Source organism: Diadema antillarum, unplaced genomic scaffold (genome assembly GCF_040938485.1).
Source record: "Diadema antillarum isolate AM-2024a unplaced genomic scaffold, OU_Dant_1.0 seq00001584_RagTag, whole genome shotgun sequence".
In the NCBI taxonomy this organism is placed as follows: Eukaryota; Metazoa; Echinodermata; class Echinoidea; order Diadematoida; family Diadematidae; genus Diadema; species Diadema antillarum.
This window is the reverse complement of record NW_027272302.1, coordinates 392,933-465,021: the sequence shown is the minus strand read 5'-3', so window position 1 is coordinate 465,021 and position 72,089 is coordinate 392,933. Positions and strand designations below refer to the sequence as shown.

Here is a 72,089-nt window from a genome sequence, read left to right as displayed (position 1 = left end):
GTACCGTTGTAAATATCAACGTAGATGTTAACTTATATTGGACATGTTGATTCTACATCCATTCTTTCTCTGTAGGGTCAAAGAATATTGCTAAATCGTGTACTGACCTTAGGATGGTAGAAATCGAGGAAAGTTGATCTCTAAATAGCCAAATATTTGCCAAGAAATCGCAATAGATAGTCTCTCTGTACGCTCAAGAGCATAGAGTGGTCGCAAACAAAAGCAACCCGTCGGTTTGTTTACATTCTAGCCTAGGTGTTGACAAGGGGACACTATGGAAACCAGAACGCGCAATCGATACGCGCAGGTGGAACGCCTCTAATGCGCAAATTCATTAGCGCGCAACCTTCTTCGTAGGTGCTGGAACAGCCGCTTTCTTCTAAAAGTTTTCCTTAATATGTGCTTCGAACAAAAGAATTTGGTGCTAAAATATTGAAACGGAGGAAAATAAGACTATGAAAATGAGGTCGCCTTGCTTCCACCTGCGCGTTGACCTGAATACTGCGCGTAACCAATTGTTAACTCATACGTACGCATAGCGATGACGACACAATAAGGTTATATAACCGGGGGGCCAAAAGCTAAAAACAGAGGTCGAGTTGCACTCTCTCTACAAACTAAGTAGACCATGCTTATTTTCAAGTTTTTATTGTAACAAACAACATTCCACTGGTCTACCTCAAAAAATTTGTTGCGAAAGCCTCCAAATCCAAGATGGCGTCCAAGATGGCCGCCATATTTACTGAATTTGTTATTTGAAAGATAGAATTTGATTGAAAGATCAGATTTCAACAAATGTGATGTCATATGAAAGAGAATAAAATTTTCTACAAGTTGATACCATATTTGTGGGTTATTATGATAAGTGGATTGAGATTTTAAGGAAAAAACACTCATTTTTGATATTTTTCTGAAAAAAGGAAAATCATGAAAATGCTTGATTCAGCATAAATCAGAGAAAGACGGAAGGATTATCTTGAAACGTTTCAAGAATTTTTTTTGACACATAATTAATATTTGGAGAAAATTAGGGGTCAGTAGCCCTACCGTTTTTGGTTCAGGAGTTATAATGTCTCAAACTTGAAAACTCACTATGTAAAAATGGCCACTTTAGTTGTGACAATACCTTGTTGGTCGTAAAAAGAGCCTGCGCGCGCCAAGACTACTACACGCACCACTGACACTGGCGCTTCTAGCAGAGCCAGTGGTGCGTGTAGTAGTCTTGGCAAACGCAGACTTTTTTTGACAAACAAGGGTTTGTGCCTGCAAACTAACTTTTCATACCAAGTGGTAGCTCAGGTGACGCTGATTGCTATTATTCCAAAGTAGATTGTTCTGAAGCAGATGAAATGAAGCAAAAATATCTTTCAAATAGAGGTAGAAGCTTGAAACAACCTTGCTATAGAAAGTTTAAAACAAAATCTGGATCAATCACTCAAAAAATTCAAGATTGCAGGCCATCAAAGCTGACATAGTGTATTGCGCCAAAGTAAATGTATCATTTCGATTTTGATACAATTTTGTCTGTTTTGCTGTCTATTTATATGGTTTTTATATATTCGGAACATTTTAATGCTATTTCAAACCATCTTAGGTTTTTACGGAGACATTTTCTTTCAGAATGCACCATGAATATTTCTCTAAAAAGTTAAAAAAAAATTAAATTAAAAATGTTTATGAAAACCATGCAGAAATTAACATCTTTCCCATATAATCAATATTTGGAGAAAATTAGAGGTCAGTATTGTATTTGGTTCAGGAGTTATAATGTCTCAAACTTGAAATCCCATTTTACATAATATGCATTTACACGCATCTGTTCCCAAAGACGTCACAGAGGGTCAAATCCAAGATCGTGCTTACTTTTCGAGTTCCACTCTCTCTATAAACAAGACCATACATAATATTAAGCATACTAAGCAATGTTCCGTAAGTACACCTCAATAGATTTGTTGCAAAAACCTCCAAAGTACAGATGCGGTCCAATAGGGCCGCCATTTTTATTGAAGTTAACATTTCAAACATAAAATTTGATAGAGACATTGGATTGCAACACATTTGATGTCATATGAAGTAGAGTAAAACTTCCTAAAAGTTTATACCACTTTAGCTGTGTATTGTGATAAATTGGGGGGGGGGGGAATCCATATTTTTATATTGTTTTGAAAAAAGGAAGAAATGTGAAAATGCATGATTTAGTATTTATCAAAGAAGAACTGAAGAATTATTTTGAAACCTGCGATTGAGATTGAGATTTACTGAGATTGAGACATAATTCATATTTCTGGAATTACAGGCAATATCATACACTATTGACAAGTTAACGTCTAAAACTTGAAAAAATTACATTTATGCATTATAAATTTTGCATACAATGTGTTTACATGGTCACATGTAATACTGTAACGGTCTAACGACTTGCAAGAACCTGCAAACTAACTTTTCATGCCAAGTGGTAGGTGACGCTGATCGCTATTACTGTAGCATTTCATCATAGTAGATTGTTCTGAGGCAGATAAGATTGAACAGAAAGTATTTTCCAAAAAGAGATAGGAGCTTGGAATTTGGCACAAATTTTGCCAATGTGTAATATTTAGCGATAAAAATAGTATCCACACAAAATTCAAGATGGCGGTAATTAATCGAGGTTGTCGTTCAAGGCATTTTTTACCATTAGTGCACGTAAAGCAAAAACCCAGCTTTACTTAATTCCTCAAACTAGTTCTAAACTGTGTGTCAGGAACAACTAATGTACAAACTGAAATCAGTATAATTAATGCTAAATATTGTTAGATATACTAAATAGATCTGATAAGAATGTTTTTTTTATATACTAAATTGTCAACAGTTATGGCTATGGTTTCTTGAAAAGCAATGGTGATATCTCCGTATGTTTTAGGCTTTATTATAATTTTTTTATATGGTAATGTTCTGTAATACAACTAACCTGCACATATAAATCGAATGTGATATCTCTCCCAATGGTAGAATACCTTTAGTGAGTTGCGTCAAAGTTAAATCTCAACTTATAACTTATAATTTGATATATTTTTTTTAATCTTCTTATATTGCTGTCTATTACATGTTCCTATACATCCGAACGATATTGTGCTAGTGTAAACCATATTGAGGGTCTTTTTTTTGGGGGGGGGGGGGTGGAGCTCATTCCAGTGTTAGGGTAAGGCCCAATCTTTGATAAAAAAGAAATGCTTCTGTATCAAAGATATGCCTTTTTACTTGTATGTTACTCTGCTGTTGTAGAAACGCCTGAATGATGATGGTATATGTGTAATAATGTCTGATCCGTAGATGCCCTTGAAAGCCCTTCTGATCCGAACCCCCCCCCCCCAAAAAAAAAAAAAAAAAAAAATCCGACATGGCGGCAATTTCTCAACTTTGTTGTGCGAAATGTGTTGTGCGAAATTACTTTTCAGTATATTGTTCGAATAAAATTGTCCAAATTGATTATTCGTGCTGTATACTTCAGTATTCACACTTACAAATAAGCATAGTGAAATTGTATTTTCTGTTACCAGATTTTTCTTACATTGTTTTTAGGCTGATTTCATGTGGGTTATAGTGTCACAATTGATCTGAGCTTATGCCATTGGTAGATGCTTTCCCATATTAGATATCAGGATCACTCGAGAGTGAAAATGTTCATTTTCATTCATTTTAGAGTGACCTCGGGGATCACTCGAAGAGTGACAAGTGATCCCTAAGGCAGGGCTCAACACTAACGGTGGTCCGGTGGCCCGGGGCCACCAAAAACGCACGTCGGGCCACCAAAATGTCAGAAATGAAGAACATAGGTGGCCTGATCGGGCCATCAAAAAAGATCGGATATTTGCCTTTGGGCCACCAAAAATAAAAGTTAGTGTGGAGCCCTGCCTATTAAGGTCACTCTAAAATGAGTGAAAATGAACATTTTCACTCAAAAGTCACTCCAATTTCACTCCAAATTCACCGTTTTCTTGTTATTCACTCCTCACATCAAAAGCAAAAACTTCCACTCGATTTGGTTTTTTTTTTCTTTTTCGGAGAGTAGAATATCACTGGTTCTAAAAATGTGTCCATAAAAACCTAAGACGGTTTAAGATAGCACAACAGACAAAATTGTATCAAAAACGAAATAATACATTTACTTTGGCGCAATTTTATACACTATGTCAGCTTTGATGGCCTGCAATCTTGAATTTTTTGAGTGATTGATCCAGATTTTGTTTTAAACTTTCTATAGCAAGGTTGTTTCAAGCTTCTACCTCTATTTGAAAGATATTTTTGCTTCATTTCATCTGCTTCAAAACAATCTACTTTGAAATAATAGCAATCAGCGTCACCTGAGCTACCACTTGGTATGAAAAGTTAGTTTGCAGGCACAAACCCTTGTTTGTCAAAGAAAATGTCTGCGTTTGCCAAGACTACTACACGCACCACTGGCACTGCTAGAAGCGCCAGTGGTAGTGGTGCGTGTAGTAGTCTTGGCGCGCGCAGGCTCTTTTTACGACCAACAAGGTATTGTCACAACTAAAGTGGCCATTTTTACATAGTGAGTTTTCAAGTTTGAGACATTATAACTCCTGAACCAAAAACGGTACTGACCCCTAATTTTCTCCAAATATTAATTATATGTAAAAAAAAATTCTTGAAACGTTTCAAGATAATCCTTCCGTCTTTCTCTGATTTATGCTGAATCAAGCATTTTCATGATTTTCCTTATTTCAGAAAAATATCAAAAAATGAGTGTTTTTTCCTTAAAATCTCAATCCACTTATCACAATAACCCACAAAAATGGTATCAACTTGTAGAAAATTTTATTCTCTTTCATATGACATCACATTTGTTGAAATCTGATCTTTCAATCAAATTCTATCTTTCAAATAACAAATTCAGTAAATATGGCGGCCATCTTGGACGCCATCTTGGATTTGGAGGCTTTCGCAACAAATTTTTTGAGGTAGACCAGTGGAATGTTGTTTGTTACAATAAAAACTTGAAAATAAGCATGGTCTACTTAGTTTGTAGAGAGAGTGCAACTCACTCGTTAAGTAAGCGACTTTTTGGGGTTTGGCCCTCCGGTTAATAGCGCAATCAGATGTGATGAAATAATAGGTTGTGTTGCTACTATCAAAAATAAAAAGCAACAACAACAACCAAACACCAAACACCAAAGCACAGTGTAATAGTATTTAGATACAGTTTGTGTTTCATTGTTTGTGCATATTACCATTTGTCCTTTTTACGAATATGTGTCAATAGGTTTGCCTTTTTTTTTTCTATAGTGATGGGACAACATCAAGGTACCATATTCATGTCACTTTTTTATAAGGATGTATTGCTGATAAGGTTCGGATCACTCCCTGGATTTTTGATTCCCCCCCTCTTCTTTTTTTTTTTTTACCTTTTTTTTGAGGGGGGGGGGAGGTGGTTAATTAATTTGTGCACTTTTTGAAGGGGTATATTCATCTGTGAGTTGCCGATGTTCGCATTTTCTTCCTGGGTGGGTATCTCATGGGTTTGGAAACTAGGACTTGTGGCGACCTGGTAGCGACTCGAGTCTCTCTGGTAGTGGAGTGAGATGGATTGATAATAGGCCTAAGCCCCTGCCAGCTTTTCACCGTGATGAAATTTCTTCATTTACCATCAAGACGTCATGACTTATTAAAACACCATTTTTGTAGGCACGGTTCACCTCTGTTTTTTTATAATGCCATAGATTTATTTCTCTTTCAGCGCAGTGAACAGTAATCCATACATCAAGCTTTGGTACTACGACTACAACATACGTACAAGCATTACTCAATTTTATCCCTGTGTTATTAATCTGAATGTTATTTTCCTGTTAAAGGGCCAGCATAAAAATAACCCAGTGAAAAAAAAGAAGTAAGAAAAATGAGAAATATTACACAACAATATACTGCATGTCCGATATTCCTTCCCTTTATTCGACAAATTCTCTGACAAACTGATAGGATATGATGTAAGGCATCTGTCGTTTGAATTTGCGCGTTTCCTCTTTATTTCGTAGTCGACTTGGAACTATACTTCAATCAACGTAAAGATGCTTCATGTTTGTACATGATTACACTTTATCCTGCGTTATGCCATTCCTTTACAAACGAAAAAGAACAAAGGGATGTACACTATCTTCAACAAAGGGTCGATGTACGGCATATCTTAAAGTTGTGTATTTATCATGATAATCACACCTTTGTCCGCTGCCGACACCCATACACCGACGTGTCGTACGAGGTGGAAATTCCAAATTATTTATGTTCTCTCATGACGTCTGACGACGAAAAGAATACACTATTTAGTACAGAACTAATCGAGGTATACTCGGGTAATGAGCCTAAGAACACAAGCTTCTTTACCGAAAATTTGATATTTAAATTTCTAGCTTACATACATCTTGCAATATAAACTTGCCCTGTTTTTCTCCACTGGGATTGTTTCTCGCAAAGTAAATGGTGGCGTCGATGTAAAGGAGACTCGACATAATAAGAGGAACTATAATGAGATGCTGCAATATCAAGCGTCTTTTTTGTATATTGAAGAGAAATTGAGAGGAACGATGGAAAACAGCTCTTCCTTCACTCAGGGAGGTGGGCCACCTCCCTGCTTCACTCGACTCGAGAATGCATGGGAAGTGAGATCACTATGATTCACTTAATTGATACTCTTTAACCAAGATTAAGCTCTGTAAGTGAGTTCGGGGTATTAAGGGAAGAATAGATTCTAAACCTGCTGAGTCGAATTTTCTCAGCTACTGAACGGATATGATAAGTTTGTGTATCAAGAACTTCGGAGCATCTCCCAGTAGCACACCATGATAAATTAATGCACTGTACATCTTATTCGGACAAGAGGAGCGACCTCACTCGATGATGGTGGGAAGAGAGGGTGGTTGACGAGATACGTGGTCCTCTAGAACGGCTCGTGGAACGGATAGAAGCGGTGCCCTCCGTCCCGAGGCACGACTAGGCCCGAGGCGTCCACTACTGGCCGGCCGTTTTTGTCCTATATACGATGGGGAACAATCACACAAAATTGGTCGATAGTTTCGGCATACAAGTGAGATTCTTACGTCTCATTGGTGACGGTGATGATGACAAAAACGAAAATGATGATGATGATGACGATGATGATAATAATAATAATAATAATAATAATAACAGCAAAAGTGATGGCATTGTATTGTAATGGTGATAACGGTTGCATTAGCTGTAGAGTATAGCCTGTACAGAGTAAGCATCCGCACTCCTTAGCTAAGCATTGCCATGCATTCATTATTACACTTGAGTCAAAATGGACATTGTGAGGAAAAACAACGAATATGATAATCTCCAATGATGTGCACATCACAGGGTGCGAACAAGAATAGAACTCTTGACCCCCTGTGTGGCTTCTGTGCCTTATTCACTATACGTATATAGCACAACAGTATTGTACCGACCCAATCGTGAGACCAAGAGTGGCAAAACATGGTAACACTGCTCTCATCACCTTCCGTGGAGGAACCAAGATGCGGCGTTTCGGCAGGCTCGACAACACGGCCATATCGTCTTCGGAGAGATCAAAGTCGAACACGGCAATGTTCTCCTGGATTCGAGACGGGGTGGCACTCTTCGGAATTACCGGTGCTCCTCTCTGCACTTGAAACCTGAATTTATATTAAAGGGAACATCATAGAGATATCTCTACTGGGCCCTGTTGCATAAAAAGATGTAATCAAACAGAAGTCAGGTATCACCCAATCAGAATTGAGTATTATGTTTTATTTTCTGACTTATGTTTGATCTCAACTTTTTTGCAACAGGACTCCCGGAACATTGATAGATTAATTAAACATTAATAAAGATACGAGGAATGAGGAGAAAATAATTATTGTTGTTGTTGTGTTTTTTAACAGCCTCGACATGTCTAAAGATTAAGTAGAGTTTTACCGAGTCAAAATTTGGCGTGTTGGAATTTTTCGATACTTTTAACTAGGCTTATAACGTGTAAAGCAGCTCCCCATTGTGGCTACCAAGATATACTATACTTCTTATCTGCTGGAGCGGTTTATCTTCTCAATACCAACACTGCTTCAAGCAATGACAAAGTATTCATCAGACATAACATGTCAGGTAACATAATGTACTGGACTCGTAAGAGATTTCTGCTTGACTAATATCGAGCTGATTATCGAGATGTCTCGAGAATTTGAGAAGATTAACAAAATACGGGATTCAATTCAATTCAATTCAATTCAAATTTATTTCATTTTTCAACAAAACATATATGTTACACTTCTTTTATAACAGAGAATAAGGTAAACAGAACATTATGCAATGAAAAGACTGTACAATAATTGAGGACCTTTTAGTAATTATACAATGTACATTATAGAAAAAAAAGAAACAGAAGTGGTCGAAATTAAGTGCATGTAAACCTTGCTTAAAGTGCGAAAAATGGAGAGACCCACTAAAAAGACACAGCTTGTAGAATGTGGGCCCCTCTGGAAAAACAAAAAACAAAACATCAATGGGAAGATTAATTGGAGCATCATAAATACAAAAGGAAAGAAGGAAGAAGAGGAAGAAATCTAGAAGCCCACTGATAATTAGGTTCACAGATAAATACACTTACTTTCATAGACGCGAACAAACATGAAACAAGACTAGACAACAAAGTAGATGCTGAAGGAAAGGCTGTACGGGACAAAACGGAATGGACAAGACTAACAAACGCCAACAAGCACGAAACAGGTCTGGACAACAAAACAACAAAACAACAAAATACCGGATGGCAACTTGAGCGACAGTCTTTCCATGCTTCTGGGCGATCTTCTGGATTTTTGGATCGTCGAAGATGTCCGGTTCGCCATCCAGTCTCCAGGCCCTGTCCCCGCATCCAAGCGGGCTGTATGCTGAAAACACCACACCCCTCTCGCGGCAGAAATTTAGCAGCTCAGTCTGCGGGAAGTAAGGGTGGCTCTCCACCTGAAAATGTGTGACGAAAAAAAAGATCATCATCATCATTATCATCATCATCTTCATCATTATCATCATCATTATCATCATCATCATCATTATCAACATCAGTTTTCATCATAATTTTATCACTACCATGTTTCGCATTTTCATCTTTCTTATAAATGCCATTATTATCACTTTTGTTGTTGTTGTTGTTGCTACTCATACTTTATGCAGGCCTTCCTACTATCAGGATTATAATGATTATCATGAGTGCGATGCTGAACATAGATCGACTACATCACAGCATTTACAAAGTAAAAGATACAGTATAAACGGTTTATAAGCATTACGTGATTATGGATATGACGAACTCGAATTATAGCCTTGCTAACAAGCATGATATGCAGTAGAAAAGATGGAAAATGAAGAGCAGAAGAGTTAGTTTGCTGGCCCAGCTAATTGTCTCGAGATTTTATAATTGATTTAGACTTCGTGTCGATATCTATGGCAATACATCAATCAGAGCAATTGATTGATAAACATCTGTTTCAGAAAGGTCAACACCCAACTTGTTTGTCATTACCATTTTTTTTTTGGTTCTACTTACATTATGTACATAATCGTATTATATGATATACCTGTAAAATTATGTTTTGTGCATATAGAACCAGAAGTTTATCAGTACGTGTAATAGGATATTTTTCCTTCGTACAATATGTACATAATTAATATACCTGTATGTTTTGTGCAATGAACCAGAAGTTTAGCTGTACATGTAATGGGATAATATTCTTCCTTCGTACAACATGTACATAATGATATATGTTTTGTGCATTGAACCAGAAGTTTAGCAGTACGTGTGTATAATAGGATAATATTTTTCCTTCGTACAATATGTACACATAATACCTGAATATATATTTTGTGCATTGAACCAGAGGTTTAGCAGTACATGTAATAGGATAATATTTAGGATAGTATTTCCAACAACATGAACAAGCTCTATCGGTCAGTGGTCATGTCTTTCTCACCTGCAGTACGGCTGGGGGAATGGCGGACTTCTGAATGACCTCGTCGATCTGTTTGCTGTTGAAGTTGGAGATGCCGATTGCGCGGCACTTTCCCGCCTTTACCAGCTCCTGCATGGCCGCCCAGGTATCGACGAAGTGAACGCTGCTGTATTCGACGTCTCCACTCTCGGTGAAAGGGAATTTGATTGATGGATCTCGGTTCCTGAAACAGGAATGACATCGAAATTATGATATGAAGATTTTCCGCACTAACGAGTGGAGCAAATATCGCTTTGTTAGTCTACAAAGAATTCTTTGGTCGAGTTGTTTTTATTGCAACTGATTGACAAATTGCCCTACGCCATCGACGTAAATTAGACGCCTGTCCGGAGATCAGGAGGTCATGTACGTGTTCGAATCCTGCTTGAGTACGTATGGCCGTGATTTCTTTTGTCATGGTTATTAGTAAAACACTGATCAACGTCGATGTAGGGCAATATTTGACAATCAGTTGCAATATTCACAATATAGACATATGACTTTTTTCTCTCTATCTACATATAATAAGAAGAAAAAGACGAGTTTCTCTTTCTTATAGTAAAAATTAGCGAGCAGGAAGTGTCAGTTATTCTAAATTAATAGAGCTTCTCATAAACGAAATGAAATGAAATGAAATGAAATTATACTTAAAGAAAAATGAAAATGTACTCAGTCTGAGGGCAATTGAAAATTTAGCCTTGAAACACGTGCGTTATTATTTCTGTAAAACTTGAAACCCGTTTATGTTGCTCCATACTTACGCGAAACCGAGTGGCCAGTGCATGAGGTACAAGTCGAGGTAGTCTAGCTGGAGATCGGTGAGAGACTGCTGAAAGGTCGGAAGGACGTCCTCCTTGGCGTGAAAGGTATTCCAGAGTTTACTGGTGACGAAGACGTCCTCCCTTTTCAGACCCTGAGACAAGGAGTTACATGGGAGCAGCAAAATAGACACTTTGGAAGAGGAACCTCGTCCAAAAATAGTGGCGACACAAATGAATAAAGATGAATATACATAGTTGAATATTCCTGTTGCATTTCCATACTTTACATAGAGATCAACAGCGAAAATGCACTACAACATTAATTTGGGTATTAATCAACTTGAAGAATTGCCAATATTTGAATCTGTGTCATGGATAGACTGGTGAGAGGCTGTACTACACTGCGTACTACATTATGGTCTTAGCATCTGAAATGAATCTCATATCACATGAGGAGATGATTGATGGCTATTACCTTCGCAGCTAACCTTCCATTGTTTGTTTGTTTTTTTAATCCGGGCATTTAGTGCCTTGGGCAGGCGGTCGAAGGACTCACCAATCTCTGCATCGCATTCTTCAGGGCCACGCCCACCTCCTTCTCATTGCCGTACACGTGGGCGCAGTCGATGTGTCTGTAGCCGGCGTCCAGTGCCGCCCCGATTGCCCTCTCAATTTCGTCGGCTTTCAGCTTCCACGTACCCAGCCCGACCAGGGGCATCGAGACCCCACTGGCGATGGTTACACTAGCATCCATTGTACTGGGGGGGGGGGGGGGGGGGGGGACGAGTTGGATAATCATGATTGTATCGTGAGAATAAAATGACAACAAACAACCAATGAACAAACATAACTATGGGCCTACATCATTATTACTGCATGCTTCCCGGAAAGAATTGCTTGGAAAACTTTGGGATTTTTCTTTGTGTGTGTGTGTGTGTGTGTGTGTGTGTGCGTGTGTGTGAGTCGTCTTGTCTGATTTTGATGCCTTCTTACCCGCCAATCAATGTTGTGACATTGTCTTTGAATAAAACTTTGAAATTCATAAATATTGCTGTAAGGCATTTTGTGCGCTCACTGGATTCACACTATTAAGGAAAATTCCCTTTTGATAAAGAAAGAAACAAATACATACAAAATTGGATCTCAACAAAGTCCGCATTCATGGAGACTATCATACATGACGAAATGTATAGCCTTTTGGGGCAAAAGTATTTTGCATACTAAATCAAACCTGTTGAATCAGCTTGTTGAATCAGCTCTTCCCCCTTCCCTTTCTCTCTCTCTTTACCAAACATACATAATGCACCTGGCGTTGTATGCTCAATGCAATCACGGACGGGCAAACCCTGGGCAATCGATATAATCACATAATTCTATACCATCGTACCAACTAATGCAAAAAAAAAAATGTGAATACTGCATGTTGCATGTAAGTGAACAGTGCACATTCAGCCTTCTGTGTGAACACGTATATTCAGTACCGTTGTGTATGTATTTGATTGAAGTTATCATGCTTGTTGCATTAAGGGGCTATTATAACAGCACATTCATACCCGTGTAAATAAACACACAAAATACAATATTACTGTCAATTCAAATAATCACAATAAAAATGAGGGGCAGTATACACTATAAATGAAAAAAGCCGTAAATCACTATTGCAAATAGCAAGTATAAACAGGGCAGAAGGGTTTATAATATTTTTAGATTTATTATGCATTAGTATAGAGAAATATATGTAGCAGTATAAGGAGAATGATAATACAATAACGATAATGATAAAGATACTACAATAAATCATCCATGCATTTCTTCATGTACTATCAACTGTCTTCTTACCCCCTCTACTTCTCAATTTTCAGAGCTGTAAAAGCGCATGAATATACAAAAAAACCAAACCGTTAACCGAAATCATCATTGTCGTCAGGACTAACATTAACGAAAAATATTCTTCGTTTGGTAAGACTTTTCGCTCAGAGAGACAGTATAACACTAGAGTGACAAGTGATAAACCCATGAGAAGAGGATTACACAGTACCATTCTCTGACTAAGTATACACCTTTATACCTTTAGCACTCGTCGGCGAGTTAAAAGTGGGACAGGGTGTTATACGTAGTAATTTTATGGGTAATGGTGAACAGGATAATAATAATATGACTGCAGTAAAAAATACCCCTATATACACAAACACAACCACTAGGCTGACTCCTGACATTAGCTACTGAGTACTTATTAAAAGAAAAAAAAATAACGGATATTCCATTGTTCACTTACCATCAAGATCTAAATACCGAAATGTCAGGAGAACAAGCTTTCTCCGCTACAGCACGAACCGATTTTTCTTCAGGCAATGCCCCGCCCCCTCCACGCACATGAACACAGAAGGGCCTACAGAATGATGTACAACTCAAGCTCATCAGGAACGCGGGAATAATGAAGACAGAACAAAAACACAGTGCAGCAAAATGGCTGACAGTTTGGTGCCCTCTTCTGCTCGTCTAGCCAAGTTCTGCTGGAATTGTGGATCTAATTCTGTCGATATGAACTTTGGAATTATACACAAGAGAGCTGAGAGAGGATTTCAAATGATAAAAAAAACCCACACACAAACAAACATGATTATGATCAACGTTTTATCATTTAACGATTACATCCTACCAAGGATAGAATAGAGACTTAAATCAACAAATGGAACAATAATAATGATGGGGATCAATAGACATTTTGATTTCAGGTCTAAGTACGCAATATTAATTACAGTAAAATGATAATGGGTCTCGACCATGCATAGCTTCGTCATTATGTGCGAAGGGGAAGGGGGCAGTGAACGTAGCTAGGTTTCAAGGCCGGTTTATCCAGGGAGGTGGAACTTCCACCTCCCTGGTTTATCTAACCGTGGAGCTGCAGCTCCATGATTTAAAGGCATTTTTTTTCGCTATTTGCAGGTGAAACAAAAACCCAGCTTTCGAGCTTCAAAATAATTCTAAAAATGCCAGTTAGGGAAGAAAGAACCAATGTAAAAAATATTAATCAGTATAATCAATGTTAAGTACTGTTAAAGGGGGTGGCTAGTAACTGATCAGTGGGAATCAGTGGGAATGCTGGGGGATGATTGTTCCAGTTCTTTTGGGATTCATTTAAGAGTACATTGTATATCTATTCTTGTGTGAAAATTACTTTGCTTCAGAACGTTGTGTGAAAATCATTTGCTTCAGAACGGTCTGATATTCAAGTAATGTGCAGTTTAATGCCCCGTCACTGTACAGGCATGCTAGCCTGGAACCATTAAACTGCACATTACTTGAATATGGGACCATTCTGAAGCAAATAATTTTCACACAGCAATAGATATATAATGTACTCTTAAATGAATCCCACAAGAATTGGAACAATCATCCCCCAGCATTGCCACTGATTCCCACTGATCAGTTACTAGCCATCCCCTTTAAATGTACAAATTAATGTCAACAATAGCTATACCCTATGATAACATTGTAAACCGTCAACAGTTATGGGTCATTGAGAAAAAAAAAAGTGATGTCTCCTTATGTTTTAGGCTTTATTGCGAAATTTTTATAATAAATGGTAGATGTTTTGTGATACAGCTGATGCAGTTATATGAATCAATATGTGATAACTCGAACATTTTTTTAAACACTGGTCTCAAATGGTAAACAGTACCTTTAAATAAGCTTTCGGTCTGTTCTATACAGACCTTCATTAGGGTTGGTTGGTGGAGGTGTACTGGAGTTGGCTGAGGTACAAATTTTGGGTGGGGTGCGTGTCTCTCCTATGCACAGGGCCTATATATTTATAAGTGTATCTTTTATGCACACTTTTCAAACTCATACCCCCTGCTTCTTAACGTCCTTTAAAGGCAGGTGTGATGGTCACTGTATAGGCAGATTCTTACACTAATTCTTTGCGGGGATTCCCATGTGGTCGTAATGGGCAGTTGACCGTTATAAACAGGTGGTCGCGAGAGCTATATCTATAACTACATCTATATCTATATATATATCTATATCTATATCTATATCTATATATCTATATCTATATCTATATCTATATCTATATCTATATCTATATCTATATCTATATCTATAACTATATCTATCTATCTAAATTTATTTAGTTATCTTATTTGGCCGAATGGCCGGGGCCACCAGGAATAGAAGTCAGGTCGCCATTACTTCAGAAATTGAATGTTTTGGTGTTCCAATAGCGCCACCAAAATTTTGTGAGTGTGTATATTGTTTTATTATGCTTTCTTCCAATAAGTAATTAAGAGAATAACTCGCTGCTCAGTAAGTGCATGCATTTCAAGTTAAAATGCACTCCGACAAGGGTTAACAAATCCCCGCTAGTTTTCACTGACAAACTCAGTCTATACGTCCAAATTCGGCCAAACTATTTTTATTTTCACGGTCAAATTAAACGGCCAAATTTTATATAAAAATATCTAAGAACAAAAGTAATAAGCTAGTGTATACACCCCTTATATCATAAATATCGTTGTTGGCTTCAGCTCGTGTCTGAGCATTGGCGTCGTCAGCTTGTAATTTGTATACTGTCTCCCCGGTTGATGTTTAGGTCATAATCAATGTGACTTTGGAGTCCAAGCCGATGTTGAAGGAGACGTGTGCAGGATTAGCACGAGATGGTCGGTGCTGATCGAGGGTGATGGAGATGATCCTGTCTTCTGCGCTTTATCTCCTCGTTCTGTTGTCTGTTCCTTTCGAAGGAGTTGGTTCCAGTACGGATGGCAGTTCTCCACGCTGTCCTGTCCATGGCAGTCTTTCTAATGATGATAGCTGGATGTTAGTTTGTTCCAGGGTTCGTTTGAGCTGATCTTAATTTCGGCCCTCCTCCGGGTCTTGTTCAAGTTGCAAGTTCTCCGTATGCGTTTGGGAGACGGGAGGCTCCATACACTGAACGTACATGAACAACCAGCCCAGTGGAGACGATGGCGAAGAATAGTGGCTTCCATGCGCTCAAATGCCCTGTTGAATTCTCGGGCGTGGGTGGCAGGGACATCCAGTGGCGGCCCCTGGGATGCTGTGGGGTGTTACGGAGGAGTGGGCGAGAGGTCGTTAAGCAGGCTCTCGAAGTGGAATTTCCAGAGATCAAGGATTCCCTGACTGTCAGTTATTGTAGAGCCAGTTCCGTTCTTCAGGTCGCCCACTGACGACCTTGTGGGGCCGAAGAGCTCCTTGGATGCTGCATGTAAGCGGCGCAGGTCTCGTTGATCGGTATAGTTTTGCATCTCCCCTGCTTGTCTTTGTCACCAGATGTTCTGAGCTTCTCGGATTCCTCGCTGACATTATTCTGATGCTTGTTGGTGTTTCCGCAGTGGCGTGGTTCGTTCTCGAAGGCGAGGGCGCGTCCGGAGTTTGGTTTCGATGAGACTGGAGATAGTGACGTCATTCTCGGTGAATCAGTCTTGGTTCCTTTTCCGGGGCAAAGTCGGTCGTCTCCTCAGCAGCAGCAGTCATGGCGTCACGAAGGCTGGTCCAGTGATGCTCCAGCACCCTAATGGAGATTGGCTCTGGGAGGGTCAACAGGTGTCTTTCGATAGATGCCTTCAGTGGGCAGTGGGTGATAGCGGAACGATAATAATGACTTTAATGAAATGAATACTTTCGCAAAATGTAAATGTAAAACGCATTTCCGCCACCCCCCCCCCCCCCATGTTCATGTGATGTTTGCACCTTCACTACCCTCTAACATTGCGCTCTTGCCCATGAATTTAACGCATTGCCAATGTGCCCGTTTTCCATGTCCCTTTTAATGCCAAATGAAATACCCATACAATATAGATAAACGTTTATTCACCCTCTTCGTGATCAACTCTCATAAGGTCTCAACATATGGCATGTCCCTAAATCAAACAAATAACCACATTATATAATAAAGGTTGTGTGGCGAGATAGTGATCAAACTATATAGGCCTATATCAAATATCCCACGAGGACAGCTCTGAGAAAAAATATCAGATCCTGCAATGCGATCCGTCCAGTGTGTACAAATCTTATCTCGTCTTAGTCAAATAGTATTATGACTCAAGGGCAAAGTACACATACGTTGCCATCATATCCTGCAGACGCTGTCCCCACACATTATATTAACAGACTTTGTCAACACTCACGACGTTCATCTTCACTTTATTACCTGGATTATGTTTGTGCATAAAGTTTTTTTTTTAATCGTTTTTGTTTTTTTGAATGCGTCTCATTCAAGTTGGTGTTCGAAGTACTTCCGTCTTTCATCTACTATCTGCGATGAAACCACGTTTTATGTTCTGGGAGCACACAATGAAAAGGAACAATTCAATAAGTGCGATGAAATCTGACGCGGAGTGAACAGAAGGATAGATTTTGTAGGATTCCATCGAGAATGGGTCGCCTGTCGCTCTTTTGGGTGATTGGAATATCATGGGCACTTCTCGGGTTTGCTGCAGACCAGCCATCCGGTGAGCATGGTGAGTTCAGCTTTTATTATGATATTGCATCAGTGAATAGGAATTCATTCCCTTCCCCCGGCCCCCAGAAAAAACAACAACAACATTGCAATAACAAACTAACAATCTAAACTATTGGCAATACAATAAAGAGAAAAATATAGTGGGAAAACATAAGAAACGTGGCCCGACAGGAACCATGAAGACTCCTGTCAATGTTGAGTTGTAGCTTGCACGCTGAATCTGAGCGGAGTGTGCCTTATATGGGCAATACCATGCTAATTACATGCATTGTTTCTGTGCATTTTATAGATAGCCGTTTGTCGGACAAGTCGGAAAGTCTGTAGGGCCCTATGCATAAAATAGAATGTTGATACAAAGAAAAAGCTTCATGACAGGAAGAAAAAGAGACTAAAAATGAAGAAAAACATATATGTTTGACTTATCCATATATGATAGCAATGTTAATAACCATGAAAATAGTAATAACAACCATAAACATAAACACAATAATGATAATAATAATAATAATAATGATAATAATAATAATAATAATAAATATCATTTATAAAGCGCTTATTACAATGTTTCTTAGCGCTGAAGAAAAATTAGGAAAGAAAAATTCAGTTATGGAAGATATACAAATTGAGATACGATGAAACACAATACAAAATACATAGAATAAACATTATAGTACGAACTTAACATAACAGACTGTATATAATAAATCAATACAAATTACATGACATGAGAGAAAAGATGAGTCTTCAGTGATGATTTGAAGGAATCTACTGTTGGAGCTTCACGGACGTGGATGGGCAAGTTGTTCCATAGTGTAGATGCAATAACACTGAAGGCACGGTTGCCATAACGGTACGGGTGCGCGGTGCCGATGTGAGTTGAAGGTGTGCAGTGGAGTGAGAACGAAGGCGTCTGGTTGTTGAGGAAGAAGACGTAGTCCGGAGGGAAACCAGATGATGAAGATAGAATGGTGCTAAATTGTGGACAATCTTGTAGGTGAGGAGTAGAACTTTGAAGATAATGCGGTCATGAATAATGATAATAATAATAATAATAATAATAATAATAATAATAATAATAATAATAATGATAATAATAATAATAATAATAATAATGATAATCACCATAATTATCAGAATCATACTAATCTTTTCTTTTATTCACGCATGAATTTTGATTATAACCTCAATGAAACACCATATATGTCAAATAGGGACCTTGTTCCTTGATTATGATCACAAACTAAAATCATACTAAAGACATTACAGGCACTGCAATTCCAAAAGGTCTCATGTCTAGAAAAGACGGCTGGAATGCATGATCATATACAAAATACACCCCCCCCCCCCCCCCCCCCAAAAAAAAAAAAAAAAAAAGAGAGAGAAGAAAACAAATGAAAGATTTAAGAAATTAAACCTAATGATCTCCACTAGTGATACGAGAAAAGGTGTGAAATTATTTGCATGGCGTGCACTTGTTACTAATAACTTGCTGATTTGAACGGGAAGTTTACCGATGCATATCTGGAAATTTCAGACACACACACACGCAAATCCTAACTTTTCTTTTCCAGAACATCGAAAAAGCACTCGACTTAGCTCCTCCAGAATGCACGGAGAATGACAGTTACCTGTAAAACAACTCAGTTACGTGGCAGGTTAAGGAAATGACTTGAGCACCTTTTTGATTAGAATATACATTTAGATATTTGAAATGCCCTTTTTTTCTGTATATGGGTGAGAATTTTGAACGATGTACAATTGCCAATTTTCGTACCTTATGACATTCTTTCCCTTAGAACACGCCAGGATGATCTAAGAAACCAGATTTTTTCATGTCATCTCAAAAATTGGTATATTTCAGGAAATATATGGTTTGGTTGACTTTTGCCTGATATTTTTCATTTGACATGGACTTAAAGCGTAAAAATACGCTAAAAACGCTATTTTGACAATAATTTTTGTTTTTCAAACTAATGATGTGCATTTTTAATGGTACGTGGCATCTAATATCTGACCATGTTCTGGATCTGACATATCATGGGTATGTACCACAAAATTATAAGAACTTTATGAGCACGTATAAAATCACAGAGAACAATTGAAATATCAAAGTCCTAAACAGACGAACGTCCGTGATTCTTTTATTTCTATCGCTGCTGCAAATTCTACTTTGTTGTCCCAACTGTAACGTAAACGAAAATTTGGTGTTCCACCTAATGAACATATCCTGCAAAAATTGTACGTCTGCTGGCTGTACATGGGACGTAATATTCTTTTATGCAAAATTATACTCAGTTTTCGTCACGGACGTGCCTCCGCTATTTTCTAATAAAGATCGTAGCCCATGAAACGTTATTGGCGATATTGTTCTGGGTCGTAATCAACTAAGATCTAGCAACACGATAATATGTTTGTTTTGAGTTTCTGTCCATCCTTTGTCAAATAGGAACCGAAATTATAATTTTAGACGAACCTCCAAGAAAAAAAGAACGTCCGTGATGATTAAAACGTTTTCGAGTGGGACACCATCTTGCTTTGATGGCGAAGGTGCATTTTACCTTTGGCTCTCTAGCCGAGGAGCTGCATGCCATTTTTGGAGCGGACTGAGGTTCGTCCGCAGTTTTTGGACCATGCAATTCACCAAAAACCAAGCAAATAATTAATATTTTCTCTGAAAATTCACCTCCTGATCCCCCTTTGAGCAATACATATGTTGTAAGGATGTCAAATTTCTTATAATTTGCATTGACAATACATTTTCAATTTTTTGAAAGAGTTAGGAAGGCTTGGTAATCTCTGCCGATTAGTTATCCGTCCTGGAACATGACCCTAGTAGTAGAACGAACGTCCGTGATTATTCCAGCGAACGTCCGTGACGTATGCAATCCCTCCGATAGGGATAACTTGTCCCGAAAGTGTCCTGTATTCTTTAAAACTTTTGGCTCGAATAGCGACAAATAAAGTTTTACAAAGTAGGAAATGAGTTTAGATCAGTAGTTTCAGAATTTTTAAGGCGTTATGTGATCATGATGAACAAGCAACTGAAAATTTACTCACAATTTTACGCTTGTTTTCTCTCTAATTATACAAAAAACAGCTAAACACTTAAAACAAAGTTATAGCAAAATGGAATTTTGCGTAATCTTTAATTTCTGTGCGTTTAAATTTCTTTCTAATGAGGTTCTGGAGACAATTTGTACTGTTACAGGTTCTGAAAGTTTCGCTCACGGACGTTCTGTCCGAGAAAGGAAATTTCTGACAATTACAAATATATCACTGCACATAAGATTAATGTTAGTTGAAAATATTACCAAATCACCGAGCCGCTCATACCCGAAAGTGAATAGCGTTCAGCACTCGATTTACCTGTAATAACAAACGGAAAACGTTTTTTTCACGGATGTTCGTTGGTTGAATAAGTCAGTGGATTACATAGTAGGAGAAAGAGGATCAGTGCCATTTTTTAGTGACAGGTGCTCTAAGTGTTTATCTTTTGAGTATGGTAGCTGCCGTCTCAAACAGAACACATCCAGTTTGGGTCTCCATAACGGACGTTCGCTGTAATTGTCATGATATTAAATGCCTTAATTCATTCTTATTTTTCTCTTCATGACGATTTTTATCTCATTCCCTCAATAGCCTGAACATGCTGCGACCAAATAGAAAACAAAAACACAACAAAACAAAACAAAACAAATCCGAAAAGTGCTACGCAATCACATTCAGGATAATGACGGAAGAAGTCTGTAATGAGCATGTGTTGAATAAGAAACGGAAAAGTTTCAAAAGGACGTGGAAGCAGTTGAATGAAAATGACTGAGAAACAGAGAAGGGAACGAGCTCCAACACACAGAGAAAAGAATTGCCAGTGCACTCCCGTTATACCAAATTCCTCTGGAGAAGTTTTTGTTTGTTTGTTTATGTTTTTTATTCATCGAAATGCCGTCACAAGCGAACAAAAATCATGCAGTATAGAATTATTGTCTGATGAAAACACACAAATCCTCCGCTTATCATCACATGGTGTTGTTTTATACTCATCAATGAAAAGCAATATTCATTTGTAATTTTTTCCAAGATTTTTATTTTCATTTTACATTTAAGAGACAGAGAGATCGTCAATTTGTTTGTGCTTTTGTGCTTACTTTGAAAACACATGTTAAACAAAGTAATGATTAAGAATAAGTTTAAGGTTGCACTTTGATACGTTCGCTCTTCCTAAGATTCGTTCCTCCGATGTCCAAAGGTTTGTTATTCCGAAAATGAAAAAAAAAGTTTTTAGTTAATTAAGGAGGTTTGTTATTAAAAATTGTCTTATTCCGATAGTTTGTTAGTCCGAAAAATAAATATCAAGAATCATTATTTTTAGGTCCGTTCTTGTAAAAGTGGAGAGGGCCTGATATTCGTTTAGGTGAAAACGGTTATTATGAGGTTTTGAAATTTGGAGGATTTTAGTTGTTAATTTGTTTCTCCACATTTGGATAAGCGAACACGATTTTTCATGTTCCAATTAATAAACCTTTCGATTAACCTTCGGAGATTCCTATCATTTACCGAATAAAAAAGCTTCATAATTATACGAACTCTATCAAGTTTCGTATTGACAAACTGTATGAATAACGAGCCTTCGAAATGACGCGCTACAAAATGTTTGTTATAACAAACCATATTGTATGATATCGAAGTCACAAACATCCATCCAAGTTATATGGACTTATTGTGTCTTGTTATGACGAAACATCGCAGTATCGAACCTATTATCATTTCTGACTAATATAATAATACAAATTCTCCTCGGTAACAGTGTGTAACACAAGGAGCAAACATAGAGGGATTTCTTCCCAACGTGTTCGTTTGCCCTCCCCAGCTAAACTTCGTATTTCTATAACGGAGCACATTTCTGTTGTCTTTTTATGTTAATTCTTTGTCATAATTTTAGCTGTGACCATGTTCGTTATAAGCAAAATTTTGCATTGTAGACTTAAGATAACAAATTTAGGACCTGAATCTTTACTTCATGATAACGAAGTTTTGATAAATATATTCGTTCTCAAGGATGGACTACGTCACTGAGATTACACGTACGTTTGTACATTCATTTACGAGAGATGGAAAAATTGTTTTCTTTGATACCTCAGTATGAGAAGATAAACATGCTTATGTAATTGAGAATTGGTAATATCTATTCAGGATTTTGCAGAGGAGTTTGTTCTCGACATGAAATTGCTGTTTGTTGTGAGTAGAATGCGTTTCCAACTCAAGAGAGCTGCATCTTGTTTGTTCCGAACGTCCGTGAGCTACATGCGAACCTCCGTGACGCAAAATATGCTATGTTTGAAGGGTTATAGAGACTGCCTAGATCAGATACATCTTAAAAAGGTTTGTTATTATTTGGGAGTGAGGATTAAAGTATGGAATAGCGAAATAAGAGGTCAAAATATTGAGTTTCTGTAAAATGCGCGTAAAGTGGAGAAAGTGTTTAGCGGAAGAGCAATATTTCAACAGAAACGACGAATTTAGTTAAATCATCAGTTGTCTACCATTACGTACAGGTTAAGAGTACAAGCTTAATATTCTGCAAGCACGTACACGTGTCCCTAAAGGTATTTCGTTAGGATTTTGAACTGAATCAGATCTTTGCAAACTATGTTAAATGGTATTCAAGTGTATGTGCAGTACTATTCCTCACGGACGTTCGCTGCTCTGGACATGGTGAACTTCAGCGGTGAATAAAAACTTGTTCCTCTGGGAAAATCCTAGTATAATTGGGTTCATATTAAAGCTTGAGTTATACTCTTTTAGGTAAGATGAATAATTTGGAGAATTTCCTACTTTTTAAATTTTGCCCTGTTTTGGCTCAATTGTACATCGTTCAAAATTCTGACCCATATACTTCTGCTATACTGTGATATCACGGGTTGTTGCATAAAGAGCTCCTGTCCAGAGAAGATTACACATCAGAATCATACCAAGTTTACAGAAAATAATTTAGAACTACTTGATCTGTTTTCCTCACTTTTGAACGAAGGCTATACTAATGTTTCCGCACCTGATACTGTCTGTCAATTCACTCCCTGCTATATATACCCACGGCAGGCGTTGACCTGTCCTGCGGTGGCGACTCGATGATGATCACGCTGGATCTCCCTCTCCTGATCACCGAACCGGCTGCCATCTCGACGTCGATCCACGTCCATCTCATCGACGACTCCTGCCAAGCAGAGAATAATGGGGTCGATGTGGTGGCCATCGCAACCACATACAAGAAATGCGGCACTCAAAAGAAGGTTATAATATTCCCATATGTCTATACTTATTTATACTGATTTAAGTTGTCATTATGTAACATTGTATTTTCATGCAGCATATTATAATATGGTAACGAAACTAGATATCGTTTCACCTAGTAGGCTCTCCAAATTTAACGTGGCTGAACAGCAGAGAATTCCTGAACTGTATTTCCCGTCATGTCCTTAGTTTTGTTTTGTTTTTTAAACAAGATTAATCTCTCTCCATTCCTCCAGTGCTCTACATAATGAAATAAAAAGCTGCAGCTCTGTAAAGGACAATTTCCTTACCAAATACGTGTAGCTCACATATCCCTTAAAGGGGATGGCTAGTAACCGATCAGTGGGAATCAGTGGGAATGCTGAGGGATGATTGTTCCAATCCTTGTGGGATTCATTAAAGAGTACATCATATATCTACTGTTGTGTGAAAATTATTTGCTTCAGAACGGTCTCATATTCAAGTAATGTGCAGTTTAATGTTTCCAGGTTAGCGTGCCTGGTCAGTGACGGGGCATTAAACTGCACATTACTTGAATATGAGACCGTTCTGAAGCAAATAATTTTCACACAACAGTAGATATCTAATGTACTCTTAAATGAATCCCACAAGGATTGGTACAATCATCCCTCAGCATTCCCACTGATTCCCATTGATCAGTTACTAGCCATCCCCTTTAATAGCATATAGCTGAAACTTCGTTATTATCTACAAAATATAATTGTGACCCCATGCATGGTTGCCATCTCATGTTATCCAAAATCCGTTTCCAGGTTAAGGATACGAGCATTGTCTATTCAAACAAAGTGTACATCGTAGCGAGTGATGGAGAGGAGGAACTCGAGATTCTCGTGCAATGCGAGATTTCGCGACGAGATTTGACCGTTGGAGTCTCGAGTTCTCAGTCCCAGCTCAGTTCGTCTTCACTGACTGCTGACGGTGACTCCAGCGACTCCTCCACCGATGCGGATATAACTTTCGTCGGCCAAGGCGCGTTCTCCGTCTCCATGCAACGATTTAAGACCGATGACTTCCGGGACGTCTACCCGACGGGCGATACTTCGAACACGATGTCGCTGGGAGACGAGTTGTTTTTCGAGGTGAAGCTGGAGAACCTGATCGACTTGAGGCTGAATTTGGAGTCGTGCTGGGCCACGACTTCGTCCGATCCCTACTCGTTGCCCTCTTACGAATTTATCTACAAAGGGTACGTTAGCGTTATTTTGATCGGCTAGAACCATTGCAATTCTTTCTGCTTTATCAAAATAGCTCTGGAAACTCGAAATGTCATCTTTTCAATTGCATCACCGTTATCAATGATGATTTGGCAATGGAAGTCATGATAGTAAATAATCTCATTATGATAATAACGACAGGGCAGATAATATACTTATATCTGAAAAATTATTGTCAAGAAATAGTGACGTTACTACTTAACAATTAAGATCATATTGATGATAATAGTGATATAGGGCCTTATCTACCATGTAGAAAGTAATCCTTCTATAGTGACATCATTACTTTAGCCGCCATTAGATTTGCAAGTATAAGGTTCCACTTTTTTTCACCGGGATAAAAATGCTCGCCACTTGATTATGTTTCAGGTGCGCTGTTGACAACACAGTGCTGTTCTACTCCGGGTCGTTGCCAACACAACAACGTTTTTCCTTTCAATCTTTCGCTTTCATGGGATACAACGCAGAGGTAAAAATACATTTATTCATTGTATGAGTGATTGTATTTGCCTTTTGTGTGTGTGTGTCTAAAGAGGATGACTAATGTCTCTTCCCTCCCCTTTTTTTTCTCTCTCTACATAATAGAGTCAAACCTGTCTTAGCACCACCTGCTATCAGGCCTATCATCGTATGCGGCCACTGAAGATAATTTCTCCGAGAAAAAACCCCAAAAAACAAACAAAACAAACATATAAACGACCCTGGCCATAGCAACCACATGTCTATAATGACCACTTTCTTCGTCTCCCTCGGGTGGCCGCAAAGACAGGTTTGACTATGTAAACATTGTGTGTATATATGGATGTGTGTCTGTGTGTGTGTGCATATGTGTTGTTTTGCGTGAACACAACTATGTCTTTGCGTCTTCGTCACCATAATACGTCGTATTTCCTGGTACACAACACCTGAGGAATATAATGCCTTCAGTTTGTATGTCGTTTGTACTTTAAAACGAGCATAAAGAGGCCTACTCCTAAAAATAAACTTTAATGTATTAGCATCATATAATTATATCATATCAGTGATCTTAGCATAAATACGTTATATTGGTATATTGGTGCCGTTGTTGTTTTTCCAGTGATTCATGTCCTACAAGTTTTGCTTTTTCAACGGATCACAGCGATTTTCCATTGCCTTGTGTTTTGTTTTTGTTACAATTGCAAAGTGTGCATCGTTCTTTTTTCCGCTACATTATCATTTGTATATCTATTTTGTATCATACCCAATAATTGTTCTTTCGAATAACATGTTGTTAACAGTTAAAATGATACAAGTGTATCACCTGGTATTATATAGTTCTTATTATTGATGGAAATAGATAATTGACGTGGGCTTTTATGCTACAATGATTAAAGCTTATCAAATAAGAAAAGAAAACTGAATTTGATACAGGCTTCACTTCCCTTCTAATATATTTTCTTAGATCACATAGAGCATATTTGGCTCCGATCATCCGTGCAGGCAGGAAGTGATCCTGCTGATAATTTACAACTGGAATTTTTATTGAAATAATATCACAGCAATAACCCAGACTATAACCCATTTTAATAGTCTGTATATAATATATTTACATTCACTAGTTATATGAGCCCAACTGAACTTCATACCTGAGCAAGAACAACAAGTAATAAATAGTTACTATTATGTTTATAACATGTACCTACTATCAAACTGGACTTCGCCTGCAGGTGTATATCCATTGCAAGGCTTTCATATGTGACGTCAGCGACTCCACGGAAGATTGTCTTCCATCTTGCAGCCATGCCTCCGACGGCGCTAGTCTCCTCTCGAGGCGACGGAGAGAATCGAGCGACGAAGCAATCATCACCCGCAACCTCAGGCAGTACAAGCTGCATCTCAAAAACATGGATTAGGGGAAACGACACATTGCATCGATGTTCTCAGATTGTGTTTTCGTTGTCATTGTTGTTTTGGAGCGAAAGACTGAAGATCGCCATGCAAGACGTCTATCATGGAATGTTGCTTGTTACCAAAGAATGTAGACTTGGAACATGTCGAAGTCTTCCACAACTACTGTGTTCTATACTTCCTTCACTGTAGATGTTCACGTATCTGAAGACGTAACATCATGAATGAGTTTGTATCATACAGTAGAACCAACGAATATCTGAGGCTTAGAAACTGTGTGATGATATAACCGTTCTTATAATTAGACATTGTTATAGGGCCAACATTTTGTCGAAGTAGGCTGTATTCCCTTTGGAGTGAAAGAAGAGTAAACTGAAGATTCCAAGTTAAGAAAGACTACCACTTTTACAATGATGATAGTCCCCGCTTATAGGATAATCCACCGAATGCACTTTGAAATCTGCAAGTTATTTATGCATCAAATAATCGAATGCGCCGCGACAAAAAGGAAACGTTCTTCATTGTCGTTCAGTGCATTACGTAATTGAACAAACGCTACTGATACGAAAATGAATCAACTGGCTCGTGCCATTACAGGTTTTGGAAGACATTAAAGGTGGATTTAGTCCATTTGGAGCCGGTGATAGACAAATATTTTATTGTACTGAATTATTGAAAGCAGACAAATCCAACGTGGGCAAGATTAAAGCGTAGATTATAATGGAGGGCCCGTACATACACATAATACACAGATCGCAGTGAACGCGAAAACGTTCATGATGAACAAAAATATATATATATATATCAATAGTGATTATGACTGTAGAATAAGCGACTATATAGGACCTTAATGCTAAAGGACCAAGGAACTATAGGATTATGGACTAATTATTGTAGGCTCATGATAGCAGAGAACATCAGTAATCACACTTTGAACGTCATCTTCTCAAAACTTTACGTCTTTCCACGGTTTATGATGTCGATGCATTCATAGATTAGTAGCCTGCCACGTGGTTATTTTACCTTGCACTGATTTCCAAAACATTAGTCTTGACGAATGAATACAGTGTTGCACCCAAGCGAACATGTTTGCGCATAGTAAGAAAAACCTCAGTTGTTTCGAAAGAAATCGTACAGAATGATATTTCATTTTTTTAATTGATGTCACTGACAAGAAATGTGTAAATACCACATTTAAATCTGACAAAATGATTCCAGTGTGAGAGTTTCAATGTATGTAAAGGGCAGACATCTTATCTAGATGGTTATGACACATCAGGAGACTAAATTTAGCTGCGAAATAACAAAAGTCTTCACGTTGTACGTGAGATGGGCGACTTAATGTGCTGCTTATTATACTTCGATCCGTCTGCGCCAACGCCTGTCTGAAGTCAGAAGTTTCCACCTTTGGACATTGTTCATAATATTGGTTGGAACATAGATAGGCTGAAGTCATGCGATAGATTATAATTATCAAAACTGTAGAGGGCGGACTGCATAAAAACTCTGTGCTATCTTAATTACAAAAACAATAATCCTGTAAGTATACTATTCTATGAATGTATAGCAGGTGGAGGAAGAATACTGGTACAAAACATCATTTCAAATAAAAGCTTAACAAAGTAACTCCTTCCTAACCGAGTGTGTTATGGGGTGAGGCAATATACAACATATTTCACACCTTCTTTTTTATTTACTTTGACTGCATTATTAAAAAGTATATTATGTATAATGTGAAATTATTTTTCAATAACTGTTTCTACAAAAGTGAAACAGTAATGAATTAGTATTCTCGAAAGTGTTTCGTATCGATGATCTCTATCCATATGATGTAATTATTTCTTGTATTGGGAATGCTTGACAGGATGAATGAAATCAAAATACATGTAATAATAAAAAAATCATGGAACGCCAGAGAACATTATTAACCTGTGTAAAGATAATAAAGGCACCTAACCATCCCTTAAGATCCTTATACTTTAAAAGTGTTAAATCAACCGCAAAATAGTCTTCATTGCACGATATCGAAGGAGACAGCCTGGCACTAATCGGAGTTTTGTTGAGCTTATAATGGCCGAATGTCCACCAGATACAGTTTGCATAGGAAATACCGCGTTGACGGTTCAGATATTCCTAGAATAGATATCTATGCATTGGAAGTATCTCAAGGGTATACAATATTGCAGATAATGAGATAGTCATCTGAATGTTGCCAATGTTGACGATACATACCCAAGTCAATAATGCAAATAAAACTGTTGTATTTATGTACAAACCTCTGAAAAAAAACCACAAGAATTTTTATTTGTGTTTGAACTGACTATTTTGCTTCACTAATATCAGGAGAATATCTACCTCATTAGTATAATTTAGCCATTATGTAATTTGTATACACGCATTCATAACAATAGTACAAAACTAGAGAGGGGGAGGGGAGAGGGAGGGACAGAGGGAGAGAGAAAGGGGGGGGGGTGGTAGATAGGCATAGAGGGCGCTAAAGTACCACTAACTTTGCAGGGAATCAGACCAGTGGGGACAAATCGTTCTTACACTGCACTAACAATAATATTTCATTCTATATTTTGGATTGCAAATTCATCCTCTAGTGATTGGTCGAAAGACCTTCACGTGATTGTAGGTATTTTCAGCTAAGTCAGAAGGTTGCCACTTCATGAAGTACTATTTGCAAAATGACGTCACAAAGCAATTCTGAAATTCTGCGCAGCTCTGTACTCTTCACTCAGTGTAATGTAACATTTTTTTTAGCAAACAATATGTAACATCACAGAGCAATTCTGACATCGCGCACTGCATGCGCCGTACTGTCACTTTGTAAAATGTAACAATATATTTCCAACAAAACAATTGTGACGCCTCAAAGTAATTTTGACAATGCGCACTGCTCCTAATTTACAGTCACTTATATCTTTAAAACATCACAAAGCAGTTCTGACATCGTGCGCTGCATGCTACAGGTTTCTTACTTGTCTTATGTCAATGTAGGATCCCTCCACAACATCGCATCTACCATACGACTTCTCTCTTTGCATTTCCTTTATTTCCCCTTCTTTTGTTTAAATTTTGGATCCAAAATACTAAACAAATATACTTTGCCTAATTTCGAGTTTCTTGTTCAAACTATAGGCCTCGGTTCCTCCAAAAGAACTACAATGAAGAGTTTGTTCGCAAAAAACGATAAGTCCATATTTGCCAAATGGAGATATTTGCGATTAAAAGTGAAAAAAAATAAAGAGAATAATAAGAAAATGTGTGCTTCTTTTGACCATAACCTCAAAGATGTACCTTTATATGCAGTGACCAATATATCATTTAAAAGGTATTATTTTTTACTTTAGGACAGAGCCCGTACTTCAAAATCTTCAAAAATGGACTTATCGGTTTTTGCGAACAAACTCTTCATATATTGAGGGGCCCAGTGAATAGTGCTTTTGGAGTCACCTGCCCATAGTTTTTCATAAGAAACTCTCAAGACAAAGTATATTTGTATAGTATTTTGGATCAAAAATGTATTCACTTGATTATAGATATTTTCAGCTATGTCAGAGTGTTGGCATGTTTGACACTCCATAAAGTAGGCCTACTATTTGCAAAATGGCGTCATTCCTATGACGACATTTTGCAAATAGTATACTAGTTGCAAAATGACGTTACAAAGCATTTCTAAAATTTTCGCAGCTTTGCACCGTCAGTCTGTGAAAATTAATGTAAAAAATGTTTAACAGAACATCATTGTGACCTCACAAAGCAATTCTGACAACGCGCATTGCGTCGTACCGTCACTTTGTGAAATGTAAAATTTTTAACATAGCATTATTGTGACCTCACAAAGCAATTCTGACAACGCGCATTGCGCCGCACCGTCACTCTGTGAAATGTAACAATGTTTAAGAGAACATTATTGTGACCTCACAAAGCAACTCTGACATCGCGCACTGCGTCGTACCGTCACTGCGTGAAATGTAACAATTTTTAACAGAACATTATTGTGACCTCACAAAGCAATTTTGACATTGCGCACTGCTTCGTACCCGTCCGTCACACTGTGATGTGTACTTTAGTAACAGTTTCTCACAAAACAATTGTGACGTCACAAAGCAGTTCTGACATCGTGCGCTGCTTCTTGGGCAATGTTAGGGTCCTTTCACAACATCGTATTCATCACACGACTTCTCGCCTCGCATTTTCCCCATTTCCCCTTTCTTTTGTTTAAAATCTTTGGTCCAAAATATAAAATAAATATACTTTGCCTAATTTCGAGTTTCTTGTTACACCATAGGCCTCAGTACCTTCAAAAGATCTATTCACTTCGGGGCTTGGAGTCACCTCTGTCCAAGGCAAGGTGTACTAGTATTTGAATACTATGAAGGTCCTGGCCGAGAGATGGCGTGATTTAAGTTTTTTGTTTTGTTTGTTTGTTTATTTGTTTTTTTTTTTTTGGCGCTGTATCAGCGTAGGCTCGTTGACTTTGCAAGTGTTTCACCGTACCAAAACAGGCCTGGCTGCTGTTAGTGTGGCACACACTTATACAGTTTCTATTGAACAGTGCACGTTCGCTGGAACTGTTACTGAGATATTCTAGGTGAATTGATATTCCCTTAACATTTTCCTACTGCAGAAGCTATTTTAAGCCAAGTATACTCTTACAAATGTTGTATATTATTTCCATCTATACTCATACTGTGCCTTCGACAAGGGGGCAAACTGAATCAAATCGACACAATTTTACAATAACACATATATCTTTTGAACCTATTATACATATTTCTTAAATTTCCAGGGGATTGTTTCAATAAGCCTTCAGCATCCTGCATACTCATTAGGCCTACATAATTCTTGAGGGGAAATTTTTCCTTTAATCGATTTGACTCTATAATCCCAACCATGCCATAATCATAGCACGGTAATTTCAACAATATGGGCTTTCTGTTAATGTCTGTTCAATGATGGTCTACAAAGTAATGACTACCTGAACCCCTCTTATTTTTTTCGCTCTTTTTTCTTTTTGCACGAGAGTTTGTCACGATGACAACGTCACGTAATTGACTTTAGCCTGGGGTTCAGTCACAGAGGGAGAGAAGCGACTTGCAGGATAAGACCCAAAGTGAGGCCACCCCGCTGATTTGAGAGTGAGTGATCAACCGACAATCCACAATTTTAGGGCCAACACAGATCAAAAATACTCTCTTGATTTTTCTCTCTTTCATATTAATTTTCTTATCGGGGCGGGGGTGGGGGGAGAGAGAAGCTGGTATCAGTGTGCCATCAGAATGTAAATCGCACCAGCCTGTTGAACGAGGGAGGTGGAGAGTCTTTTTCCACCTCCCTGGGCCCAGTCTTGTAAAACTTGTGATAGAAATCAATCAATCACAAATCTCTTGAAAGCTGCAATCAATCGCAACCTGTGATTGATTGATTGCAGTTCTCCGTCTTTATTTCAATCATAACTTTTTTTATAAGATGGATTTGCATTCAATCGTAAAGTTGTGATTGATTTGAATCAATCACGTGTTTAAAAGATTAATGCAAAACATACATCTTTACTCTCTTAATACTATGAAATTATTATCCATTCGGAAACTACGTTCCTTTGTTAATGTATAGGCCTAGCTGTTTTTATTCAAACGAGCTTGACGGTAGGTCTATATTATACTTATATCACTTTATAAAAACTGTGCCATATCACGCCCGCACTTTCGATTCAGTCAATGGCTTGGGATCTCACGATACCGACACCCATGAATCATATACGGCCCACGAGCTCGACATCGAAAGAGTACTATATTGTACTAATACCTGAGGAGTTACTAGCAACAGGGAGGTGGCCTCCCTGCTAGCAAAGAGCGTACAGTCAAACCTGCCTTAGCGGCCACCTGTCTATAGCGGCCACTGAAAAATCCCCCCGAGAAAAAAGCCCTGTTGAAGACCCTGTGTATAGCGGCCACCTGTCTACGCGGCCAGCGGCCACAGATTTTGTTTCCCGCAGTAGCTTTTAACCTGTCTATAGCGGCCAAAGAGATGATAATTCAGCGCGTTTTTCTGCTTTTAGTAGCCGTGCGGCCGTGCCAGTCATTCATGGGCAACTTTAGGGCGGTGAGTTGGCTCAGTCGGTAGCGCGTCTGCCTCATGATCACGCGGCCCGGGTTCGAACCCGAGTCTGGACTGAGCAATGTTGTGTGTAAACATACCGTCCCCTCTAGCAAGAGGCAAAACACTCTGTCCATGTCCCTCGGATAGGACATAAAATGGAGGTCCTGTGTATGAGAGAGTCACAGCTCATGCACGTAAAAGATCCCGCTTCATTCATTCATCGCAAAGAGCAGGGTGTCTAGCCCGGTGAAGTGGTCCCACCCCACATCCAACTGGACCCCATGGAAGACCAGCTTAGTGTAGCTGAATATGGGCAATCCAACCATCTTCACAGATGGAAAATGAACAACAACAACAACAACAACTTTCAGTGATCGCCATCGCTGCATTCATCGCTCCTTTAGTATCAAGCTTTCTTCACGACTGTACACATGCTACTGTGCAACAATTTCAAGAACACCGGCATTGTTCAATGCATGGAACACACGTGTGCATACATACACACATACTAAAGTGTACATTAAAATGTACGTACCCGGTACTCAATAGATGTATACAACAATGATACATGCACATTTGTAAGCAATGCACACAAAGTTGGATAACCTGCCTATAGCGGCCACCTGTCTATAACGGTCACTTTTTTCGCTTCCCTTGGATGGCCGCTATAGACAGGTTTGACTCGCGTACCGGTACGCTTTTTGGTACTCGTACACAATGGAGTAGGCAAGCGAGAGTACATCTCATGAATATTCATAACGCCCTGGGCGCGCGCACAAATTGGATCGAACCACCGATGCAACACTCGCGCACGATGCGCAGCACTCCGTCTTCCCGAGGTCGTCGACCGCCCTCATGTGCGAATGTACAGTGTGTGTGTAAATAAGAGTGCGGCTTCCATAATATCCATGTGTACGTGTGCGGGAAATTCATAGATCTGTACTGTCTGCTTTAATTTTTCACCGGTAAAAAAAGTGTGTCTTGTGTGTGAACAGCCGGCACGCGTGCCGTGCATGGATATACCGGAACGTATTTGGTAAACATAACAGGATCGATCTACCTTCTACCCGGTACCCTAGGCAGGATCTAGGTCCAGGAGCTATAGGAGTGAGGCGAGGCAAGCTCCAGCCAAGTTTCGAAACAGCTAGCTCCTTATTTCAACCCTTTTAAACTAGCGGAAGGCGTCCAAAATTTTGCTGAAATTTGGTCATACGAAAGCGCCATCATGGATATGCGATACGGTCTCGGCACATGGATGTCTGTCCTTGCCGCCACACCTCTGATTAGTCTGCTGTTGCTCATCCGCTTCAAGGGCCTGGAATATGTGATCGTTCACCAGCGATGGATTTTCGTCTGCCTGTTCCTACTCCCCATGTCTGCGGTTTATGATGTCTATTACTACCTCCGGAACTGGGTGATTTTCAAGCTCAGCAGTGCTCCAAAGATGCATGAACATCGTGTGCGCGATATTCAGGCTCAGGTAAAACTAGTTAGAAGTTGCCTGATGATAGCTAGGTTTGTGTGTGTGTGTGTGTGTGTGTGAACTCTGAAGAGAGTTTGACGTTTGTATGAGTAATGTATTAAATAAAAACAACTAAAGCATGAATTATGGAAATTCATCACAGTTGATTTAGACCTTTTCTATATTAATTGTAACTGCTAAGTATTAACGTTGAAGAAAAAAAAAACAACAACTTGACAAAGAATTATGTATCGTGTTAGAAGGATATTCAATGACACAATAAAGGCCCAAAACCACTATTTCGGCACAATTGGACAATCACAAAACGGGAAAATTAAAGTTGTTAGAATAGGTTTCTTTTTTATACCAATCCACGAGATAAATATTCAAGTTTGTACTTGAAAAATATGAACACATAATTTTGCTTTATTTTTGAGATGTGATAATTTCTTTCATGGGGCGTAAATTTCATCATGTAACATACGTTACCATGTCATTCTATTTCAAATGCATTAAGATTGGTGACTACATTCTACGATTGAGATAATTATGTGTCCGATGTGAAGTATACCATCGGCTGCCATGTTTGTAAATGCTGCCTGCAGATGGTAAGGATGGCAAATGACCTGTATGCTATTCTGAATACAGCATGTCCTATTGTGTTAAACCTTAGAAAGGTAATGTTAATTTGTTTTCTCGATAATTTGACGTCAGACTTTCTTCAGAAATTATTTTCAACATTTATCAGTCCCACATTGCCAGCCAATTCTTGAGTATCATCGATGAAACATGTGAAACTATGTGTGCAAAAATATAGTCGTTAGATTCCACGTAACGTATGTTTCACGTTATGTAATGTAAGTTACAAAGACAATGCTACTACATGTGCAACATATTTTGGTACATTTTCTTTTATTCTCACATTATTTTCTCTTCAACTCTAAGTGAACGTATATTATAACACGATGTCGCAATATTATGCCGATACAATTCTCAAAAATAACAATTAAAATAATTGTAAAACTGCAAGACTTTATAACATGTCCGCGTATACACTCTTCAGTAGAACAGTAATCCGTAAGTGTTGATATTTTGAAGACAATTGGCTTCATACTTATGAATTTATGGCATTGAAATGATAAGAGTTGGGAACATGCTGTTTCGTGCCTTCACGGATTAAAATATTGTCATGATGTACGTGTAATGTAAAACGAGTGGTGGGTAACGTAGGTTTCACTTTAATTTTATCATAATGAAAGATTTCGTATGCTTGACGTCTTGTAACTTGTTATCTTCATATTGATGTCTTGTAACTTGTTATCTTCATGCTGTTGAAAGATATGTTTCAAATCCATAACTTTGCAGACTCATCAGCTGTCGCAACAGTTACTCTATGCAGGTTTGAAAATAGCAGTTGCAATAGAATAGTATTCACAAAATTTTTAACACTTGTATGAAACAAGAAACGGCAGAAACGAGATGATTACTCTGTTAAAGTGCGTCATAATGAACAACAACGCCGTATTGCTTGTATTTAAAATGTCAGAACTCGGTAAACAAGAGATAGGAAAAGAAGGAACCGAGAAATGTTCTTTGTTAACTAAATAAATGACCACTTTACTAAGTTGACTATGGCAAATGAGGTCCATGAAATAATGTCAAATTACACAGTTTCATTAGCACAATACTGGGTAGGATGAATGAAATTGTCATTAGTAAACTGATATACTCGATTTTCCTTGTTATGTATGCATAAAACAGTATAATCCACAAGGATAACAAGAATAACAAGTCTTGCATTAATAATTCTTGTCTCCTGGAAAAATGTTTTGAATCTTTAAAAAAGAAAAGTGAAAGGACAAGTTGCTATACATGCACAAGAAAGGTACTGATAATGATTATAGACATGCAGGCCCGTAAGTAAGATTTTTAAGGGGTGGGGGATGGAGTCAGGAGTTAGAAAAAGTTGACCACTTCCAGTTTTAATATCCTGACAGGCAGAAAAATAAAAAGCTCCCGTGGCATTTTTTTTTTTTGTTTCATTTCTTTTGCCGGGTTTCATCGACTGACAAGCAAGAAAAAAAAGAAAGAAAATGAAATTGAAGAAATATAAAGAAAAAGGCTTCAGCTCAATTCTATGCTGCAAGTACAAGCCCAATTTCATGTTTTTTTATTATTATTTCAAACGGGGGAGGGTGATCCTGCGATTCATTTTTTTTCTTTTTATTTCCTTTTGTTTATATTTTGACTGCTGGCAAAGGGGCGGGGGACCCTGAACCCCCATCCCCTATACAGTTACCCTGATGTGGTAGGGTAAAAAAAAAAAAAAGATGTGTGACTTTGCTTCTTTTCTTTGTTAACTATGAGACGGGAACATGTTTTTTTTTTTTCTTGAATCTTTGCTTAGTAATATAGAGATATGCTTTTTCGCCTATCTGATTACAGCTTACACGTTCCCTATATAACCATGGGGTTTTAATCCTAGCACTGCTCTTCCCCATTGCAACTGTATTAACGTCAACGAGAAGGAAGAACAAAAAATGTTAATGTCTTAAACATATAACTTACTGAAACATATATTACTATAATTATTATTATCATTATCATTATTATTATCATGTAGGCCTGATCTATGATGGTATACAGAGTAATAGTTGAAATTTCTCTAATGCACTGTATTTTTGTTGCCTTTTCTTCATTCAAAATGTGTTTTTCTTCTTTTTGAGATCATCAACGACATTACGACACAAATTTGAGTTTATTTTCTCCATTAAAAATAGTCAGGTAGTAAGTCATCATATTGGTTTATGATAACCGAAGATAAATATAATTAAAAAGACGTATTTCCCTACAGAATTCCTTCAACAATATAGTTCTAGAACAATTGAATGTTATTTTTATCCACGCACATTCTCTAAAATATCCTTTTCAATGACATTAATTGATGAAACTTACGTTACTACATTAATGTAGGGACCTGGTCCACTAGTTTTGAAGTAGATATCTTTGTAATCTCTAATTTTATTAGCTATTCATTGCATTTTCTTAAAACAATGTTAAATTCATTGTTTATACCTGAAATATGACATTAAAGCCAGGTTGAACATCAACGCCCACCAAACAATTTTTTTTTTAAAGATACTATGATTTATGTCCCCTTTTACTGCATCCTCCAAACAAACAAGAACATACAGCTGTAAATGAATTTGATATGTGTTGACGGAGAAATTCATCAACATCATAACTGCAACAATTAAATTGTCTCAAATTAAATGGGCTTTTCCGTGGATTGTCTGTTATTAACATGACAACATCTTGAAACTTACGTTACCAAAATTTGAAACATACGTTACTTGATAAATTGAGTGATTTATTTCAAAAGAATAAACCTGTACAGCAAAGTAATAACTGGATTTTTACGGTGGAATCTACTGACTTAATAGAAGTAAAACATGATTCTATGAAAAACAACAACACATTTCCAACAATCAAATACTTACTCAGTTTTTCAACACATCATGTAAAGGTATTTTGCGCGCTGCCAATGCTCAAGATGCCAGTAAAAGAGGTTGCTGAGCTATCCCATGACCTCAAATCGACGGCACAGATTCGAGAAATATACATTTAGATGGTAATTGATGGTGTAATTAAGCTTTCTGTCATTTGGTGGTAACGTAAGTTACATCACGTATGTTACACTTTTGGATTAAATCGTATAAGTTAGTAACATAATAATGAATCTTTTGCCACCCATGGGTATGAGGACAATCTACTCCATTAGTCTCAACTCTAGAACAATCATTCCGAGCCATGCACCTTCATATTTTTTACAAAGATGGTAATGTATGTTACTTCTCTTAAATCTACCTTTTTAAAATCTATAAGTGCGAGATTAGCAGTCGCATGTCTTTTGAAGCTGAGGGATGAAATATTTTGTAACATAAACTTAGACCCCTTTTGGTCAGAAAAACAATACAATTGTGTAGTACTCACTGTAATAGCATTACCAAGTTTGGAGTACAAAGATGGTAACGTATGTTTCAGCAGATCTGGCGACACATTTCCATCAGGTATTTTGTTGTTAAAGAATGATACACTTAAAAAGTTGTGTTAGGTTTTCATAGAACGTTAAGCTACTTTTCTGAAACTGTGAGTAAGCTTCTTCTTTAAGCTCATATTTTCCCACAAAGTTGAGAAAACATAAAAAAACCATCGTTGGCGACATGCACTTTGAAGCCTGTTGGCCGAACTTAACCCTCCACCAATGGCTTAGTGGTATAATCTCGCCTTCGAAATGATTTCAGTTTTTGTCTATATGTCCCTTGGCATCACATAAAATCACAGGAGCATTTTGAAAGAGCTTTTTATCTCTCCTAGGTGAGAAGGAACATAAGCGACACGATTTTTGACCAATTGCGCCGAAATAGTGGTTTTGGGCCTAAAGGTCACATGATCTCGTGGTTATGATTTGATATTCCCAGACATGATTGAGAAAGTCCTTGTAACTTGTTAACATTACTTACAACCTGTAGAACTTTTCTTTCAGCAAACCATCTCGAACTTGCCCAAAGATGGAAAAGTTCTTTGCCAAATTATTTTGAAATACAAAAACTGCTGATATTAGACAGCCTAATGTATGTTACAACTCAAGTTTAAACTCCAGAGTTCTAACTTCTATTTGGTAATTAGGGTTTCCAATAACACTACGAACACGATACTAATCAACAGTTACAACCATATAGACCATCATAGATCTAACAATGTAACATATAATTTACTTTCTCAATTTTTTTCCCCTTTAATTACAACCTACATACCGGCATGCATTGTTTGATTTATTAGGGTAATTAGGGTTTCCAATAACACTACGAACACGATACTAATCAACAGTTACAACCGTATAGACCATCATAGATCTAACAATGTAACATACAATTTACTTTCTCAATTTTTTTCCCCTTTAATTACAACCTACATTTGTACATACCGGCATCCATTGTTTGATTTATCATGTTTAACCAACTGAATCATATCAAAGTAGAATCTAAATGTAGTTTGAGGATCAGTAGAAATACAAAGTACAGATTGATCACAATGCCAAAATAAATAAGCATTGCTTTCCAACAATTTGATATTTTCGTATTCACATAGGCCCAAAGCACATTTGTCTATGTATGACCCCCCCCCCCCCAAAAAAAAAAGTCATGATACACTGTGTAAGTGCATTTTAATAGATGAGTGCATCGTAGTTATCATACAATTGTTATGGGATGCTAAGACCATATTTCCAAATAAATGCAAGTGGGGTAATCTAGCAAAATTTGCAGAAAAAAAAAAATCAGAGAAAAATGTTGGGGGATGCAGGTTGTTGGCCTGGGAGGTTCCCAGTCTGTCCTTTTGGGGGCAATCAGAATGACAAAATGATGTCAATAGACATTGTACGTATCAACCTCGTCACAAAGACATAAATGCAGTCAGCATTAATACCCAGTTCTTACACTATGCTTGAATGATAATGGTTTATGTACACCTGTAACTATTCCCAATTATTGTACAAATCGAAATGCAGTTGCTTCAAAAGAACATGCACTGAAATATCTTTACTCTGGATTTTTTTTCCTGTATATTATTACCACCGATTAGTATTACCCATTTGATTTGCTTTTAAACAACAGATGGACTTTTATTTTGCAAGTTTTCCATCACTTTTTTGTGTTAGAAAAACAAACAGAAAAGTGAGCCATAGGTTTGTGCATTATCTTTTGATGTGATGATAATTCAATACCCGTTTAGAGTCTCCTTGTCTAAGAGGGCCTTAGGATAACGTCTGGAGGACATGGCAGATGAAAACAAGCACTTTTTAAAAAAATATGTGTCTATGGAAACCAATGGGTGGGCATTTCTCCTCAAGAGAGGCGGCAGTTTCTTGTATGTGTACATTATGCGCACTCAACCACGAACAGTGCAGGTCACCGGAAGTATGTGCTGTGTTCATTCTGAAACCATTCTAAAGGGTCCCGTCATCTTGCACTGTACAAGTGATGTAAGTCTAGCACAATTAACTTCAAAGGTTGTGAGTTAGAGTCGCGCTAGGTTGTCTCATATGGTCTTGTATTGGCTGTGCTAAAACCAGAGGGGACATGATAAAATTTCCAAAAGTCATTTTAATTCGTATGTATTTTATTGTTTTTGGAATTTCTTATGTAGTTCTCTGTTTTTCGACATTTGTTTTTTCTTTGTTTTTTTATTGGAAATTGTCACTGACCACATTTCTACCATAATTACACGCATAGCATAAAATCAATCAATTAAAGGGATCAATTGTAAAAGTAATCAGGCTTTTGTGACAGAACACTGTTTTCCATAAGAAATGTACACAAAATCACAAAATTGTGCTCGTTTTGGGGTAACATGCCATTACAAAAATGGATGTGGCTTCAAAAAAGTATGCACGGACATTGTAAATTTGGTCCCAAAAGTTGCGCGAGACTTGAACAAAGAAAGTCAAGAAGCCTCACGACGAGGCCTTCAGGCGTTACAGAATTATAGCTCGAAACGTTGAGGGGGGGGGGCGGCCAGATTCTGCCCCCTCCCACCCTTTTAGGGTTAACCCAGACTCATGCTGTGTGCTTTTTGTCATGACCGTTAAGAGTTTCCATGGTCTGAGGTAAACACGGCACAACTTACTGGTCAAGGTTATGATGTGTTTAGGGGGACTCTAAACAGGGTACAGTTAAACATAGGTCAAGTGCTTTGAATAAGCATCATTTTGCATGTCGACTTCATGCTTGTCAGTCAGCCAGACTACAGTTTGCAAATTGTTACATGTTGCCTTGCAATTGATATACAAGTTTCATTTTCCACAAATCAAATTTGCACTGAATGCAGGTGAGAAAGTGGAATGCGGACAAAAGCCAGCAGTTGATGTGCACAGGCCGCCCCGGCTGGCAGACGATCAGTCTGCGAGTGGCCAAGTACAAGAAGACACACCGGAAAATCTTCATCAACCTGGTGGACATTCTGGACGTGGACACAGAGCGACAGGTCATGCGGGTGGAGCCCCTAGCAACCATGGGTCAGATCACAGCCACGCTGAACCCCCTGGGATGGACACTTCCTGTGCTTCCGGAGTTAGATGACTTGACCGTTGGTAAGGCCATTGTTTGAACGAAGGCATCAACTAGAGAAACATAATGGATCTGTAAGCATGATTTTCATGATGAATTGTGAATGGATAGATAATACATATCGTCGCTTGGGTGACAAGACCTCATATCTACAAAATGTCAAATGTTCAGGAGAGTAAAAAAAATGGCAGCCAAAGCACTATCATCAAATGGGATAGCCTTTCATTTGACATGCCATGGTGGCTTCATTTTGGGGGTAAGAAAGTTAGGATTTGGACAGGACATCACTGAACTGATTATCTGAAATAAAGTCATTTTCACAAAAATTTGAGATACAATTGTACAAGGTCTTAACATCCTGGCGATGTTAAGTTTTGCAGCCTGCATCCACTTTTGATTGTACTAATCAGTCTCTCAATGTTGTTATTCACCTTATTCTCACTCCAAACTGTCCAAAGCATCTCCAGCAACCCATTTACAACATGTATGTAAGGCATTTCATAAAGCATTCTAAGAAGTGCTCCTGAACCTCTTTGAGCTCTTAATGAACAGACAGTTGGGACCTGGAGCACTCCATAGCATGTCCCTCTCACGCCTAGGCTCAGGTGCACTCCTGGGGGGCGTTTCATGAAGGAACTTGTCGGATAAAATATCTGACAAGTCAATTATATCCGACAAGTTTTGAGAAATTCTTTAGTCTGATTGGCTGATTTATCTGAACTTGTCGGATATAATTGACTTGTCGGACATTTTATCCGACAAGTTCCTTCATGAAATGCCCCCCTGAAGTGCCCTTTAAACTCTGTATAAATGGTCACCAATGTTTAGAGCATTCTGAAAGTGGTACGCAACCTGGGCTGTGCATTCAATTTACATAAATTAGAAGTTCCCTGCACACATGAAGGTCATGACATTTTGATGCCCCTCTCAGCAACTGTGCGTGTGGTGTTGGCAATCAGCAACTCACTGTATTCACTGAACAGACACAAAGGGGCGGAGTGCATCTCCAGCTGTCCTGTGCCCAGCTATACGTGTATAGATAGGGGTATACCTGTAGGTTATTTTCTCCTTCCTCTCGAGCTGACCTCACTCGTCCTTGCCAGTACACTGCATGCCTTTCCACTCTGCTGCACTCATCAGAGCTCTGTTTATCACGTATTGCCCTCTGATGTAAGCAAACATGCATGGCCTATATAATTGGCAGGCTCCTTTTTCTCCTGCTAAATTTCGTATTCCTTCCATGGTTACATCAGACTTGTCCCTCCTACCAACACAATTTCCATGTGTATACATTTTTTTTACTTCTTTCACCCATACTACAAGTAGTCCTATGTGCACTACATACAGTGTAATTTAATATGTACATACGAAGGCACATTTGTATTGTGAATATTCTGCCTGGATAAAAAGATCTGTAAGAATTTATTCCAAAATTATTTCATTTTTTTTCGGGGGTGGGGGGGGGGGGGGTGGCGCTAAAATCAATGTTGTGCTGGACTGACATCTATGTGCTAACATATGAAGGTCAAATGATACATGTTCATTGCAAATGTTTTATTTTTCAACTGAATGGCCTAATATTGATTAGAAAAGATAACAAGAATAACACTAAAATTCTATTAAACACTGTTTTACACGATTTCTAGATTTGGTGGTGAATGTATGTATTTGTTACTTGGACTAACAAAACTCTTGCATTTTAATATAGGCATGAAGGGTATTGCCATTGATTTCATTATTAAAGTGTGCTTTGACAAAGCAGTTTATCATACAATTATGCAATCGCGGCTATCATAAAGACTGTCATGATGAAGTTCTTATTAGTAGATTTCACAAGTCTTCAGCAAACTTTGCACTGTAAAAAAAACTTGTGTAAACTGCATTTCAGATTACAATGTAAAACGAGACTTTTGTTCAAAAGTTACCAAAAAAAAAACATGTATCAGACCTGGTGCAAAGAATTAATGATGACAGGAAAAGAAATCGTAGTTGTAGTTGAGTGGAAATGGAAAAGTAAATTAGCAAACAATGTGGTGTACAAATCGTCCATGTGTTTGGATGCTCTGCTACAGCACAATGGCCCAAGCTCCAATGTACAAGTACCAGCACTGACTTCATGTCTTAGACTTACAATATTAAGCTCAGAATGTATACATGGTACTCCCAAGTATCATTAACAATGGATTTATTGATCATTCACCAGCCTTTTCCCATTATTGGTGGATCCGATCAATGATGGCATTTGGCATTTTACAGCTGATGCTGTCGTCTTTGTTGTGTGTGTGTGTGTGAGAGAGAGAGAGAGAGAGAGAGAGAGACTGAATGTGTGTGTGTGTGTGTGTGTGTGTGTGTGTGTGTGTGTGTTTGGTATTATACATTGTAACACATCATTTCCAAACTCAAATGTATGTACTGTACATATTTTTTTCTTCTTTTTGTTGTTTACCTATTAGAATATGGAATGTTAAGTAGTACTGCTGATCTGGTAGTAGATGATTATAAAGAAGGAGAGAGAGAAAGTATGCGTGAGAGAGAGAGAGACAGACAGATAGACAGTACATACACTGTATTGTAGGCAGAAACAAAGAGACAGAGGTACAATATAATGTGTTTTGGGTGTGGCAAGTGTAGTAGCTCATGTTGCATGCTACAATCCTACACCTACAAGTACTTGAAAATTGTGTACTTTACAGACATCTAGATGCAATCAATCAAGTCACTTTGGCTCATTTATATTAGTCCCAGTGACAGAACAGAGATCATTAGTACTGTTGTTTAGGTTTCACTTTTTCCACTATTTGGTGTGGACATGAAATATATCCTCGATGCAGTCTCATTGAGTTTTTTATGTAAGAAAATTGAAAGAAGAGTTAATAACAAGTGAAATAAACAAACAAACAAATGAATGCCCTATACATGTAGTATTGAAGGTAGCCTTTAGTCCACCAAGAGGTACCTTCATATACCGGTACTATACATGTATCTTGAATAAAATTAGTAATTTCATAAGAAGTGTTATCTTATGATATTAGAGCAGCATGCTCAAAATTATGTGTATGGCAGATATTGGTAAGTGCTGCAAGGACGCTTACTAATCAAGAGGCCATTTTTGCATACTTCTCATTGACTCCTATTTTGTGATTATCTCTTGTAGATTGGTTGGAAGGGCCATTTTGAGAGGGAAAATATGTGCCGAATTTAAATTTTACAAAATGTTTCAGTAATGGGATAATGGTTCATTTTGGAAGAGACATTTCATACTGTACGAGCTGAAATTTTCGCGTACAGATATTTTCGCGAATTGCTACTTGGAGGACATTTTCGCGTGTTGTTAATTTCACGGTTGAGAGGGTCTAACTGAACTTAGTTATTCGTGCGTTGTTATTTTCGTGTGCCGTCATTTTCGGGGTTCAAAGGCGATTCACGACATTTACGAAAATTTCAGCTCATACAGTATATGATTATAAAGTTGTAAAATATTTTGAACTGTGAAAAGTTGCAATAATACAGAGGTATAAACACTTTCTTTATTGACTTGTAAAAAGTTTGACCAGAAGTTGGAATTTTTGAAAATAAAATTCAGTCCAAAATCCAAGATGTCAGACATTTCACTCAAGTATATGATAGTACTTCAAAATGCACACTGTACAAGTTGACTGTTACACATACATGTACAACGTTTGTATAAATACATTAGTACATGTATGACATCAATAATGTCAGGTATAACATCAATATCTTGGATTGACCTTCAAAAAACACGGAAAAACAGAAATGCACAATGTTTGTGTTTCCAGCAGTGTTCAGTGAGGACTGTTGGAAAGACGGAATGTCACATCCAGGGTCCAGGGAGCTAATTGTCATATACAAATGGATCTATCAGTAGATGTGCTTCTGTGGTAATGTTTGTTTATCTGATATTGATGTTTTGACTGATTGCAAACAATATTACTGTATGTGAGTGACAATAATGACTTGAAAGAAAAAAACACACCTTAATCAAGAGAATTAAGGGGCATTATCCTTAGTCCAAGGTTACACCCAGTATTAAATTTCAAGTCATACATTTAGATACAGAAGAAACTGTCACTGCAGAGCACCATGCTGTGTAATTAGATTATATTGATAATGCTGCGGTATCATGTTGTAGTGTTTGATGCAGATACAGCTCCTTGTGTAAATTAGGGAGTTGTTTGCACAGTGTAGATTAGGAGAGACTTAAATGCATTCCTCATGAGGCTTCTGTCATGTCAGTGCACTGAAAAACGACAAGTTGAAAAAGGTTCACTGAACTTCTCACGAACTTTGGAGACCTGGTATTGATGTTTTTGTGAGCAGAAACGTATTTTGAGGTTTGAGAGAAACTGGCAGAACCTCTTATCTAAAGTTTGCGTAAACTTTAGGTCCCAATAATGATGTATTCACCAAAACTAAAGAAAAGAAAAGAAAAAGATGGAAGTACTTATTTTCGAAAGATACTTAGAAACCTGTGCTGGGATGATTGATTTAGCTTCTGTCATGGATAGAGCAGAAGACCTGTATGGAACAGGAAAAGTATCACATGCAAGTGTAGTAGTACACTTGTAGGTGCCTTCTAGTAGCACACTTAAAGGACAAGTTCACCTTCATAAACATAAGGATTGAGAGAATGTAGCAATATTAGTAGAACACATCATTGAAAGTTTGAGGAAAATCAGACAATCCGTTCAAAAGTTATGAATTTTTGAAGTTTTTGTGCAGTACCCGCTGGATGAGAAGACTACTGCAGTGTATGAATAACTTAGATGTCACATGCGTACAACAATATAAGGAAAATATAAAGAGAATTTCACAAAATTCCATCTTTTGAAAAAAGTACACATGCCCCTGACTCGTTACCGACAAATGTTATGGGTAATATTATTCCCCCTGCCTTTAGAAAGAGGCAAGTCAAGTGCACTTTTATTATGCCAAAAAAGTGAAAATATGTTGAATTTTCTTTTACATTTTCTTTATACTGTTGTACGCATATGACTCACAAGCTGTAGTAGTCTCCTCATCCAGCGGTTCCAACACAAAAATGTAAAAAATTCATAACTTTTGCATCGATTGTGCAATTTTCCTCAAACTTTCACTGATGTGTTCTACTAATATTGTTGCATTTTCTCAATCCTTATGTTTATGAAGGTGAACTTGTCCTTTAAAGGGATGGTTTAGTGTTGATGGAGATGGGGATTGGGCTTTGAACTTTTAGTGAGATACCAAGAAACCACTTATGAAATAGTACAGAGCATACCATTTTAAGAGGAATTCAAAGTTTATTTGATGAAAATTGGTTTTGGAATGGCTGGGACATCCAAAAACAAAGTAAAACAAAGCAATCGTATTGTAAGGTGGGTCACGCCTTTTATTAGGATAACCCTGTTTTGGATATCTCAGCCAATATTCATCAAATAAATGTTGAATTCCTCTTAGAATTACATGCTCTTTCACTTTTCATATTAAAATTTCTCATTATCTCACACAAACACACACACATAATTTTTTTTTTATGAACCTCATGTTACATGTAGGTTTCAACCAAAACTATACAATCCCTTTAATTCATGGGTCACTTTGGAAGCTCTGACACCAATACTTTCCACCTCTTCTGATTTTTAACTTTCTTTGAAAAAATCTTCCACACCAACTCTTTCCTTGTCATCATTGAATATTGTATCTCTCATATGCTAGGTGGACTCATCATGGGTGTGGGTATTGAGAGCTCCTCCCACAAGTATGGCCTCTTTCAGCATGTCTGTGTGAGCTACGAACTGGTGCTGGCAGATGGAAGCGTGGTGCGCTGCTCCAAGGTAATCTTTGAACCTTTAGTATGGGGTGATGGGGCGGGTATCGTTGCTGCGAGAAACCCAAGTATTAAAAACACACAGAGGGAATCGAGAATGCACAGGACAACACTGTTTACCTCACTCTGACAGAGCAAGTGCTAAAGTTCATATTGTATAAACCTGAATACTTCCTGCATCTTGTGGAATGAATAATGAAATGCCCTTGCTGTAATATTCTAGTTTCAGCTTGAAGGAATTTAATCATAAATATTGCCGAGTGCTTATGCAGTCCTTCCTACTCTCTAAGGATGTGAGAGTTCACAGTTTAATCTGATTTCAGACTTTTTATTCTACTCAAATGCATTGTCGAAATATTCACAGCTTTTAGGCCCTTCAGACTTTTTCTTTTCATAAGTTTCAGATTTTTTCAGGCATTTTTCTGAAAGTACCCTCACACCCGTGTAATCTGTGACAAATTTGCTCCAGGATGAAAACCCTGATCTCTTCTATGCTGTACCATGGTCCTACGGCACCCTTGGCTTTCTGGTCTCTGCCGAGATCAAAATCGTGCCGGCCAAGCAGTTTGTCCGGCTCGAGTATAAACCAGTGCATTGCTTCGACGACATCTACAATGTCTTCGCTGAGGAATCCAGGCGTGGTGACGTCAACGAGTTCGTTGAGGGCCTAATGTATTCCAAGGATACAGCTGTGATCATGACTGGTAAACTGACTGATGATGCTGAACCAGACAAGGTGAGAACTTTCTTTTTGTATTCAATTTTTTTTTACTTGATGCTCTCTTTGCCTTCTGCAGACTACTGTATGAGCTGAAATTGTTGCAGTGGTTTAACGTTTTATTTTTGTGAATTTCACGAATCATCTTTCACTCAGGAATATAAAAAACACAAGAAAACAACGATACAAATATATCTTTATGCGAAAATTGCAGCTCATACATTATGCTGTTCTGAATTCACTGCTGGGCATGAATAATTGAGGACTTATTACTGAAAAAACTTGGAATTATTCTAGTTAAAAAAACACTGGTGATCATGCAATAAACAAACAGCAGCAAAAACGGGAACTTGTTTCTTTGATCAATTTTTTCAATGCCATGGACCGTGTCAGTCAGTGTGTACATTCCGTTTCAATGTTTTCATGTTCTGCTCTGAAACTGACTCGAAAGCATCAGGATTGAGCTATTGAAAACTTGAAAAATATTGGGTAAGACACATACAAATATATTTTTAGGTCACATGTCTGGTTAGTTTGATATGTTATATATTTCCATATTTGTCTGGTTAGTTTGATATGTTATGTATTTCCATATGTGACTCATTACTTTTACTTCTCTTTGTTGTAAAGATTAACTCCATTGGGAACTTCTGGAAGCCCTGGTTTTTTAAGCATGTTGAGACCTTCCTGAAGACTGGTCCAGCCGTTGAGTACATCCCCCTGCGACATTACTACCATCGACACTCCAGGAGCATTTTCTGGGAGATCCAGGTAAGAATGCAGACATCGGAGACATCAGGAGTCTGTTCCAAAAATTATTGCAAGTGACAGTAACTGCAATTGTCCTAGCATAGCTAGCAACATAGAAAATACTTTCAGCTTATGACTTGTTGTCCAACTGTTACACTGTACCATGCTAAATGCCAATATTCTATGTAGTAAACTTGCTACAGTTGCACATGCATATTTCTTAAACAGGACCTGAAACCCTACCTGGACTCATTCGATGAGTAATTAACCCAATGAAGATGGGCTGATTTTCCTGTAACACACATTTCCCAGTTACTCTAGTACAAGAATACTCGGGACTAGTCTTCAACAGGTTAAAACTGGTATGCTGACAATGATGCCATGGTTTCTAGTTTATCTCCAGAACAGGTGTGCTGGATTTAAAGTGCCATTGATTAGTGAAACAGTGATGATATTTATAAATTATGAAATACAGATAAGTTACATAAAATAAAGAGAGGTTTCAATTCACTAAATAAATACCAATTTTGAGGTACCACATACACTTTTAATATTTAATGAAGTCGCGCTTAATTAAATAATCTCCTAAGCCAAATGACTCAAGTTCACAGGCTATTCCAATCAGTGCTATTTAGTGTCTATTATCCATCTTCCTTCATGCTGTTAGCAGTGTGCAGTGTGGTTGTGCAGAAGCTATTTCTCATTGTCAGCAACGTCTTGAAAGCTGGAGGCTAGAAATGTGGACAAAATTGACAGCAATCATCAATGAGGGAGGGGAGAGGATCATAGTTTGTACAAATGGTTGTGGCGCCCCCAGGGGTCTGCTAGGGTGAAGCCCAAATAACCAAACTAATACAAAAAGTGTATGAGGGTGTTGCCCAATGGACCTGAAGCAATTGATCCCTAGTTCTAAAAATTTTAAAGACAGCCAATCCCTTATGCATGCAAATTTTTGAAAAATTGGTGAGAACACTTAGGTATTGAAGAAAACACTATTTGGAAACCTGTAAATTTTGAACTCAAGAGGGTCTTTATTTGTTTAGTTAAATTGACCGTTAAGATTTGAATAATTTTTTGCGAACTTCGCAAAAATGACAAATCTAAATACTAGTCTAGTTTTACAGACCTGTGTGATGCACTTAGTTGTACATGTAGTTCATGTAAGTGGTGTGTTGTTATTTGCCATTGATAACAAAGTAAGAGAAGCTAGTGAATTCTTCTTTTCTGACAGCTTTAGCATGCATATCTGTTGTTCGAAGTATAAGTATCATATTACAACCACAGGAGGATTAATGTATGCAGCTGTGCCTAGTACACAGAATACGTTACGGTGAGCGTTTGGTGCATTATTTGAATTTTAACGGCTAACAACCTTCAAATATCACAGAAATGTTATAGATTTACAATAGTCTTGTCATTCTGGTGGAATATATCATGTTCTGTGCTATTTGGGAAGGAATGCAAAAGGGAAGGGCCATCTTTAAAATAGATCTGAAATAATTTGCCTCAGGTGGAGTGTATTGCACAGGTGAACGCAATCTGGAAGTCTTTTTGGTTCTTTGTGAGGATCCTTTTTCTTTACAGCATTATTTTGCCTTTCAAGAGAGCATGGCAGAAAAGATCAATGTTTTGTGTCATTGTTTCCTTGGATTTGACTATAACTGAGCCCATGGAGACTACAAACAGAAAAGAAATCAACAAGAATGAAACCATACTAACAAAATCTCTCTTGAAAATACAGAGAATTCTAGTTTAAAAGATCAGGGCCCTGTTTTTTCAAGAGATAAAGTCGATTTTAATTTTCCTTACCACACAGGCTGCCGTAGACTTACAGTTGAAATCAATTTTATAATCAATTTTAACTCTTCATAAAACAGGGCCCAGGACTATCCTTGTTAACCTGTTGAGGACAGGCTAATTTTGCTACAACATGCATTTCCCATAGATAAATTGCTCGAGTATACTCGGGACTCGTCTTCAACGGGATAATGAAACATCCCTTCCCGCTTTATTGTGTTTGTGTATGGATGTGTGTATGTATGGGGGGGGGGGGGGGGTAATTTCACCAAATATGTCATCCTTGGATGATGAAATGTAATTAGGAAAGGTAATCATAGCCTAGGTTATTGTCGTGTGTTCTCTTCACATTGCTTTATGACAGCGAGAACACTCTGTAGTGAGCAATGTCCCCCTTGCCAGCCACAAGGCCATGAAGTGAACATTAAGTGTGGTATGTAAACTAGTCATTTTGCTGTTGCGCGGAAAGAACAGCTGTCGGAAGGACAGACAAGACATGTTGCTGCAGCTGATAAAATGTGGTCAGTGCAGTGGACAGTACGGCAGAAGGTCAAGCACTGGAGAGATTCCAAAGACCCTATTAGATGAGTTACATTACTTCATGGGCAGTCATGTGACCCTGTGTTGCAAAACCAACAAAAAGTGGCCAGACATGGATTTTTAGATACTGGTAGATTCTAAAAGGGCAGACTTTAAGCTTTAAAATGATGTGTAGCTCAATTCAAATGGACTCTCCTATTAAAACCTACCTAGATACTGGAAAGAATGCACACACTCTGGACAAGTGTGTACCGAGGAAGAGGGCTCTATAGTATTGGGTCCATTCATGCGCTTAATCTCACCAAGCCGTGCTAGCTGTGCGATGAAAAGGACAAAAGGCAAGACATGAAATGCCATAGCAACAACAATGAAGGGATTATAGATTAAAGCTGATATTAAGCATGCTCTATCAACAATCTATCCAGGACAAATACCAACTGTCAAAGCAGTAGCATCATCCGTTCAGCAATTATTAGAGTTGAAATTGAAGAATGTATTGCGATTTTTAGAAATAAAAGAGGCCTCTAAGACAAACCAAATCACACTATATTCTACCAAGAAAAAAAAAGGTGATCTACAAAAACTGCTGAAAATTTTCCATTTGTTTTAATGATCCCAAACTTTAGAATTTTGTAGGAGAATTGCTCTTTCAGAAAATGTGAAATACTCATGATTGACTTGGTTGACCTTATCACATATTTTCGTTACTCATGTAAAATCAGGACATACAACTTTTTGTTGCTTTTGTGATGCACAATCACATATTATCATCAGCCCTATCTTCCCAGACTGGAAGATACTATAGCATTCACTCGCAGTAGACGGTTTGTGAGATATTTTCAAATCCTGTACATTCTTCTGTCATCGAAGATTCCTCTACCAACCATACATATATCTTGATATTTCCTGAAGACTTGTGGCAGATAGTGTAATCAGATCATTTTATGCAGAGGGCATTAAGTGTGGCTCATTAGTATGTCTCTGCAACTGTGCTATTTAACTAAATTTGCACAGTGGCAATCACTTACTGGTATGCTTTCATTCAATTTACAGCATGAAGCACTTTGATTTGTTGTTTCCATGCACAAAAAATTAATTGATATACTGCCTGCTTACCCTGGTATCTAAAAATGGATTTAACCAACATGTGATATAGAGGGAACACACTTGTGACATTGAATCTGGTACAATACTTGTTATATTTTGCTTGTAATATTGGCTATGTATTGCTAGTACTAGGACATATACGCACACCATTATTTCTACATGTACTACTGTTGTGTTATCGGCTGACAAAGAAGACGATACAACTCGTTCAAAATGTGCAGAGAAAATCAAGGCAATGTTTTTGTGGGTTTTAGAATTTGTGCTAGCCAAAAATAGCTTGAAAGACATGGAAATGAATGTACAGTGAATATTTGTCATTTACTGTTCCTTGTATTCCTAAAGACAATGAATCATATGTTGAAACAAGCATATCACATGCATCAATTACAGGTATTTATGCAGTGTGCAGAATTAGTGCCAGTTATTCTACTCATGTAGATGTTTGATGCATTCATGAATGGACATGGATATAATTGCACAAAGGATCAAGCTGTGGTTTTGTAGAAATCATGTTTCTGTTATTTCTCAAATTAGCACATGCAGACCCAACCTGTCCCATGAAAGCTATTCCCGTGTGGGTAATTCCATGAAGTTGGGGCACAAAGTGTGACATTTTGGCATAACTCAATACTAATTATGCTATACATATATTCTTTATAGGCTGACATTTGTATTGAGACCATACATTTTCCTGGAAATTTTGTTTCATTCAGACTCAATTTTGATGAAGTTATTTTTGTCCCCGCCGAACGAGTTCAAGCAGGGGACTATGAAACGGGCTCCGTACGTGTGTGTGTCCGTGTGTCCGTCCGTGTGTCCGTCCGTCCGTCCGTCCGTCCGTCCGTCCGTGTGTCCGTGTGTGCGTCCGTGTGTGATCAAAATCTTCAATTTGCTACTTCTCTGTCATTTATGAGCCAATTTTGATTCTGTTTGCTTTATATGATAGCACTACATGGGAGCTTTGAAACTTCTACACAGAATTTCAGTCGTGACCTTTGACCTTGACCTTTGACCTATATTGTACATTTTGCTACAAAATGCTACTCCTTCGCCATTTCTAACCCGATTTCGATTCCGTTTGCTTTATGTGATGGCACTAGGTGAGGGCTTCAAAACTTCTACACAGAATTTTGACCTTTGACTTCTTTGACCTTTGACCTTGATTTTTGACCTGTATTGTACATTTTGCTACAAAATGCTACTCCTTCGCCATTTCTAACCCGATTTCGATTCCGTTTGCTTTATGTGATGGCACTAGGTGAGGGCTTCAAAACTTCTACACAGAATTTTGACCTTTGACTTCTTTGACCTTTGACCTTGATTTTTGACCTGTATTGTACATTTTGCTACAAAATGCTACTCCTTCGCCATTTCTAACCCGATTTCGATTCCGTTTGCTTTATGTGATGGCACTAGGTGAGGGCTTCAAAACTTCTACACAGAATTTTGACCTTTGACTTCTTTGACCTTTGACCTTGATTTTTTGACCTATATTGTACATTTTGCTACAAAATGCTACTCCTTCGCCATTTCTAACCCGATTTCGATTCCGTTTGCTTTATGTGATGGCACTAGGTGAGGGCTTCAAAACTTCTACACAGAATTTTGACCTTTGACTTCTTTGACCTTTGACCTTGATTTTTGACCTATATTGTACATTTTGCTACGAAATGCTACTCCTTCGCCATTTCTAACCCGATTTCGATTCCGTTTGCTTTATATGATGGCACTAGTTGAGGGCTTCAAAACTTGTACACAGAATTTTGACCTTTGACTTCTTTGACCTTTGACCTTGATTTTTGACCTATATTGTGCATTTTGCTACAGAATGCTACTCCTTCGCCATTTCTAACCCGATTTCGATTCCGTTTGCTTTATATGATGGCACTAGTTGAGGGCTTCAAAACTTCTACACAGAATTTTGACCTTTGACTTCTTTGACCTTTGACCTTGATTTTTGACCTATATTGTGCATTTTGCTACAGAATGCTACTCCTTCGCCATTTCTAACCTGATTTCGATTCCGTTTGCTTTATGTGATAGCACTAGGTGAGGGCTTCAAAACTTCAACACAGAATTTTGACCTTTGTCTTCTTTGACCTTTGACCTTGATTTTTGACCTATATTGTACATTGGCTACAAAATGCTACTCCTTCGCCATTTCTAACCCAATTTCGATTCCATTTGCTTTATGTGATGGCACTAGGTGAGGGCTTCAAAACTTCTACACAGAATTTTGACCTTTGACTTCTTTGACCTTTGACCTTGATTTTTTACCTATATTGCACATTTTGTTACAAAATGCTACTTCCGGCGGGGACATATGTTACGCACCGCGTAATTTCTACTTTTCCTTGTTAAAAAAAGTAACGGTGTCCTGTAGCATCGTGATGTGTCCATGTAGCATTGTGATAGTTAAAATCTGGTCCTAAAAGACAAATTAATGCAATAAGCTTGACCAAAATTTGACATAATATGCATAATTACTAGATTAGTCAGATAGCTAAATATCTTAACTCTCCTTTCCACAGTTTTACTTTTACAAGAAAATTACACAATGTGTCCCTATGCTACACGGTGTCCACCAAATGTAACAAAAAAGGACACCGCGTAGCATCGTGATACATTTTGTAATTTTCTTTTAAAATTAAAACTGTGTACAGGAAATTTGGGATATTTAGCTATCTGACTAATCTAGTAAATATGCATATTGCATCAAATTTTGGTCAAGCTAATTGCCATAATTTGTCTCTTAGGACCAAATTTTTAAATTTCACGATGCTACATGGACACGTCACGATGCTACAGGACACCGTTACATATTGTTTAATAACTTCATCAAAATTGAGTCTGAATGGCACAAAATTTCCAGGAAAATGTGTGGCCTCAATGCAAATGTAAAGCCTACAAACAATAAATGTATAGCATAATTAATATTGAGTTATGCTGAAATGTATTTTTCAAATATCACGATGCTACATGGACACTGCCCCAACTTCATGGAATTACCCTCGTACACATTACAGCATGCTGATCCAGTTTGTACACTGTATGTAGCAATCGCCTTTAAAGTCAACTTTTGTTGACTTAAATTTACCCCATGTACCCTCAGTTCATTCAGAAATAGTAGAAGAACAACTAGTGAAGTTTGAGAGAAATCAGAGAATAGCACAATTTTTTTATGCTTCTTGCCTTTAATTTTTTTCTTTACTTCTTTTGACGGCAGGGAGAATGATAGTGCCCTCAACATGTGTCAGTAATAAGTTGAATGAATTTGTACAATATTGTCTCATAAAATGAAATTTTGTGGAACTCTCTTCTTACTTTCTTTGTAGTGTACCACTATTGTGACATCACAAACTGTTGAAGCCATCTTATCCAGTGATGATTGCATATGAATCTAACCCAAACTTTGCAAATTCATAACTTTTGAATGGATTGTCTGATGTTCCTCAAACTTCACTTAAGTAATGTGATCTACTATTAAATATTTCTGCATTTATGCAAGCCACATCTGTACATGTGTTGAGTGAATTCCCATTCAAATGGTGATTATAAAATATCTTATCGTTATTTCCCGCACCTTGTTCTGCAGGACATTGTTCCGTTCGGCAACCACCCCATCTTCCGCTACCTCCTGGGCTGGTTGACCCCACCCAAGGTTTCCTTGCTCAAGCTCACCCAGGGAGAGGTCATTCGGGAGCTCTATGAGAAGAAGCATGTGGTGCAGGACATGCTGGTCCCTCTCAAGGATATGAAGAGCTCCCTCGAGTGTTTCCACAAGGAGATGGAGGTGAGCCCCCTGGCCGTCCTTTCCCAGTGCCACCGTACCAGCTTATTTGTAGCAGCAGTGATAGCAAGATGATGAGACAATTGACAGGTCTTGAAATCATAGAAATCATGAAAGCTCTGAACCGTCTTTTGAATTCCAATTTCATTTTTGTAGCATGTAGGCTGGAAGCTGTGATCATTTGTGTTTTTATTTTCTGTGTTACTCGTAGGTTTGACAAGAGACCCAGGACACTTTTGTCCTTTTATTTTGTTTTTCTGTTGTTTGCATTGCATAGGTAATAATTTAGCTTAGAGATAAAGACGGCCTTTTGGAAGAAATATATGTTTAAAACATCTCTGTGGTCACTATTGTGCAAATGTGGCCAATCAAGTAGAATTCTATTTCTGAAGACAATCAACATAACTGTGTACATGATTTTCAGACATGCACTTTCATGGAGCTTTTTAAATTGATTTTATGCTAACTTCAGCCGTTGTGTGCAAATTCAGTGTAGAAGTAACCTAGAATTTTAGTGAGTTTTTGTCAAAGGGAAGAATTCTGGAAATTATGTTGGGGGAAGCAAGTCTTTCAATGAATTTCTGCAGCTGAGCACAAAACATATCAGTTCATCTAGTGTGAGGAGTTGTGGCTGAGTGGATAAGAGCGCTCGTCTCTGAATCACACAAGCATGGCATGGGTTCGAGATTTTGAGCCCAAGCCAAGCCTGACATGTTTGCCCTTCAACAGGGTGCGCTTTATCCACATTTCTCCTCTCCACCTAGTAGTATAAATGTGTACCCGTTAGGATGAGCAAGCTTATGTTGGTTGATCAGCATGTGCACGCCTGTGAAAGGCTCTGTGACTGACTGGAATGCTCCCCAGGGAGTGGAGAGTGAGCACTGTCAGTGCTGGTTGGAAATAATGTATCCAGTGACCGGGGTAATGATAGTCTGTAAAGCGCATTGAGATATTTAACAAGTGTGAAATGCGCTACATAAAAACTAGCTATTATCATCATAACTATTATTATTATCTACATGCATTGGTTTTCCTCCTGTCATGATGGTCATCCCTTTCTCTCTCCTCTAAAAAACAATTCAGCTGTATCCCCTGTGGCTGTGTCCATTTGACCTGCCCTCCTTTCCGGGCATGGTTCATCCCCATGGTGACCAGGATGAACTGTACGTGGACATCGGTGCCTACGGCAACCCCAAGAACCCCGCTTACCATCACAGCAACACGACTCGGCGCGTGGAGGAGCACGTGCGGAAAGTCAACGGGTAAGAAAAAGAGATGCAAGAGTAACTGCAGACTGAAAGTCAATTGCTGACATGTCGTGAGCATACCCATCTAACTGAGCAGAGCTTAGATGAGTGGTAACACACTGACACATGATAATGCTTTAGTTTGGTAACAAGAGAAATTAAAAATTGAACAGGTGATGGTTATAATGATAATATATCAATGATGATAATCACAATGATGATGATAATGATTGTAATAAATAAAATGAGCACCCACACAAACACACACACACACACACATTCGCACACTGGTACAACAGGGTGGTCTTCCTGTAATACAGACATCTTGTAAGGATAAATCTAGAGGTACAAGAAAACAACAAATGAAAGAAAGATATTCAGAGGGGTGAAGGTTCAGATGCAAGTTTCTTCACTTTGTGTCCCTCTACAAATTTAATTCGTGAAGATCGCAACTGCTGATCTGTAAATTAACAAACATGTCGGAAAAAAGGAACCAGCGGGACCCGAACCTGTCATCTACTGCTTTCTGGGCAGCGACACTGCCACCAGGCTGTCCCTGGTTGCCGGCAGTGACACGATGAACATGGAACAAATACCCAAGCTTCGAAATTCCAACAGTTGTGATCTTAACAAATTTAATTTGTAGAGGGAGACAAAGTGAAGAAACTCGCATCTTAAGAAAACAACAACTTTATATATAGGAATCGCCGCAGTTGGTCCTTTAATCTCCTTTTAGCCTTTACTTTCTAAAAACTATTAGGACTGTAATGCCTCAGAGATGGCCATAGAAATACCCCCCACCCCCCCCCCCCCCCCCCCCCCCAAAAAAAAAAAAGTTCCAGGCTAAAAGAGGATACCTTACGTATTTGTCTAGCCAGCCACTAAGAGGTGTGGTAGACTTTGATGTAGCAGGCATACATGTATGAGATCACGGACATTAGCCCTAATGTTTCTTCTGGCTGGATAGGTTGGTATGCATGAGTAAGTGCCTTCTGTAGGCACAATTATGCCGAGAAAATTATTCTGAACCACATACTGACTACTTTTTATCACTTTTAACTAGCTTTTCAATGTTGTTGTTGGTTTTTTTGTTGAAATCTTGAGGTGTGATAATAAATATCCTGTGAATTGGTGAGGAGGACACAAATCAATGTAATTTTGGGTGTGTGCGTATCTTAATAAAGAAATGGTCATTGGTCAAGAGGATTTTGATGAAATTGTGAATTACAGGATGATAACAGGATACAACAAACCAAACAAAAGAAAAAACAAAAACAAAAACAAAAAAGCAAAGCAAGAACAAGAACAAGAAAATCTAACAATAACTTTAGAAGCACTCTGAGAGCGCAGACCTCCGCCAAGCATGCAGCTTATTTCCACCACTTATCTTGTTCTTCCATAGAGATATCAGTGATTTCCACCCATACGTAGTTATAGCATTGTGTGCTGAAAGTAGCCTGACTTCCCAATAAAGAAGCCTTTGTTACGTCATAAACCCTCAGCTGCACGGCACGCCTCGCCCTAGCAGAAACTACAGCATGCACTTTAGTGCGCGCATGCAAACCTCAAATGCGCGCAGCCTGAACTCCCAAGTTCATTGACCCTACCAGCCAAAATATCAAAAATCCTTCATAAATTCCCCCAAAATTCTCGGATCACTACCAAATGTTATTGTTTGTTACTTGTGTCATTCTAAACCTTTCCTGCAAGTTTCATCCCAATCCATTAAGTACTTTTTGAGTTATTTTGCACACGGACAAACTAATTAACTAACTAACGAACACACAAACAAACAACCAAACCAGCGGTAACAAAAACATAACCTCCTCCCTTGGCGGAGCTAATGATGCTTTTGTGTGGGCCCGAACATATATTCTTGAAAACATGCTACACAAAGCTTACACTGGTCAAATCTTAAGTGGTTTGATAGAAAGAAAGATTTATCAACACTATTAAGATGCAATTTCAAGTCACATTAAACTTGTCTAATGTCCAGGTGAACCCTATATTGACAGACCTACTTTGTAGTTGTGAAGGGCAATGAGTGTTTCACAGATAGAGGGGCTAACATTAGGCAGTATGCCAACGGATGTTTACCTGCTACTCTTAGACACAAGTATCTGTAGGAAGTTATCACTGTGCTTGTCATGATTTGTGTTACATGTGTCAACAGAGAAAACCAACACACATGTACACATATTGAAGGTGAACTTGTTGCCCAGAACATATTCCGTCAGAAAAGTCTACCTGGCCTGGCAGGTAGTCAAAATGAGACCTAGGTGGCTTTAAGCTCTTTTGAATTGAATAAATTTTTTACTTTTGTTTCTACAATAACTTAACTCCACTGGTTTTTCTTCTTCACTTTGTCAGTACAGCTGTAGTATCAAACATTCTCTTGCTGACAGCTGTCACTCCTATAATTCCTGCTACTGGCCCTCTCATATCCAATGATAAAGTGATTTCTAACAAAGTTTTGTATGTATGTATATATATTTTTGTTTCACATTTTTTGTATTTGTATTGGAAAAAATGTGATATTAGAAATGACATTTGATTTGAACGTGAATTGCTATCTGGACAGATTTCAGATGCTCTACGCTGACAGCTACATGACGCGTGAGGAATTCCGTGAGATGTTTGACCACTCCCTCTACGACAAGTTGCGCAAGGAGCTGGACTGTAAGAGGGCGTTTCCGGAGGTCTACGACAAGATCAACAAGTCTGCCCGCCACTGAGCTTCGACACCTTAGTAGAGAGATGCAGAAATTCCTTTAACTCCATGACATGCTGTAATTGTTCAGAATCATGGCACAGGTTATTGTTTTGTTCTGGACATGCCCCTGTAGGACTAAGAATTCTAATGTCATTTTGACATAAAAACAGAATACAGTTCGACCTCAATTATCCAGCCTCCTTTTATCCAGAAATCTCTATTATCTGGACACGTTCACGCAGTGAAGGACTTTTTTTTTTCATCCAAAAATTGAGAAAAAACAGTGACTTTAAACTCAATTAAAATTTCTACAAATCTCACACGATTTACTTACATTATTTCCGACAGAACTAACATAAAGATATACTTTATTTTTGTGAAGAAGGGACTACAATTTTGCGCAGGCTAGCATAGATTACACCACCATTGCGAGGTACGCTACCTGTCTAGCTGCCAGTGCACTGGGACGGCAGCTTGGACGGCCGCTATATACATCAACATTGTGTCTCCCATATCCAGCCATTTCGCTTATCTGGATGAGCACTGGTCCCGACATGGCCGGATACTCGAGGTCGAACTGTATAAGAATTTTAAGCATCCACTGAATGTACTTGAGAAATATTTTACAACCTTGACCATGCCAAAGTAAATTTTTGATTCATAATATTTTAGGGAGAGGGATTTTGAATATTCATTAAAAACTGAATGGTGCCAGCAGCAGTGATATCCTGACCTTGAAATGCATGCTGCTTAGCGAGTATGACTGAAGTATTTCGTCGCTGCAGTGACAAGACCTTGTATCTCAAATTTTGGTGAAAATTACTTTCCTATATTAATGGTCAGATAATCAGTTCAGTGATGTCCTGTCCAATTCCTAGCTGTCTTACCCCCACAATGAAGCCACCACATCTTGTTGAGGAAAGGCTATCCCATTCAATATAGTGCTTTGGCTGCCATGTAGTTGTTTTTTTGCTCTCCTGAACATTTGACATTAAACCGTTTTGTAGATACGAGGTCTTGCCACCCCAGCGACGAGGTTTCCTTCATGGGGGGTAGAGGGGTTACTTATGCTAACAGCGCCTGTATGACGCTGCTACAGTGTGACTTGAGTCAAATTATGAGTCGGGTAGTTGTGGGTAGTACCAGCATATTGAATCCATGGGAGAAATCTCTAAATGTTATTGGACATGAGTTGGCAGCATTTGACAGACGAAGCAAGGCCAGTTAATACACACAGCTTTTACCTCAGAGGTATTTCTCGTCATAACCCATTGCTCCATCTTAATAATATTGCATGCATATCGTAGATTAATCTCGTGGGCTTCACCTCCTGAATATTGTACAAGCTAAAATTTTTACTTACAGATATTTTAACAAATGAGGAGCTCACAGACATATTCGATTATGTAGTTTTTGAGAATTGACACCGAGGCTGTTGTAAATGCACTATTACCCTAGCGCATGGCAAAATATTTGCATGTTGTTAATGCGCAATCCCACTTTGGTTCACAAAATTCATGAAAATGACAGCTTACACAGTAGCCGATGCAAAGGAGATGCTTGCAAGCCTCAGTGTTCCCTCGTGTACCTTGCTTTCTTGAAAGCAGGGTGCTCATATATGAGCTTGTCAGACTCACTACACAAAACACTGCTGGTGCAATCAGTGTAATGAGACCTCAGACACAGACACACATGGAATGGTCGTGTGGCAAGTCACACACTGATGGTGCTTTCCTGTGTAAACTCTTCGCTGTACTTTTGTGCTTCCCTGTGCAGCCTTTTCTTGTCTTGGTTTGCCACCATTCTCACTGAATTTAGATCGGGACTTTTTTCTACAATGTAGCTTGCACAATATGCAAAGGCAGGCTTGATTTGTGAGGAAGCGTCCATGTGCAGAACTAGAGTGTGTGTATGTAAGAGATATGATGACATTTTTATATCAGTGCAAGTCACCAGTTCTTTCCCTGGCTTCCAATTCTTTTTTATGTTTTATGCATTGAAGTGCTTGGGGCTATGCCCTGCATGCTGAACATGCGTAGGAGAGTATGCCTGCGGATCAATATCAAAGTGATGTAGGGGGGAAAATGGTTGCTTTCCAGATTGTCTTATTGATGTACAATTGTATTAGTGAAATATGTATGTGATGATTTCACTGACTTGTTATACATAGCTTGGTTTTGAACCAGGAATGAGCATGGTTAGCAGCAATAGTGTTCACAGACCAGGCCAGGTGATGTTTTTAGAACCTGTTTTCATGGTAATGAAAAGCTGGTTATGACATCACACTTTAGCGCTCTATTTGACATTTCCTGAAGTATTATTGTACAGGGTATGTAGGGCTGCAATATGCAAAACAGAATCATGCAAAAATGATTGCAGGCTCAGCTTGTGCCATATTTCTTTTTCATTTGCATTTGTTGTTCATATGATTGCTCACTTTGATGGCAATTTCGTTGGAGGGCAAGATTCATCTATACCAAAAACTTTTCATATCCATAGGCTTTCATAGTGAATAGGTATTTATTGATGAGCTCATTTTGATCGTGCATTAAAAACATTAACAGCGCTAACTTATTGAAAACTTCACGCTGAGCTGAATATGGTGAATGTGTAGATAATAATATTTATGGGTCTTTGTCTTTGCTTTATACTAATTTGTGTGAAGTGATCAGTTCACATCATCTAACCACCTTGTTCAGCCCGACAATTTGACTTGTATCTGTTCTAGGCAGGCAATGTAATTTTGCTGTATATCAGTGGAAATGGCAAGAGACATGGCTGGTGTAATTCAGGTAGCAATAGTATACTCCCAATAGTATGCTTTTTAGAATCTGATTTTGGGTAATTACAGATGAAGCGTATACACATGCACACCTGCAGAACAAAGCTGTGCAGCCATATATATATATATATATATATATATATATATATATATATATATATATATATATATATACATATATAGTGGACACTTTTTCACTGTACTCTTCACACATCTCAACCCATCAAATGAAAATGAAATCTATTTCTATAGCTTGGTGCTGTGTCATTTTTATTATTAGTAAGACATTTTTGATCAGTTGAGCCTTATGATGTTCATATAGAATTGGATTTCATGAATATAACCAAGATAATATGCAATGAAATTCGGAGTTGCCACTTGATGACAAAATGATGTTAAGTTTTGGATCCAGAATTATCCTGTATTCATTGGTTGAAAGAGCTTCATGTGATTTGATATGTTTTCGATTGTTTCGGAATGTTAGCATGTTTTACACTCCATGGTACACTATTTTGAAAATGATGTCACTTTCAATTGCAACAGTTTCCAAATAGAACACTATATCTGAAATGATGTCACAAAGCAAGTCTGACATCTCTCGCTGCTTCATGTGGTCACTCTGTGTTTGACACTGCACCCTTCTTCGTACAGTTGCTGTAGGATCCCTCCCCACAGCATAGCATCCAGCACATGACTTCTGACCTCATTTCTCCCCACCTTGTTATAAATGTGTGATTCAAAATATAGAATGAATATACCCGGCTTCATTTTGAGTTGCTGATTGAAACTATAGGACCCCTGGCCTGCAGTGGTGCTATTTTGTAGTCACCTTGGCTCATAGTTTTAACCAAAAACTCTCAAGGCAAAGCATATTCTAAATAATACCAGCAGCCTAATACCCCTATGACTTGCTGGGTTGAGAGTGGATCTTGATGGGTGACAAGTGCAGCTTTTGGACCAGAAATATTTTACTTTTGGTATTACATGTTTGGGTAGGCTTGTCGCAGACATTATAAGATTTTTAAGATCAGAAGATATTTTATGGAATGAAATTCACAGCAGTATTTTTTTATTTTGTTTTACACTGACTCTGATTTGCCAGTCGAATTTTGGCATTAAGGATAAAAAAGATGTTATATAAAATGTATTTCAATGTCCCGAATATATTTCTGAAAGGTAATGTAAATGTCACATGTCGAAGCATCTAATGAGGACTCTGTAATTTTCACTGTGAATGTTATATTTATAACTCTCAAAAACTGAACATTTGATGGCAAGTTATGATGAGAAACTCTTGATATAGGTTAAACCTGTCTATGTATTGAAAGTATCTGGTTTCTATTGCGAATAGCAGAAAATCTGCAGTATTGTAACAAATTACATGTTAAACTACATCATGTTTATTGTGACGTCAAGCAAATATTTTATAATGTGAAGATTAGACATAAATGTTTGTGCTGAAAGGAAGTAAACCATTTATATTAGATCATCTTACTTGCCACCAATTTTAGTATAAGGTTCCAGAGCATGTTGTATGAGACAAATTTTAGAGCCAAAGGAACCAGCACAGCTGTGAGTTAAATGCAACAGTAATGCACAAAACTCTTTGACAATTTCTCTGATCTCTTGAAGTCCATTATAGTAGCCCTTAATGACTGGTGAAGTAACACTCTCTATGTTACTTTCTGACCATGAATTGAATACTCTGTAGAGTTGCCTTGCTAAAAAAGCTTGTCGTCAATTTGATATGGGGCTGTCCCTAGCCATTGATCATAACCATGTATGGTTTGACTTGAAAAGAAAACCATTTAGCTTTCATTTTTATTTCCTCCTATAGGCTTGTATTCTTGTTAATACTCTGTATTATTATCATGCAATTCATTGGGTAACTACTTCATTTTGTTGAGTTCGTGTTGGACGTACATATGCAATTTTGGCATTAACATGCAGTGTTGTGTGAAATTATATCCCGTTCTTGACTTTCTCAAGGTGAAACGAAATGGGTGTTATTGTTTGTTTGTTTTTTTCTCGCAAAACCATATGTTGCTTTGAAGTAGTGATATATTTCCAAACAGAATTGAATTCTGGGGCTATTGTTTTATTACTTTTCCTACAAGGGAAGGTCTACTGTATACGCCATATATTTCGTGAGTCTAGATTTTCGTGGATCGGGAATTCCTGACGATTTCGCAAGTGGTTAGATTTGCTTTCGTGGAGTCCTGTACAGAATGGAGAAGTGTACACGCGTACGTCACATTCACATCGGGATCAGAGTCAATATTTTCGCATGTCTTTAATTTCGGGAATAGCACCTGACTCGCGAAATTCGCGAAAATAAAAACCCCCGAAATATTTGGCGTATACAGTATTTGCTTGCATTGTCAAGATAAAATGCACTTGTTTGTGCAAAAAAAAAAAAAAAATAAGAAAGAGTCATTGAACATGTACAGATTTTCATGGGATAATCTGATCCATTCAAAAACTAATGTGTCAGCATTTAACTAGAAAGATGCAGAAAAGGAGCAGTGACATTACGGTGTGACATTCATTTGTGGTACTGTGTACTATCTGTTGACCAAAGACATCTGTGTAGTGTTTGCAGCATGTCCACTCGCTGGCTAATAATTTCTGTGGCTGGTTTGCATCTTTATCCAAAACTTGGCATTATGTACATAAACTCAAGGGTGAAGAAGGGTCATGTGACATTTTTCCTGTTATTGACTTTCATAATGAAATGAAACAGGAACTAATATCCTTGCACTTCCTAGGATATTTCTGTACTTTTCCATCTTTTTATTTTTCTGTATGGTATTCTTCACTTCCTTCATGGAATGGTTCAGCAATGTATTATACTTGTAAAGGTAGAAATAATTATGTGTTTGTGATCTTGATTGTAGCCCAAGCAGTGCACTGTGTACCTCATGTGTGAATTTTTTTTATTACTAATCTTTTTTTTCTTTTCTTTTTTTGGCTTCTGATTACAGATAAAGGCAGTAAAAATGTCTTCTGTGGAAACTTGAGACATATTGTTCAGGGTCAGGCCCTTTGCCCAGTAAGAATCAGGCATTCAAACTGCCTAACCATTAGATATCCATACAGCTTGTGAATTGCACCTCGTATGCTTGTAATCCCACGTATTGTTTGATTGTATGATTGCTTTGATTTGATTTGATTTGAATTGATTTGATTTCTGAATTTCTTTTTCATACATAAATGAAATACGAAGTCAATTGAATGAACTAATTGAGCACAGTATGATTTAGATATGATTGATTCAAATATCCAACATTTTTTTCTAACACAATTTGTTAACATCCTTCTTTTTTTTCTTCTTATTTTTTTAAGTGCATTTAGGTGCTTATTGTATACGTCACGGCACCATGTCACATGCACATATGATGGTAACGCACTGTAAATCCTGTTGTTGACTCTCATAAACGAAATGAGACAGGTATTGTATCATAGTGTGGCACTACGTATATTCAGTAATTGTCTTGATGTGATAAGAATTATATTTTAGTCCAAATCTTTTAGTTCTAATCTAAATATTTTAGTTCTAATTACATCTATCATAGTCTTTTTGCATAAAAACTGATCTGTGCAAGTACTAAACATTGTCATAATTTTAATAGCAAGTAGACTCCCTTTAAAAAAAATACAAAGTAGGAAAAATTGGAACCCTTTTGAAAATCACCTTGTGTATCTTTGTTGAGTTTAGTACATTATCATGTATATACATTGTTGAATCTAATTAGGTGATCCGAGTATCCTCTCGGATCACCTTCTGTTTCTGTACGGATTCTTTCTTCTTCTTTGTTTATTTATTCCTTTATTTCTCCTCAAAAGTTGTGTAGAGGTTAGCTCAGAAAGTCCTGTGCCTATCAATTTCAAACTTATACCATATATGTATCGTGTCCCAAAGACAACAGATCTAGTTTACATTGGATTCATATGATTGTGCAATTGCATTCATAATATATTCTTATTGATTTTATGAGGTGTCCCGTAAATATCGTATTCAAAATCCTGATGGACTCTCAATTGTAATAGAGCTTTAAAACAGTGGCGTGCTATTGTCAGCTAAGCGGTGCTCAGTGAAAAAAAAACAAAATTAGAAGTTTTTTCACACAGGGGAAAAGTGAGATGATATGAAGAGTGAAGTATCTGTGCAGCATCTTCATTCTATCATCTTTGAGGTTAGATAATCGCTTCCTTGGGCCACAAGAAGTGTGTTGATGAGAACCCAAAATGACGAAATCAGTGAGTGCTAGAGGAGACCACTTCATTGTACCTTCTGATTTCTGAAGGGAAGCATTCTCATCTTGTTTAATACGCATGCCCAATGTCTGTGGATACTCTCGATTCATCGGCTGAAGATAACTCTGGCTTCATCTTCCATCACTCCGCAATAGTATAGTGGGTGTACAAAAAAAGTTTATTATGCACATTTTCTACGGTGTTCACAGTATTATCCATCTCTTTCGTCACTTGTATTAACACCATAAAAGAAAATTTATTTAAAATGCATTGCTTTGATTCAGAAGATGTGTTGTATTGACATTGTGTTTGTGCTTTGTAATGTGATAACCTAATGAGAAAGATGTGAAGGTATTATAGCCGGTATAATATGCCTCCCAAGCTAAATTGGAAGGTAATTTATCTCACTAGAGGATTTGACCGAGAATTCAAAATGATTCATAACAACCACCTAATGGTATTCATTTGGGCATATTACAGGTATTATAATTTTTATTATCATAATTTTGTATGATCTCAATTGAAATTTGATCTGTTTTGTTGAAGTTTTGTTTGTTGAGTGTGTGTGTTTAAACAAGGTCACTCTGAGTGCTTCTTGAACATTAATGAGTACTATTCCCCTGCACATTTTTATGGAAATGGTGTTTGGTATCATTTTATGAAAAGTTAGTGTCGGACCAGGGAGGGACGTGTAGTTATCCCTTGTTACACCATGATAATTATGGAAACGTTTGCCTTGAAAAATCATAAGACAAATTATGTTCAAGAAAAACAAAACAAAACAAAATAATGGACAATGATTTGGAAACTAAATATATGTGGCATGATTTGAATTAATGCATCTCATTAATATAGCAATCAAAGTATAACATTTCATTAATCTGTACGAAGTAAAGAGCAGCAAAAAGTTTGTGGTGTGAATAATACATGTAACTAAATGCTGAGTATTTATTGTACTGTGAAGCATTGGTACATTGTCAATAAATTGCACAAAGCTTACAAAAAATGAAGAGTCATTCTTGATTTTGTTCAAAGAGCTGCAGGCGACAAATCAACTCTTGGTAATGCTGGTTGTTTTGTAAGTGTATAAGTGCCATGTCTTTAAAACAAATTCTTTTTTTTTTTAATTTCATGATTTGTATGTACAACTGTATGCATGTATGAACTATGTGGGTATGCTTGTCTGTATTAATGTGTGTATATGTGAATGGCAGTTGAAAGCTTGGGTGGCTCTTGGACCCACACACCAGAAATCCACGATTTTCGAGGTATCCACCCGGGATACTTCCCATCGTAGAAGAAGGGAAAGGGGGAAGGGGGGGGGGGTGGTGGGGGGGGGGGGGGGGGGGGGTTGACCTGGACCCAACCAACCTGGCACTCTCTTCCCCCTTTCCCCCACATACTTTAATAAATGTTCTGCCCTCCTCTCCCCCCCCCCCCCCCCGCCCCCGTATATTGCTTTCAAATAAGTTAAATCAGTAGCCGTCACTCCATTTATATTTGATTGATCTTTTTTCTACATGCCGTCACGCCGTATGAGTTCTTCTGTTAAAGGTGTAGTTTACCTTTGGGAGCAGTGATTTCAAAAATGTTCAAGATATCACATTTGATGCGTATGTGTAGGTCTGTTGTATCACACAACATCCTACCATACAAAATTTTCACAATAAAGCCTAGAATATGAGGAGATATCAGTGTTTTTCTCAATAAACCGTAACTGTAGAGTCTGGAAACATTTTCATTATAACTATTGTTCACATTTTGTGTATTTAACGACACTTACCATCGATTATACGGATTCAAATTTTTGCAGTGGTTGTTTCTATCCCTAACTCACATTTTGGAACTATTTTAAAGCACTACTGCTGGGTTTTTGTTTCATCTGCAAATGGTAAATCATGCCTTTAACTAAGCAGAATTGCCATTAAGAGAGCAAACCTTTGTATCGGGGAAACTCGATTTGACCTTTTTTGTTTTTGTGTGTGTGTGTGTGTTGGTATTGTTGCTTTTTTTTTAACCGTATGGCCTTCACTTCAAACAATTAAGGGCATCCCAAAGTTTGACTATGAGCGCTGACGAGACACAGTGTACTTCAGTAAGAAGCACGAATATAGGATGAATCATCCCTGTGAAATACGGGGTAGGCCTGTATTTGCATGTAATATTCATCAGAGATGTATGATGCGTAGAAAGTGTATTTTTACCAAAGAGATTCGATAGGGGTGTAATCTCATAGATTTTTACGATCATGTCAGTGGGAGCGACGAATGCGCAACTTTCAGTCACTTTTCAACATGAAAACAAAACAATAAAAAACAAAACAAAGAAAGAGTCGCGCCCAGGTCAAAGAACCCATAGAACATCTAGGCTGTTATCCATAGTAGAAATCGCTGATATGCATATTGGTTTCAATGTGGGAAATGATTGTATTTATATGTGAAACCCATAGCATTTCTATAAGAGCCCATAATATGACGGATCCGAAGAAACCTTGAAAAAATTATTTTAGACTATCAGAAACCCACAAGGGAAGCCAACAAAACCAAAAAAGAATTCCGAATGAACCACTACAAACCTTCATAGAGAGTGAATCGACGTAGATCTGTAAATTACGCTAAATATACAATGTAGTTGAACGTACTGGCAACCTAGTACAGTTTATAGGAACAGCATGTGACATAACAGGTAGCAAACGCATATAAAGAGTTACCCAAATTTACGACTGCTAACCTGCCATACCAGTTCATGTATTTCATTTATTTATGATGATACATAGCCATTGACTGCACTGCATGGCTATTAGATCATCTCTTTCGCTTGTTTAAGATTCTGTTGATTGTAGATAAGTTACTCATCGGTCAAGCCCCCAGTTACATTTCTGAATTATTAGTGCTTTAATCTCACAAACACACTCATAATCTGCGCAGTTTTAAGGACGTTCTTCTCTTACAAATTCCAATACGCAAAACAAAAATAACATTGGGAGACTGATCATTTGCCTGTGCAGCTTCCAGACTTTGGAATGACTTACCATTAGAAGTCAGGAAATCCCCAACTGTAGCAGTCTTTAAATCACGACTCAAAACACGTCTTTTCATTTAACTGTCTATTATCATCAAGTACATCAGAAGCTTTTGATGGTGATGATGATGATGATGTTGATGATGATGATGAGTATTATTATTATTTCACTTTGTCACAAATATGGAAGTGTGACATCGTATTTTGAAGAGTTCTGTCGATATCATCCATATGAGGCTGCAACTTTATTGAAACAAAACATGCCGTAGTCACTGTCTTCGTATAGACTGGAAATATAATGGAATTCTTCACAAACATGCCAATTAGTTTGTGTACGAATCCAATATAAACCAATGCCGTGGGACCAACGGGATCCTACAGGTGTTTTGCATGGTAGGAATTCAAATAGAAACCAACACTATCAATAGAATACAATAGGGCAATCAGAAGCCCAGTTGTTACCAACAGGAGCTGAAATGATGGATTATAGTCTGGGTGCCAGAGGCTGAACCTTGTTTTACCGTCCACCCAATGTCTTTTGATGGTTTTACCCTATTTCGGGGGTGCTGAATCCGAATCTGGATGATGCAACTCTTGCATCCTTGAGGGTTTTGAGATATTCAAGATGGCCGCCAAAATGGCCGCCAAAACCGGAAATTCCCACGTTTTTCCTTCTAAATGGTAAGATATTGAAAACAATTGATGGTTTTACCCTATTTCGAGGGTGCTGAATCCGAATCTGGATGATGCAATCCTTGCATCCTCGAGGATTTTGAGATATTCAAGATGGTCGCCAAAATGGCCGCCAAAACCGAAAATTCCCATGTATTTCCTTCTATTAATATAAAATGGTATGAAATTGAAAATAACTGATGATTCTACTCTATTTGGAAGATGCTGAATCCGAATCTGGATGATGCAACTCATATATCCATCAAGTTTTTTAGATATTCAAGATGGCCGCCAAAATGGCTGCCAATTAAAACCGGAAATTCCCACGTATTTCCTTCTAAATGGTGAGATATCGAAAAAAAAAATTGATAGTTTTACCCTATTTCCAGGGTGCTGAATCCGAATCTGGATGATGCAACTCTTGCATCCATGAAGCTTTTGAGATATTCAAGATGGCCGCCAAGATAGCCGCCAATTAAAATCGAAATTCCCACGTGTTTCCTTCTAAATGGTGAGATATCGGAAAAAAAAATTGATGGTTTTACCCTATTTCGAGGGTGCTGAATGCGAATCTGGATGATGCAACTCTTGCATCCTTGAGGATTTTGAGATATTCAAGATGGCCGCCAAAATGGCCGCTAAAGCCGAAAATTTCCATGTATTTCCTTCTTAATGGTGTGAAATTAAAAATAATTGATGATTCTACCCTATTTGGAAGGTGCTGAATCCGAATCTGGATCATGCAACTCATGCATCCATGAAGGTTTTGAGATATTAAAGATGGCCGCCAAAATGGCTGTCAATTAAAACCGGAAATTCCCATGTATTTCCTTTTAAATGGTGAGAAGTTAAAAACAATTGATGGATTAACTCTATTTCGAGGGTGCTGAATCCGAATCTGGATGATGCAACTCTTGCATCCATGAGGTTTTTGGGCTATTCAAGATGGCCGCCAAAATGGCCACCAATTAAAACCGAAAATTCCCACGTATTTCCTTCTAAATGGTGTGAAATTGAAATAAATGATGATTGTACCCTATTTGGAAGGTGCTGAATCCAAATCTGGATGATGCAACTCTTGCATCCATGACGTTCTTGAGATATTCAAGATGGCCGCCAAAATGGCCACCAATTAAAACCGGAACTTCCCATGTATTTCCTTCTAAATGTTGAGAAATTGAAAAAAAAAATTGATGGTTTTACACTATTTCGAGGGTGCTGAATCAGAATCTGGATGATGCAACTTCTGCATTGATGAAGATTTTGAGATATTCAATATGGCCGTTAAAATTTGCCGCCCACAACGGAAGTTCCCATGTTTTTCCTTCTAAATGGTGACAATTTGAAAGCAATTGGTGGTTTTTATCTTATTTTGAGTGTGCTGAATCCGAAGCTCAGGATACAACTCTTGCATCCTTAGGGGTTTTAAGATGATAAAGATGGTCGGCAGAAATGAACGCCAAAAACTGAAATTCATATATAGAGCCCCTATTTCCTTCTAAATGGTGTAAAGTATCAAAACGGTTG

The 72,089-nt window shown here is 38.0% G+C and overlaps 3 protein-coding genes across 3 annotated transcripts; 2 read left to right on the top strand and 1 right to left on the bottom strand.

The window, feature by feature from the left end:
• Positions 1 to 5,718: 5,718 nt before the first annotated feature.
• LOC139710877 (aldo-keto reductase family 1 member A1-like) lies at positions 5,719 to 11,525 on the bottom strand. Its single transcript, XM_071622800.1, has 6 exons — positions 11,328 to 11,525; positions 10,772 to 10,923; positions 9,993 to 10,194; positions 8,786 to 8,985; positions 7,508 to 7,664; positions 5,719 to 7,021 (listed from the first exon to the last, which is right to left on the bottom strand). The coding sequence occupies exons 1-6, from the start codon at positions 11,523 to 11,525 to the stop codon at positions 6,929 to 6,931; spliced, it is 1,002 nt and encodes a 333-aa protein (XP_071478901.1). The 3' UTR covers positions 5,719 to 6,928.
• Positions 11,526 to 17,168: 5,643 nt separating this feature from the next.
• On the top strand, positions 17,169 to 26,652 carry LOC139710889 (zona pellucida sperm-binding protein 2-like). The gene is made up of 5 exons (XM_071622811.1): positions 17,169 to 17,253; positions 23,352 to 23,542; positions 24,317 to 24,750; positions 25,148 to 25,247; positions 26,467 to 26,652. Exons 1-5 carry the CDS (start codon positions 17,169 to 17,171, stop codon positions 26,650 to 26,652), a joined length of 996 nt encoding a protein of 331 aa, XP_071478912.1.
• A 7,145-nt stretch (positions 26,653 to 33,797) lies between these two features.
• LOC139710903 (delta(24)-sterol reductase-like) lies at positions 33,798 to 60,612 on the top strand. Its single transcript, XM_071622825.1, has 8 exons — positions 33,798 to 34,235; positions 41,106 to 41,367; positions 47,057 to 47,175; positions 47,638 to 47,904; positions 48,517 to 48,657; positions 55,676 to 55,873; positions 56,954 to 57,132; positions 59,699 to 60,612. The coding sequence occupies exons 1-8, from the start codon at positions 33,981 to 33,983 to the stop codon at positions 59,850 to 59,852; spliced, it is 1,575 nt and encodes a 524-aa protein (XP_071478926.1). The 5' UTR covers positions 33,798 to 33,980; the 3' UTR covers positions 59,853 to 60,612.
• The last annotated feature ends 11,477 nt before the right edge of the window (positions 60,613 to 72,089 follow it).

Coding starts and splice junctions, on each gene's coding strand:
- LOC139710903 (XM_071622825.1), top strand. CDS start 33,981: ATGGATATGCGATACGGTCTCGGCACATGGATGTCTGTCCTTGCCGCC. Junction 34,236..41,105: donor TGCGCGATATTCAGGCTCAG/GTAAAACTAGTT, acceptor CACTGAATGCAG/GTGAGAAAGTGGAATGCGGA. Junction 57,133..59,698: donor CACGTGCGGAAAGTCAACGG/GTAAGAAAAAGA, acceptor CTATCTGGACAG/ATTTCAGATGCTCTACGCTG.
- LOC139710889 (XM_071622811.1), top strand. CDS start 17,169: ATGGGTCGCCTGTCGCTCTTTTGGGTGATTGGAATATCATGGGCACTT. Junction 24,751..25,147: donor TACGAATTTATCTACAAAGG/GTACGTTAGCGT, acceptor ATTATGTTTCAG/GTGCGCTGTTGACAACACAG. Junction 25,248..26,466: donor TCATGGGATACAACGCAGAG/GTAAAAATACAT, acceptor CTTCGCCTGCAG/GTGTATATCCATTGCAAGGC.
- LOC139710877 (XM_071622800.1), bottom strand. CDS start 11,525: ATGGATGCTAGTGTAACCATCGCCAGTGGGGTCTCGATGCCCCTGGTC. Junction 10,924..11,327: donor AGAATGCGATGCAGAGATTG/GTGAGTCCTTCG, acceptor TCCTTGTCTCAG/GGTCTGAAAAGGGAGGACGT. Junction 7,022..7,507: donor TCTTGGTTCCTCCACGGAAG/GTGATGAGAGCA, acceptor CATCGTATATAG/GACAAAAACGGCCGGCCAGT.